The sequence below is a fragment of the Miscanthus floridulus genome, chromosome 17 (genome assembly GCF_019320115.1).
Source record: "Miscanthus floridulus cultivar M001 chromosome 17, ASM1932011v1, whole genome shotgun sequence".
Lineage (NCBI taxonomy): Eukaryota > Viridiplantae > Streptophyta > Magnoliopsida > Poales > Poaceae > Miscanthus > Miscanthus floridulus.
The window spans coordinates 56,553,743-56,625,367 of record NC_089596.1 but is presented as its reverse complement, the minus strand read 5'-3'; the positions used below and the strand labels follow the sequence as shown (position 1 = coordinate 56,625,367).

Below are 71,625 nucleotides of genomic sequence, written 5' to 3'. Positions count from 1 at the left end.
ATCTACTTCTTACACTATGGCCTCTTTTTCTAAACCTAGCAAAACTTATGCAAAAGATAAACTATCTAAATGTGCAACTATGGTTTTACTAGTGTATTGCTATCTCTACCGCAAAAGGAGTAATACAATCAATGTAAATGCGGAAGCTAAAGAGCAAGGTAGAGATATGCAAACTCCCGTCGATGACTCTGGTATTTTTATCGAGGTATCGAGAAGCGTGCAAGCTTCCCTCTAGTCCTTGTTGGAGCCCCTCACAAGGAATCCCTTGCAAGGGCCAAGCTTCCAATCGGATAACTCCGTGGATAGCCTCAGGCTTTCCCCACACACAAGTGGGTCTCTGATGTGCCTTCTGGCAAGCCTCTCTCGAATGCTCCCCGCCGTCTTCACTATCAAACTTCCGGCCAAAACACCACAGGCCTTGTTCCCTCCGGTACACGGTGGTGGCCACACCACAAACATGGTTGGTGTGATCTCGCAAGACTACAAGCCCCTCCTATGTATAACAATGGTGCGCGCAAGCACCGAGTGGTAAGAGGTATGCAAACCTCACTAAACACTAGGCCTAAACCTAGAGCAAGCGCATAAGCGGTGGTCTAATCAACCTAAGCACTTCGTAAAGCACCTACGCTAATCACCTAATAAATCACTAAGCACTATGCATGTGGAGATCACTAAAGTGGTGTATCAACACCCTTGGTATGTTTCCTCATCTCCACTCTACTCATTTGGCCGGTTGGGGGTTGTATTTATAAGCCCCACTTAGAAAGTAGCTGTTGGGGACGAAGTCCCACTTTTTTGCTACTGACTGGACACTGGAGTCATCCTGGTCGGATGCGTCCAGTCGTCCCAACCGTTGGAGCCATGAACAACTGATTGGACGCTGCCAGCGTCCGGTCACTTGCCATCGGACACGTTCGGTCGCAAGTTCGCCGCTCTGTAATCTCTCTGTACTCGATCGGACGCTGTTGTCCTACGTCCGGTCGGTTTGCCACCAGCGTCCGGTCACTTGCTGAGTGTGTTGCCGGACTAATGAACAGTGCCATCGGTGCATCCGATCGATTCACTTGTTCAGTGTCCGGTCGCTGCTGCTGACGCCTGCTGATGTCGAGCCACTGATCGGAGCGTCCGGTCACTTTCTTCCAGCGTCCGGTCTAGCGTCTGATCACTTCTGTGAGCTCATTTCTTCGTGATCTTGCGTACGGCTTGGTTCCTATCTTCGTGCTTGGACTTGGCTTGATATCTTGGGTCTTCTCTTGTGCTCCTAAGGTCTTGCTTGTGGTGTTGATCATCGGATCATCACGTCACCTTTGTCTAAGTCACGTCTTACACCCTATTGAACTACAAAACAATCACTTGCAAATTCATTAGTCCAACTTGGTTGTGTTGGTCATCAAACACCAAAATCCAAAGTAAATGGGCCTAGGGTCCATTTTCCTTACAATCTCCCACTTTTTGGTGATTGATGACAACACGACCAAAGCAAGCAAATAATAGAAATTTGAAATTTAAAAACTACCTACTTGCTAGGATGCAATGCAAGGGGCAAGATTATATGATGCTAAAAGATACTACTTGTAAGACTATATAAAAACTTATCTTGCCCTTGCAAATGTCCCCATTGTGGTATTATGGATTTAAGCCTTGCTTCCTATAAATTCTCCTCATTACATAGGCTAATCTATAATCCACTATTCTCCCTTTCTCGGACTATTACCACTTGTAGACCTATTTGTAGATCATTACCACTTGTAAATGATCTAGCTTTTGGTCCTACTTATTAATGCTTGCTTTTGGTCCTATAAATTCTCCCCCTTTGGAATCAAACACCGAAAAGGAAGACATTAGTAGCATAAGGGAGGGTCAAACTTTGTGATCCTTTGTGTATAGAGTGAAGTAGATCACAAAATTTGACTCTCACATTATATAGACTAAGCTCCCCCTAAATATATGCATACATATGATAAAAGGCGAAGCATATGCATAATTGACAAATTTTTGCTCAAGGGAATTTAATCTATATAATGCATGGAGAAAGCATGTAAATATCAAAATAAAATCAACATGATGATATCGGTTTAGAAATACCACATGTGGAAACTAATTTGAATTCTATCACTTGCAATAGGTGGTGGATGTTTAAAGTATGATGCTTAACTTTGGGGACTCCATTTTCCTTGCAATGAGACTATTATACACATGATAAGCTTGAAAAGGTGTTAGTCTCAAAGCATTCAATTTGTAGAATAACCTCCCCCTAATTTTGTGCACACAAGTATGAAATACTTGTAGGTAATATGCACATTAATTTTAGAATAAAAAATACCACTTGAAAGATGACATCACATAAACATGAGAGTCATTTTTGAAGGAGATATTCGGGAGAGATTATATATAATTTGGACTTTGGCACATATTAGATGAACAATAGAAAGACAAGCTATGTGTCGTGCTCCTAAACGATTTTAAACCATGTAGGATTGCTCCAAGGAATAAGAATGGAACCGAGCAAACCTACCATATGATATACCTAGTGTATGCATGACAAAAGATATAAGAATGCAAATGCAAACCTAGGCATGAAGAGTAACTAGATGCTTAAAGATACCTATTTGTAAGAAAATTAAATCTAGTACCAATTGAAGCAAATATAATCTAGTTACCTAACATGGAAAGAGAAATTTGGGTCCATAGTATTCACTAACCCACTTGGCAATGTCTTTGTCCATCGTGATGCACCCCATGAAATGCATCCACACTTTGCCAAGTCTCCAAATTCCCCGAAGTCCATCGGACTTCTCACTTTCCTTTCGGGATCCAAACCTTCTTGGTGCTCTTCATGTTAGAAATGATCTCCTTTGGCACCCAAAAGCGTTTGACCCCATTGTTGGCTTACTTGTTCACCTTGATTGCCACCATCTTGTCATTTTTCTTCTTCTTCAAGAGATAAGGTGTGGAGACCTTTTTGTCCACCTTATTGGTGTAGGTGTTGGAGAGCTTGCTTGTTTGCTTCTTCTCTTTCTTCTTTGCTCCTCCCTCAATCCTCACCTTGCACTCATAGGACTTATAACCTTCCTTGTGGCACACGTAGCAAACCACGGTTTGTCCTTCATCAAGCTTCTTCACTCCCTTGACGGTGTTATCTTGATGAAGTTGGGCTTGCTTTGCCTTGTCTTTCACTTGAGTCAAGTCCTTGGTGAGGCGAGCTACTTCTTACTTGAGTTGCTCATTCTCCTTTGCAACCTTCTGTGTGCATGTATCAACAACAACTTTCTCAACACAAACTTGGTTGCACAAGGGTGAGTCTAAACATAAATCATTACAAGAAGTAGAGGCATCCTTTTTAGACATGTTAAAGATAAAACTTTTCTTTTTAGATGCCTTGGTGGGGGTAGAACTGACGGCTTCAAGATTAGCAACTTTATTAGTTAGCTCATCACAATGTTTGCACATGGTTTCCATTTTAGCAAGCAAACTTTTATATGCATCTTGTGAGCTAGCTAACTTTTCCTTTAATTTTTCATTTTTCTTTACAAGTTGCTCATCATTGATTGTGCATGCATTTGTTGTTGCACTAGCCTCAAGTTGCTCAATTTTAGTAGATAGTTCAATATTAAGATTAGCAAAGTTCTCATATTTTTCAAGCAAAGTTTATATGCTTCTTGTGAACTATCTAGTTTTTCTTTTAATTTTCTGAGCTTCTTTTGTTTACTAGTGCAAACTTTAGCATAATTAAGATTTTATTGCACAATTTCATCATAAGGCATTTCATCATCACTATCACTCTCACTAGAGGATGAGCTTTCGTTACCTCGTGCCATAAGGCACACACGAGAAGAGCTTGATGATGAGTGTTTGCGCCCTCGCCTCTTGTGATGGTATTCTTCTTCACTTGAAGAATCATCACATGACCTTATTGATGCGAGGGCTTGGTTCTTGCACGTCTTCTTCTTTGTCTTGGGTGTGGGCTTGTTTGGACAAACTTCCACAGTGTCCCAACTCGCCGCATCCATAACATCCTCTCTTTCTTTGCTCATTTCTTTGATTGGTGAAAATGAGATCTTGGATTTGGATGGGCACACCCTTGGCATTGAGCTTTTGGATCATCTTCTCCACCTTGTTGATTAGTTTGATTGATTCTTCATCAAGGTCGGAGGTGGAGGAGGAAGATTGATCATCATCACTTGAATCTTCATCATCATCATCATCATCCTCATCTTCTTCTTCATCTTCACTTGAGGAGCTTGAGCTTGAGCTTGTCTCAACTTGCTTGCCCTTCATCTTGTTTTTTTGCTACATGCGAGAGCTTTGCCTTTGCTTGATAAAGAGGCTTCTTCTTGACCCATCTTGCATGACATTTCAAATACCACTATCTTGCCAATGACTATGGCTGGGGTCATAGTGCTCAAGTCCCCCATGTTGTGAAGGATAGTGATGATACTTGCATATTTCTTTTGTGGTAGCACGGAGATGATCTTCCTCACGATGTCCGCATCATCTAGCTTTGTTAGTCCTATTGAATGGAGCTCAATGATAATTAGATTCAATCGAGAATACATATTACGAACAAGCTCATCATCATTCATTGTAAATGAATCATAATTTTATTTAGCTAGACAATGTTTTTGCTCATGGACATTTGATGTGCCATCAAGGAGCTCTTGGAGTTTTAACCATATTTCATGTGCCGTATTTAAAGTGAACACTTGGTTAAACACATCCATGCTAAAAGATTCAAACAAGCAATTCTTAGATCTATCATTGAAATATATTTCCTTTTCTTCACTCTTTGTGGGTTTATCAGGATTTTTAATGGGTTTCATCCCGTCACGAGTGACTCTCCAAACTCCCAAATCAACTGCCTCAAGGTAGCAAGCCATTCTAGCTCTATAGTAGGGGAAGTTAGTGCCATCAAAGTGCGGAGACCTAGAGGTATCTATCCCAACCACTCTAGATAGTGTCGGCTTAACGGCGGTTAAGCCAAAGGTCCAAAATGAGCCAACTGGCTCTGATACCAATTGAAGGGGACTGTGACGCCTAAGAGGTGGGGGGGGGTGAATTAGGCAACTTAAAAATCTACTTCTTACACTATGGCCTCTTTTTCTAACCCTAACAAAACCTATGCAAAAGATAAACTATCTAAATGAACAACTATGGTTTTGATAGTATATTGCTATTTCTATCGCAAAAGGAGTAATACAATCAATATAAATGCGGAAGCTAAAGAGCAAAGTAGAGATATACAAACTCCCATCGACGACTCTGGTATTTTTACCGAGGTATCGAGAAGCGCACAAGCTTTTCCCTAGTCCTCGTTGGAGCCCCTCGCAAGGAATCCCTCGCAGGGGCCAAGCTCCCGGTCGGGTAACTCCGTGGATAGCCTCAGGCCTTCCCCACGCGTAAGTGGGTCTTTGACGTGCATTTCGGCAAGCCTCTCCCGAATGCTCCCGCCATCTTCACTATCAAGCTTCCGACCAAAACGCCGCAGGCCTTGTTCCCTCCGGTACACGATGGCGGCCACACCACAAACGCGGTTGGTGTGATCTCGCAAGACTACAAGCCCCTCCGATGTACAACAATGGTGCGCGCAAGCACCGAGTGGTAAGAGGTATGCAAACCTCACTAAACACTAGGCCTAAACCTAGAGCAAGCGCATAAGCGGTGGTCTAATCAACCTAAGCACTTCGTAAAGCACCTACGCTAATCACCTAATAAATCACTAAGCACTATACATGTGGAGATCACTAAAATGTTGTATCAACACCCTTGGTATGTTTCCCCATCTCCACTCTACTCATTTGCCCGGTTGGGGTTGAATTTATAAGCCCCACTTAGAAAGTAGCCGTTCGGGACGAAGTCACGCTTTTCTGCTACTGACCGGACGCTGGAGTCGTCCTGATCGGACACGTCCAGTCGTCCCGACCGTTGGAGCCGTGAACAACTGATCGGACACTGCAGCGTCCGGTCACTTGCCACCGGACGCGTCCAGTCACAAGTTCACCACTCTAGAACCTCTCTGTACTCGATCGGACGCTGCTGTCCTACGTCCGGTCGGTTTGCCACCAGCGTCCGGTCACTTGCTGAGTGTGTTGCCGGACTGATGAACAGTGCCATCGGTGCGTCCGGTCGATTCACTATGTCAGCGTCCAGTCGCTGCTGCTGACGCCTGCTGATGCCGAGCCACTGATCGGAGCGTCCGGTCACTTTCTTCCAGCGTCCGGTCCAGCGTCCGATCACTTATGTGCGCTCATTTCTTCGCGATCTTGCGTACGGCTTGGTTCCTATCTTCGTGCTTGGACTTGGCTTGATATCTTGTGTCTTCTCTTGTGCTCCTAAGGTCTTACTTGTGGTGTTGATCATTGGATCATCACGTCACCTTTGTCCAAGTCACGTCTTGCACCCTATTGAACTACAAAACAATCACTTGCAAATTCATTAGTCCAACTTAGTTGTGTTGGTCATCAAACACTAAAATTCAAAGTAAATGGGCCTATGGTCCATTTTCCTTACAGATGAAACATGCTCTATGCGCTAATCTATAATGGAATGAACAAAAGTAAATGATATGAAATTAAAAGGTGGTAAGAGATCAAGGGAGAGATTGTTAGATTGATCTCTAATCCCAAACTGGGCCCAACAGCCCAGTTGGGCCTTTGATCAGCGCCCTGATCGGGGGCGTCCAGCCCACTATGGCTGGAGGGCCCCTGTCACACTGCGCAATAAATAGAGGTAGGGGCCGGCGGCTCTGTACACGAGGTTCGTCTGAGCCGAGCTCCCCACCGAAACCTAAACCCTAATCCGATCTAGAGGGGGCGCAGTCGGTGACGGGAAGCCACCAGCCACGCTGCCCCGCTCCACCGACGTCGACGGCTTCATCGACCTCTTCCCCGAACGTCACTGCCCGTGCGCAGACTTCACCGACGAACGAGATGGCGGCCTCTGGACCATCACCCTCTGCGGTGTCAGGTTCGACACGTCCTTCTTCTACTCCACCCCTCTCTGTCTCTCTCGTTCTATCTACGGTTACTGCACTAGTAGATGTTCTAGGGCTTAATTGAATCAACCGATAAGGCATACACCCTCGGATCGACACCTAGAAGATCCTCATGTTCGATCACATGTGCCTGATGCGATGGTAAGTAGCAGGGGCACCGGAATGACCACCAAGGGCACTAGAGAGTAGAGCAGCAAAAACAAGCTGTTGTAGGGAAGTATTGGACCCAAGCCAAATCTTATTATCATAGCAAATAAGTCCATGAGACAGAGTGAAATGGGAATCAGAAGCACCACTGACAGTAAGCCGAGATAAAATCTCAAGAGCTTCAGGATCAGACTGGTAACCATTACACACATCTTCTAACCATTGTGGTGTCACAGATGATAGTGCAAGAGCCATGTTAGTAGACGGACGTCTAGAAAGAGCATCAGCTGCACCATTGTCCACACCCCTTCTGTATACAATCTTGTAATTGAGGCCAAGAAGCTTAGTAAACACTTTCTGTTGCCAGTGTGTGTGTAAGCGTTGCTCATTCAAATGCACAAGACTCTGCTGGTCAGTGTGAATGATAAGCTACCCCTGAAGAAAGTATGGACGCCACTGATCAACTGCAATGAGTATAGCAAGGTATTCCTTTTCATAAGTAGAGAGACCCTGATTTTTCACTCCCAAAGCTTTACTCAAAAATGCTAATGGATGGCCATTCTGAGTAAGCACAACCCCTATTCCCACTGCACATGCATCTGTCTCAATGTGAAATGGTAGCGAGAAATCTGGCAATGCTAGACAAGGAGCAGTAGATAATGCTTGTTTCAAAGTGTCAAAAGCCTGAGCATGAGATGCTGTCCAGACAAAAAGAGTATCCTTACAAAGCAATTGAGTTAATGGTGCTTGACATATTTTCTGTAATAACCAGCCAAGCCCAAAAAACCCTCTGACCTCCTTGACTGTCTTGGGTACAGACCAATCTTGAATAACTTGCACTTTACTTGGATCAGTGGAAACCCCAGCTGCACTAATAACATGGCCCAAGTAGGAAATAGATTGTTGAGCAAACTTACATTTACTGAGCTTGAGATACCAATGATCCTTCTGCAGCCACTAGAAAACTTGCTAAAGGTGCAATAGGTGTTCTTCAAATGTTTGACTGTACACCAAAATGTCATCAAAGAAGACCAAAACAAATTTCCTGAGGATAGGAGCTAATGTACAGTTCATAGTTCCTTGAAATGTTCCAGGGGCTCCAGTAAGACCAAAACCCATAACTCTAAACTCATAATGGCCTAGGTGTGTTTGAAATGCAGTTTTATGCTCTTCACCAGATTGCATAAGAATTTGATGGAAACCAGCCCTTAAGTCAAGTGTAGAAAACCATTTTGCATTTGCTAATTCATCCATAAGTTGATCAAATATTGGGACTGGAAATTTGGACTTAAGGGTGATGGAGTTAAGGTGTCTATAATCAACACAAAATCTGTAGCCACCATCTTTTTTAGGAACCAACAGCACAGGTGAAGAAAATGCACTAGCACTAGGCTATATAATACCTTGTTGCAGCATATCAACCACTTGTTTTTCCAACTCATCCTTGAGTTTGGGAGGGTACCTGTATGGTCTGACAGCCACAGGTTTAGAACCAGGTAACAGAGGAATCACATGATTACAGGCCCTGGGAGGAGGCAACCCCACTGGAGGATCAAACAAATGCTGAAACTGCTGAAGTAATGACTGCAACTCTTTCGGCATAGCAGACAATTGAGTACCATCTGATTCAGGAATAGCAAAGCATACTTGCAACAACAATGTATCAGAACAGGATGGAGATAATCCTTGCAAAGTAATATGTGAATCCCCAGACTGAAACTGCAACCACTTATATTTCCAGTGAACATGCATTGGACTATGCTCTTCTAACCAATCCATTCCCAAGATAACATCAAAATGGACTAGAGGAAGTACTTTCAGATTGGCAGTAAAAGAATAATCATCAATGAACAAGGCTGCATGCTGTAAAATGCCAGCACTATGAAGCAATCCACCACCAGCAATACTAACAGAGCTAGGCTGAGAAATAATAGTCTGAGAGCTCAACTGCTGAACAATTGTGGTACTAACAAATGAAGAGGTACTGCCAGAATCAGTGAGGATAGTGATAGGCAAACCTTGAATAGTACCCAATAGCTGAATAGTGCGAGGAGCAGGAGCACCAGAGACTGCAGCCTTTGAAATAGCCAGACACAAATGCTCTTGTGGAGTAGGTTGCTCAGGACGGTCATCAGAATGATAAGATAGACATTCCCATAGATCCTGTACTGCATGTAAAACATCAGGAGAGCAACGATGATCTTTACTCCATTTAGCGCCACATTTATAGCACAAACCCATGGCTCGACGGTACTGCCTGAGCGCTGACATCTTAGATTCAGTGTCAGGCTGAGGAGCTGTTGTTGATGGCTTTACAGCAACAGGCCCGGGCTTGTCTGCCTTTGGTGGTGGTGGTAAGGGATATGCATTCTAGCTGATTTATAACTTGAATTTGGAGCAGTTCATGAAGAATCTTGATGAGTACCCGCTTCTTCCTGCAACAAGGCAAGAGTGCAAGCAGTATCCAGTGTTTTGGGCCGCTAAACAATGACAATAGCTCTGATCTCAGGTTTAAGACCATCCACAATTCGAGTGATGAAGAAAATGGGATCTACTCCTGAGGCATAGGCTTTGAGCTGATCAACACGGGTGGTAAAGGATGTGACATAATCAACTACTGAAGAAGTTTGTTGGATATGGTAAAGCTTGCGAAGAAGCAACTCATGCTGATCTCTATCAAAACGCTCACTAACCATATCACAGAATTGCTCCCAACTTACAGAGTCGAGGGTGGACTCAATAGACTGGTACCAGCATGACGCTGCCCCCTCAAAATGCATCTCAGCCACACTAATCCACATCTCACCCTCAGTGCCATACATGCTAAAGTACTTCTCACAACGCTTACGCCATCTACGGGGATTTTCACCATCAAACAAGGGGAAAGGGACCTTAGGCAAGCGACCTAGGTTCTGATGATGGATAGGGTTGGGTGGTGGTGGTGGGCGCGGTGGTGGCATGCGATACATCGGTAAAGGGGGTGCATGGACCATAGGTAATGGTGGAGCGTTGAATGTACCATTGGCTGGGATATGGGGTGGGATGGTGAAAGTCCCAGGCCCAGTATCCCGTGGTTGAGGTGCAACACCGGGCCCCATGGGCATGTTTAGGTCGAATCCCGCAGTGGCCGGAGCCATCACCGAAGGTGGTGCAGAGTATGCGACGGGCGCCATGGTCGACGGCGACGCGGAGAACACACCGGGCTGGTGCGACGATGCATCGAACACCATGCGGTCGTAGAGCTTGGACACCTTCTGGACGCCCTCGAGCTCGGGGTGCCACGAACTGACATCGTGCGCCACAGCCTCGAGCGCGGTGACCCTGGCGTTGCAGTCGGTGGCGATGGGGTTGACGCGAAGCGACTCGAGATTGTTGAGGCGCTTGGCGACGGTAGACTCCTGTTCGGCGTGGGCGAGCTCCAATTCGGTGAGGCGCTGCGTGGCGTCGATGGTGGGCGAAGATGTAGCGGAGGATTCCAGCGCTGCTAGGCGGCGATCAACCGCGGTGGCACGATCAGCACTCGTGCGCTCGAATTCGGTGAATCGCAGTGTCGAAGCGGCGAGCGAACTCGTCGATGATGAGCTTGGTCGTGGGATCCACACAGCGGCGGACCCGGATAATATTTCAGCTGCTGAAGTGGGTTAGCCCCCTACACTATAAAATTTTATCTAAAAATTCATGGAGACTTACAAAGGTTCCACTGCTGCAAAATAAGTAGGAGGGCTTGAGCCCCCAGCCCCACCGCTGTGTCCGCCCCTGGATCCATGGCTACGAGCGCATGCTGAAGGCGGGTGAAACGATCGTGGGAGGTGGAGGAATCTAGGATTGGAAATCGGAGGCGGGGAAGGGTAGTTTGGATCGAAATCCGATACTAGATGTTAGCAGAATCAAAGGTAGAAGGAAATCGGAATTGGGGAATTGGGAAGAACAGCACGAGGTCAGGCAGAGGATGAGTGCTTAACAGATTCAGTTATGAGTTTTACAATTTTCATGAGTCTCCCGCTGGCTTAAGTACTCCTAGCTTAGGCTAACGACTCCAAGATGGCGTGTATTGGGCTTCCTTGAGCGAACAGGCCTGTGCTCTGCTTCTTCGGTTACTTGTATTGCCGGATCAGATTGCCGGATCAGATACAGTACATCCAGGGTTGCGTCATTGTGGCAGAGAGCAAGCTGAGCCCGATAAACACGAAGACACCCTGTGGCTACTCCAAGGGCATGGACAACACAATAATATTCCCCTCGTCTCTAGCAACTCGACCTTGACGACGATGGCACGAATGCTAGGCATTGGGCATTCATTTTATTATTAACCATTTGCAGAGACAACACGTTAACACACCCGCCTCCGCAAATGTATTTGCAGCGTCCGTCAATATCACGACCTCTGTAGTTGCTGGCATTTACACATGCCTTATGTTAGAGGTGGTTCGTGAGGCTGCCTCTAATCCAAAACCTTTTTTTGCCCAACTTCAAGTTGGCTTCTGTGGTAGCGTGGATAATTGTATTTGGCATCAGACATCACAATATTACATCATGTCCCGTACAGTCCTCAATGAGGGTATTTATAGGTGGTACAGGAGAAGGGAAAACAGGATTACAAACTAGCCTTATTCTACCAACTACATTCTGTAATATCTGTGGGCATTCCGGGGATTTTACTCAGGCGGAGGCAAAATGATCCTCACTTCATCATTGAATATTCATTCTGGCTACACTTGCTACACTCTTGGTCCTCCTTTTTCCTTGCCAGCGCCCATTATCTTCGGGCTGCTTCGAGGTCGCTTCGCGTCCATCGTGCACGGCCCTCGCTATAAGCAAATCAGTTGCGCAAAACTGCACAAAGTCACATACCTTCCGTCAACGTCAAAAAGAGTACCTTCGGGATAGTGGGAGTTGATGGTCCGAACAAGGTTTCGCTCCCAACAAATGTTGTCAACAAAACTAAAACAGACAACATTTCAAAGTTGGTTTGATTAGTTTCTAGGATTGGTTGTTCCAACTGTCTCTACACAAGAGTATCTAGATATCAAAGTATTTGTAGAGGCGGATTTCCAACGGATTATAGAAATCAATTTTTAGAGATGGCCGATGTTTCTAATTGCCACTGGATATGAATTTGTAGGCCCGGTTTGATGTTTGAGATATAAACACCCTTAGAAATGATTTTCCAAAAATTAAAAAAAAATTGACTGTAAAAAATAGGAAAAGATCAGAGAAGCAAACTAGCCAAAGACCAAAGTCCTGCATGCAACGATTTTTTGGGCTAAATATGCACAACCGCTTTACCTCTTGTGAGGCTCCTACCACCACATCACACACTCACTTATATCCAAGTATATGATTCTATTCTTTTGTATTCACTTTTATATATCTTGTTTGAACGTCTAGGGATCTAAATAAACTAAAACGAAAAAAAATATCAAATAGAAATTTTAGATATCGAGCCCTACAACTTTGGTATACCACGTATCTGCATCCGAGGCTATTTGATAAATTCAAAGAAAATAAATTTAAAAATCCGACAACTTAAAATATATATTTGGGACTCAAAATGATTTCAAATGAAAAAAACGCCAAATATAAAGTTGTAGATCTTGTTGACCTCTACAACTTGGGTATAAGTTAGTCTCCATTGACTTCATGTAGAAATGTTATAAATTTTTCAAAAGGGTAGCTATTTCTACTAGTGTTACCAACCGCCCTTAAAATCGGTTTCTATGTATGATTAGCACCTATAAAATGAAGGACATTTCTAGGTGTGGCTAGAAACACCACCAACCTATAAAATTCAATTTGTAGGAGGGGTCCACTTTGGAACCATCTATAGAGGCAATTGGTGATATAACCACGTACAAAAAAAGTTAGACACGCCCAAAATTATTTCTGCGGTAGTGCAATAAAGCAAACATCGTAAGGAATGTACCTTTTAATACTTTTTAAAATAGTTTTGTACAATGTGGAGTGGCTAGATATTACTCTTGGTTCCAAATTGTAAGTTGTTTTAACTTTGTGCTAACTCTTAGGTCAATATTCTTTAGTTTCGACTAAGTTTATAGAAAAATACAATATCAAACAACATTTATTAGATACACCAGAAAATATATTTTAATATATTTATTTCATATTGTAGATGTTAATATATTATTTCATAAACTTGATTAAAGATAGAAAATTTTGGCCTAGCACAATTTAAAAATCACTTAGGTCAATATTCTCTGTCGAATTTCGATGGCTGTAATGTGCTTGGTGATTCATGCTTTGTTTGCCTTCTTTTCCTCCGTGCCTCCTTTTCGGATCAACACGATTGGGCCGTCTGTTGCTTGCCATTTCGAATGTGTAAGATCTAATCAAATGCAATATGTCTGGCGTATTAGGCCGTATTAACTTCGTTTCCTTTAGTTTTTTATTCTGATTTTGATATCGATTTTGATACATATAAGGTGTCCTACGGATAATGCAAATCGAAGCTTGTAGATCTATATTTAGATTAAGGGGCGGTGTGGATGGAAGAGCGCTTCTATTGGTAGGCAGTCTCTCGCCGAGGAGGCCGCCACAATACTCCCAGACAATTAGAATTAAGAAAATTTTGTTGTTATTGTCGAAAGCATACCACTCATAATGAAATAAAGAAGCCTTCGACTTGGCCCCTGACAGGATAGATGAGGAATCACTCTTGATCTGATTTATTGGGGTCTACAACTTCGCCAAAGCCGACTAGCATCCCTTTCCACTGCACATTTACCATTCTTCTTCCCTTATAGAACCTTTCCGAAAGAAAACCTTCTTCCTCTGTCACAGTTCTTGGGCCTTGAATTTCTTGGAACCAGTTCGCGTCGTGCTGTTCTTTTTTTCTTTCCATTTTAGATTTTCGTTTTTTATCTTTATGCAAGTTTCATTTCTTAAATTTCACATAGTTTTATTAGTTGCACAAATTACGACTTGTTTTTCCTTACAAAAATTACATGTTCAAGCATAAATATTCCAGACAGGAAATGCTCCACTTATAATGCGCTTGTACTTTCGTTCGAATAGATAGATAGGCGACAACTGCAAATATTTAATCGAAGACGCTTTTTTCCCATCCTATGCTAACATATCTCGTTGAGATAATCATTAGCCACTTTTAATGGGAAATCAAACATTATCAATCTACTAAGCCACTGCACATCATCGATCTACATTCAGAACAGTGTAACTTGAAGGGTTCTTTACAAAGCAGGAAGGAATGGTACATGAATTTTACGGGAATCAGTTCATTTTTTATAAAAAAAAATATAGGAATAGAAAAAAACAGCGTTCCAAAGGGGGGCCGAAAATTGAAGATTCAGAAGTACTGGTACAGGAATAGCAATAGGAAGGGAAACAGATATACTATGAAATAGTTGTATGCAGTTCATTAGAAGGCCTAAAAATATCCGGATAATATGAAAAGATCATTGCACTTTGTAGAACAGGAACTTGCTTGCAACTACAGGAGGCACTGTACCATTGGGGGGTGTTCGGCTGGTCTACTGCTGGCTTATTTCAGCTTATTCTATCTCATAAAACACTATTGAATCATCCGAAACCATCCGAAATCCACTGTGCAGTGCATCAGCCGAACACTATTGTAACTAATCTGAACCCTAGCACAAGAAGCCAATTAAGAGCAACTCTGATAGACTCTCTATATCCTTTCTAAATACTAGAAATAGAAATTTTAGTGAAAATTTACCCTCCAACAGCTCGTGTAAATGGTTACGCAAATATAGCCCTCTTCTACTCTAGATTTTTCGCTAGCAAAAAATAGAAGACGAGAATGACTTTCTAGAGTGCCCACGAGATATAGAAAAGCTGTCAGAGAGTGAAAAAATATAGAAAACAATCTTTATATAGGAATCCTGCTTCCAAAAGACAGGGCAACGCATCGGGCCACGTCACCCATTAGCCCGTTATCCGTCAGATCGAGCCAGGACACAAGGTGAACCGTTCGATCCGGATCATAGTGGATCAGTCACCCGTTAAGCTGCGAAACCGCCACGAAACGTCGCGAACGCGCCCGTCCCCTCGTCTCTCCGCCGCTGCTCCTATCTCTGCGCCGCCTTCCGCCTAGCGCTGGCCTGCTCATGCGCCGGCAGCTCCTGTCCCCTCCGCGACCACTTACTCCCCTATGGCGCCTCCTCGGCAGTGGCACGTGGCGGCCCTACGCCCCTGCGCACCAGACCCGGCACAGGTGGCCCCAGCGACAGGACGACACACCAGCGCGGGCGTCCCCCGGTGCAGCAGCCCCGGCACGAGCGGGCCGATGTGCGATGGCCTAGGCACAAGCGGCCACCTGCACGGCTGCAGCGGCCAAGGAATCGCACGAATCGGCGACGAGGCTGCGCTGACGGCGGTGGCCATGGCCAGGACTCCAGGAGCTCATGCGGGGACCGACTACCTCCGTCACTGACGCCCGTCTACCTCCCTAGTGACAGCCTTCACCTGCACGGCTGCACCAAGCAAGCAACAACCATGTCGCACAAGCCTGGTACGTGAGTCAACGACTCCGTCGATCACATCACACGGCTCCCCATTGCATCCATCTCGCCTGCAGTATTATAGACGGCCACCGGACCGAGATAAACGTGGGATGTTGCACACTCGCACTGCTGAACAACGTTGCACACCGAGTGCTCGACGGATTGTCCGTGAGAACTGAGAAGTGTAGATGGTTCAAGAGTGTGAAAGGGAACTGTCTAGCAGCAGGCATGCAATCATGCGTGTCAGCCTGTGCCATCCTTGTTTCCAAGCGCCATGCAGTATGATTGTTGAGTCACATGTCTCGACATATTTGTATGGATCATCATATCCATAACATTTCTATTTTTCTCAATCTTTGTTGATATATTCGTTGCAGACTGTTGAGAGTTATCACAAAGAGAATAACTACAATCGAGGCAGGTAATGGCAACAATTCTATCACTATTATAATATTACATTTCATCTAAGACACTGCTTCTGAATTACTTAAAAGGTCATTTTTAACGCGAATGACTTCATATAAATTGCTGAGTTAATAATGATTTAAATTATTTTTAACACAAATACATTTTCATAATTGTTTCTCTACGTATGTGTACAGTTGAAGAACCTTCACATATACACCAGCATGATTGTTGTCTTCTGATATACTTAAGCAACTACTCCATCTCCCCAACACATCCTGCATACTTGGCAAGGTAAAAGAAAAGAACAAATCTTCCGTTAATATTCAAGAATGACATATCTCAAAAGTAAATAATATTTAATGTATCTATAATGTAATTTTACTTGTATCCCCTTTTTACAGCAAGCCATAAACAGCAGCTCAAGGACTACTGTTGTCTCTGAAGCCCAAGCTCAACATCAGTAGAGAGAGCAATGCAAATCTAACAGCCTGTCGCTGGTTGGTTTCTGGGCTGATAAGCTCGGCTGGTGCTAGTTTGTTGTGAGAGAAAAATATTATACCATGGCTGATAAGCCATGGCTGAAACGAACAAGTGAACACGCTGTAAAACTCGTTGCCCACCCAGTTATAGCTGAGAAGAGAGCCGACCTTATCTTCTCATTTCTTCCACCAACAAAATAGTGTCAGCTTCAAATATGATTCATAATCGATTATCCTAAACAATCTAGATGCATGCAACATTTTTTATTGGTAGCCCAAGTACATATTATAACAGGAATAGTGGAGCACTATATAAATGCACATGAACATCATTACTCCAAGTTTTGTACTGCCCATGTAAGTGTCACCAAGGCGGAGAGGGCGAGTACATGGAGGCAAATCAGTATAGCATAGACATTATCCATGTGTTAAAACAAATATATCAACGGAAGCTATTCTAGGTTTTAGAAACAGACTGTTTATCAGGTTGTGTCAATCTATTATAGGATAAGGGACATGCGAAATGGTCCTAAAATTCTTTTTGCATAGTTTAAGTAGCGGCCTGGGACTAACACCAATACTAAGTTTACACCCTATTGCCACACATATACAATTCTACTTTCATCATAGTTCCTTTGCTCTAATTTATAACTACTTCTGTAATAGGATAATCTTAAAATAGTAGTATTCCTGGCATCATCACTAATGAAAACCGTCAATTCATAACATTTGCATACCTCATTTTTGATATCTTATATCTTATGCGCTAATGATAGCAGGGTTTATCCTTATTCTTGACAACTGAAAATATCTGGTATATCCAATTATTAAAGAAACAGAAGGTTGCTAACTTGGTACAGATTGTAGCTCAATTTGGATCAGCAAAGGCCCCGTTTGGCTGACCTTAAAAGTTGGCTTGTTCGGGGTTTTTTCAGCTGAAACAGTGTTTTTCTCTCACAATAATTCAACCGGAACAGTGTTTTCAGCCAAATTCAGCCAAGCGAACGGGGCTCGACAAAGTTGTTCGCTCCTAGACCTATAAACAATTATACTTCCCAAAGCTGTCATATAATCATGTAATGCATTTTTGGTGCACCTTATTTGGATTAAATAAGCATGAAAAATATATTTATCTTTGAATCAAATGTAATCACATATGGGTCCTATTCATATTCTTACTAATTAAATTGATTGATGCTTATCAAAACAAATAGAGTTTCTATTAAGTAAAAAGCTGGTGAGCTATGAGAAAAATTATGCAATCCTACAATGCATTTTTTCTTTCTTTTATTCTTTTGATTGATCCAAAAAAATCAATTGTTCTCACTAACTTCTATTCTATACCATTGTATAAAATAATTGGATCAATGATTAATTCTTTGACATTCTCATTCAGTTATTCAACATAGTCCAATTATCAGGGTGCAAATGTTGTGGAGCAAAACCAAAAATACATTTGGCACATCTAGGAAGGGTGTGGCTTTGTCGCGCCGTATTTTCTAGTTTTTATGGAAATGACTCTGTAAAGGATGATTTAGGCCCTGTTTAGTTCCTCCTCAAACCCAAAATATTCTGGATTTTGGCCCAGCATTCTGGGAAATGGATCTAAACACCACCCTGGATTTTTTTGGAAAAGATACCCATTCTGAATTCTGGATTCTAGAGTCTAGAGGTCAAAATAAGCCCAAATTGGCCCATCTCGCCCACTGCCCCCTCGCCCACTGCCCCTCGCTCGAACCTTTCTCCCCGACTCGGCACGGGAGCCGTCGCTGGGCACGGGCACGGGAGCTACCGCCGCCGCTCGCCCACGCTCGGCCATTGCCGGAGCCCGAACCCTACCCCCACACTCGGCCGCCGCTGCTCGCCCCCACTCGTTCGGAGCCCGAACCCTACCCTACCATCGCTGCAGCAGCACAGGAGCCACCACCGCCACCTCTTTCTACCCGCAGCACAGGAGCCGCCGCCGCTCTTCCACCGCCACCTCTCCTCCCCTGATCTACCCTCTCCTCCTCGGTTCCGGTTCCGACCTTGCCGCATGGACGGGTACAACGGCGACGTCTTCTTCCACGGTGACGACGACGGCCCCGGTGATGGCCACAACTACGGCAGCATCGACGCCACCAGGGACTTCCTATCGCAGCCGCTCCCCACCGCCGGTAGCTATCAAGGCTATAGTTAGGCGTCCTTCATCGGCCCTGGATCCAGCCACTTCGCTTCTCCCCGTACGAGCATGGCGGCCCTCGACCTCAACTCGCAGGGCAGCCAATGGCCGCCCATGGGAGGGTACCAGGGCCTCCTTCGCTTCGGTCTTCAAGGTGGAGATGTCAACGGCCCCAATGCCTCCCCTCCCGTTGGAGCCCACAACGCAAGCCAAAGTGTTGGAGCTGGAGGTGTTGGCTTCCGTGCTCCTCGCAGCACTGGAGTTGGAGCTGGGTCCGGGTGCGCTACCTCGACGTTCTCCGATGGTGGCCGTGGTAGTGGTGTGCCGGCTGTTGGTCGCGGCGCGTCACAAAGAAGCCTCCACGGCCCGCGGCAGAAGTCTACCTCCGACGTGGCAGAAGGCTCCACGGCCCGCGGTAGACGTCCTCGGGTGCCAGCCGTCGCGGAGGACAACTTCGCGTCCAATGCCTCCAACGACGGTGACGACGTCGAGATCCTGCCCAACGCTCCAAGGGTATTTTTCTTAGTTGTACCATTATATTCTTGCAATGTTGATATATGTGTAGTGTCTGCTCCTAGCTAGCTAGGTCATCATTAGGCAAGATATATGTGTAGTTTCTGATTTGATATATGCTCTTCTATGGTTCACAATTTCACAGTACTAGTGTCGCCAACAATCAGAGTTAGTTGTTATCTGTTAGTGATTGTGCACAATGCCTGTAGCTAATCTTTCATTAGCTAATGTTGTATGTAGTCTCTCATGAACTGACAGTCTTTCATTGTAGCTAATCTTTCATTGTAGCTAATATTGTGTCTAGTTATATATATTTCAGTCTATAATCCATGTATGGCTTGTAGCAATAGAGAAAAGTAGGGGAATACAGAGAGAGTGATTTCAGTCTATAAGAGTGTCTAGTTATATATATTTCAGTCTATAAGAGTGTAGTGTTCTCTCACTGCTGTAATTGATGCTCTTAGTATGGTGGACTTATCTGGAAGAACTGGCATTGTTTCAGAATCATCACCTGGTGTATTCCTTCAGGTTGTTATGAAGTACATTATTGGAAAATGCAGTCATTTAAGTCATTAGTTGTCTTGAGTAATAAAAGTGCTGCACATCTAAACATCCTGATCACTGTCAATACATTCAATTTACTGAAAACCTTGTATTACTTACAACATGTCCTTATTGGGACCCTAACTACATCTGGGTGATAAACCCAATAGTGTCCTGCCTTGATCAACCAGAAGAGCATCAATTACTATCGATCAGTTCATTAGTTCATCCATGCATATGTATGACTTTTGTGGTTGGCTAACACATATGCACACATATACATATATTTCAGGTTGAGTTCAATTTAAGATAATTCAGCCCTGTTTGTTTATTTTTTCCTGAAATAAAATAATCTGAACTAAAGGCTATGATTCTTCAGCATCATTCTTAGCTCAAATTTTCTTATGCATGTTTTAGACTATTAAAAGTAGGGCTGATTGGAGTGAGGACAATACAGAGAAGCTATGTATGATCTGGTGTAACCAGATTGACATTGGTAACTGCACGAAAGGTACAATGACCAAGGCAGGAATGAGGGAGGTCATTAGGCAGTACACTAATGCTACTGGCAAAGTGCACGACAGAGAACAGATAATGTTTGAAGGTGTAGCAGTTGATGGTTCCACAGCTTATGTTCCTAGTGCAAATGAAGAATTTGAGGAGAAGGAGGAGCCATCACTAAATGTTCAGACCCCAGTCAGCAGTAATAGCAACAAGAGGGCCAGTACTGCTAGTACTTGTGCCTCTAGTCCCAACAAGAAGTCCAAGTCCAAAAGTCAAGCTATCAAGCTAATGGACAAGGTTACCAGTGAGCAAACCAGGATCGGTGAAGACAGGAACAAGATGATGGAAAGACACGTTGAACTGCAGGAAAGGAAGGCTGAAATGAAGGCAATCATGAAGAAAAGATGCAGGGAAGAAAAGAGAAAGGAAGAGGAAGATGAAGTTGAAATTGTGCAGCAGATGGCAAGGGACTGTGGTGTTCAACCAAATAATATGGAGGATTCTGCTAGGGATCCCTGCTTATCCTCCACATGTCCAGACCAAAATAATTGTTGCTTGCATGGCACTACATAACTTCATTAGGGCTAGTGGATTAGTGGATAGGGACTTTGCACTTTGTGATCGTGATGAGAATTACGTCCCACCTGAAGCGTCATACTCTCAGCCACGAACTACCCCGGCACCGTCAAGGGAAGATGCAGAAGTGATGAATGCGTTTCGTGAATCGATCGCTGTTGGGCTATATAATCGTTCTTTGTAATCGCTCGCTGTTGCCACTTTGAACTTGGTCTGTTAGCTGTGTTTGTGAACTGTGAACTGTGTAAAACATGTGTAAAACATGTGAACTGTGAACTAGTTTGTGTAAAACTGTGAACTTTGAACTATGAACTGGTTTATGAACAATTTAGTACATGTGAAATGTAAACTGTGTTTATGAAATGCCCTTTGTGAACTGTTAATATGTGGTCGAATTTTATCAAAATTGTTTGATTTGTGGCATGGAAGAAAGCAAATTGTAGCTTTGTGAGCTGTTGATTGTTGACTTGCATGGAAGAAGCAGCATGCATGCTTGCATGGAAGAAGCAGCAGCAACGTCCATGGTTAGAAGCAGCAGCATGCATGGTGCATAGGGATGAGGGCAAATCTATAATATTTGTATTCTGAATTCTAAATTTTGGGTTGAACTAAATATGTGTATGAGATTTTTTAATTCTGAAACTTGAATTGCCAAAAAACCAGAATTCTAGATTCTGGATTCCCACCGGAACTAAACAGGCCCTTAGAAGTAGTCTTAGACATGCTCTAATACTGGGGAAATGGAGAAAGAAGCTAAAAATCGCATCAAATTCGTTGTGGCTTCTGGAAAAAAAAAACAGGGCACAAAGATGCCGCCGAAAATGGATGCCGCCAGCGTTGTCCGAACGATGGGTGACAAAGACGATTAGTAGCCTGTTCGCACCGGCCAACCAATAATATTTTTCTCTCACAATAAACCGGCACCAACCAGCGCAAACCAGTGCAGCAGTCCGGATGGATGATTGCGCTTGTCGGCGCCCGAAACTGAAAGCTAAAGGCTCAGTTCGTCGGAAAAATACTGTTCCAGTTAAAAAATAAAAAAAAAGATTAGAAGAGAAACGAACGGGACAAGTCTCACGGCATGTTATTGTTATTACATCATCATATTTACAGTACAGGGACGAGCACAGACAACGCAGCAGAGGATCTTCCCATTCGATCTCGAGCTGAAGCAGAGCCCAGATCCAGGAACTGCACAAGACGGAACACACGAAAGCAAATTACAAGATTGGAAAAAGGAAACTTTTTTTTGGGTGCCTAGTTTTTCCCGTGCCAAGATCTGGAACTGAGCTGAGTAGCCGTCGGTGGATGGACGGTGCGCGGGAACGGATCGGTCGGGTCCTTCAGCGCGGCTGCTGGATGGGGCGGGGGTTCACCCTGGCGCCGGAGGCCACCCTCCGGGGCGCCTTCTCCGCGTACCTCGAGGGCTCCGGCGGACCCCCGTGCGCCCTCCACCACTTGTCGATGCCCCACGCCGCCACCTCGAGGCCTCCGCTGGCCCTCTTGCCGGCCCCGGCCGCGCCGCCCTCACGCTCGCTTCCTGCTCCGCGCGAATGCCACGAAACACCAAGTCAGTGCCGAAGTTACTTGTAGCAAAGACAGACTCAAGAGCTGTCAGGCGGCACGGCGGCTTACCTTGGCGCGGGGCCGGAGGGGAGAAGAAGTCGTCGGGGAGGAAGGCGTCGACCTCCGCGTCGTCGCCCAGGTCCTCCTCGGCGTCGAGTAGGCCGAGCGCGCCGTACTCGCGGAGCCAGCGGTCGCGGAAGGCCGGGGAGGCGGACACCAGGAGCCACCACTCGGGGGAGAAGTCCTCCACCTCCTGCTCCGGCGCCGCCTCCGCCGTCTGCAGGCCACGGTACCGCACCCCGGAAGGCACGAAGGGCTCCGCCCAGGGGTTCAGCCTCCCGCCGCTGCCGCTCACAACAGCCATCGGCTTCTCGTCCTCCTGCTGCCGTACTCACACTCGCGCACTCGCAGGCTCGCAGCTGCTGCCGCACTCACTGTGGTTTGGGGACGATGCGGACGGTACGCCTCTCTGGATTGGGGGACGATAATGATGATATTATAATAACAGTGACGCGACGGGGATCTTTTCGGCGTGCCGAGAGGCCGGCGATCTTATCCGTTGTGGCTCGTGACGGGCAGGCCCACAGTATGATGGTGGTGGTAAACTGGTAATTGGCCGCAGTATTGATTGCTTGTTTTTCGGAAACGATAGCCGCTGCAGCGGATAGGATAGGATAGGGACATGGGTGGCGTGGCACATTGCGGTCACCCGCCGTAACACTGTCTCCAACCACATCACTTAAAATACTAAATTTATTTGTATTTTAGATGACACTACAGATAAAAGGTTCAATACTTATTTAGCATCTTCTCCAACAACGAGACTCAAAAGAGAATCTTTTCTGTAAATGGGGTTTCAGGAGTAAGGATACCCATATTTGGGTTGTGTCTCTCAGACAACCTAAAATAGGTCTTCCGTATAGGTACTCTGTTGGAGAATGATTTTGGGTCTCTCACTGCCCATTTTGAGTTTGTGTCTACTTATTGAAGACGGTCTAACTTTGCCCTCCTTAAGATCTGGTATCTGACAGAAGTACTCCAATTTGCAATGGATAGCGCAGGCACGTGGCATGCATCCATCACGTTTCAGGGCCTGTTTAGTTAGTGACCAAAATCTGCCACGACAAAGGTTCATCGTGCCATGATTTCTTCGGCGGTTGTATGGTTCACTGCCACACCTAATGCACGCCACATTTTATTAGCACCCTGCCCACATGTCATACACCTATTTTCGTGTCAAACTTTGCCATAAGTGTGGCTTTGATTTTGGTTGCCATATTTTTTTTGGTAGCCACAGCCGAAGGTTAGACGTGGCATGCTTAGGAATGCATAAAAACCTGATAGTAAATATACTTCCACCGTCCCAAAGAATGTAAATCCATCCCTTTTGACATGACCACAAACAATTTTGGTCCTCTATTGCTACGATGGCGCCGTTCGGCTGGTAAGAAAACCAGTCGGAATTCACTGTTCATGGCTGGTTTTCACTGTTCACGCTCTCACAAATTACTCCATATTCCTCCAAATTCCTCCCAGCGAACAGGGCCGATATATAAAGAAGTCAGAGTTGGTGAAACGAAAATAGTGATTTGGAAATAGATTGTAACATTCTGAAGAGATTGAAAACATCCGGAACACATTTTGTATGTTGAAAAATGCAAAGTTGTAAACAGTGCAGAATGAGTTTTAATTAGTGGGAAAAATGATTTTTTATCGGTTGATGAGTTGGGAAAATGATTTTTTATCTGTTGTTCAAAAGCCCTACCAAACAAACACACATCAAATAGCTTTTGAACCTAAAACCAAGAAAAAAAGATGAAACCAAAACCATTTTTGAGGCTAGAAGCCCAAACCACTAAAATATGGCTTTTCTTGGCTTCTCCCTTTTTGAGGAGCCTAAGCCCTATTAAAAAGGACCTAATCAAATGCAGCCCCGTTCGGCTGCTCAGTTCTCAGCTCGTTTCAACTTGTTTCAGCTTGTTTTAGCTTATTATTTCTCACAGAATACTATTGAATCATCCAAAATCATCCGAAATCTGATCAGCCAAACTTAATACACATCCCCTGAGCCATTGCCTCTTAGACGCACAAGAGAACAAGACGGACAACACTGAGAGAAGAGGGAGAAATTAGGTTTGATCGTCGTTGGCTGTCGTGCTCGTTTCTCCTAAAAACGGTTAGGCATCTTCTCCACATTTTGTTTTGCCCATGACTCCATGCTTCTCTTGCTATTCGAGACAGCGATGCCATGTCAGGTATAGATCGAGACAGAGAGAGGTGTACTACCGAGACCATTGTGAAGGAGAAGGATAACGAGAGGTCAGTCATTGCAGGTCTTCATCATATTCTTTGTTGTGTTAAGATCTCACTTTTGCCACTATTTTGATGTCCTAGGGTTTTGCGTGTTTGTTTGATTAGTTGACAGGATTACGGTTCTAATATTATATAATTAAGCCCTGTCATTTTCCTAGATCATGCAAACGTTGTTTATATGTTGTTTAAGGTTATGTTTATGGCTAAAAAATCATAGAAAAATTATAATTCAGTAGTAGACTTTAGTACCTTTTAACACTCATAGTTTGGGAGAAATGGTTGTTGTTTGATGACGTACTTTGTGTTGTCAAACTTCTGGGCAGTAGTTGATGACATATCATTGCACAAAAACCACTAAAAACAAAGATCGAATGGAGAATATATGGATTCCGGAAGATAAAGGACCAATATGCAATTTAAAAAGTTAAAATCAGAACAAAGTCCCTTGTTCTTCCTCTCTCCCATGGCCTGGCAGCCATGGATAGCTGCACTATGCAGGTCGAGGCATGAGGGGAGGGCCTCAGCCAAGGCCAAGGCCAAGGCTGGCCGGCTGGAATTGAAGAATCCAAAGTAGGTGATACAAAAGATTAAAAATAGGTGCAATCAAATGAAAATAGCACATGACTCCCTTAGCATTATCAAATTTCAGTTCATATTTTAGATGTATTGCTACTAAAAGTTTAAGACCAGAACCTACTGATAGCTGTATAGATTATGCAGATGACGACGGGACAGGTGGACAGGTGGGATTACAATTAGGGCACATGACCTGACAATCATCCAAATTGTAGTAACGCAATGGTTTTGGTTTTAGGGTCAATCAACAAAAGCACACATTTTGGGTCACACTAACGCACCGCACAAAAATTTTAGTGAGATCAATTTTATTTTGATTTGGTGTTGTGTTGGTGAGGATATATGCCAAACTCCTTTCAGATCCAACATTGAGGTCCTCATGAGGGTGAGCCGTTTGATTGCGTGTTCATGAAGTATATATGAGAATATGGATAAAAAATCAAGGACAAGTTTTAGTTGATAATGAAACACTTACATTGCACAGGTGAATGCAAAGATTAACAACATAAACATCAAGGCTCCACACATGTTCCTCGAAATCATGTTGGATTGCGAATTACCTTATCAAATCGACCTCACACAGTTGTTGCTTTAGGCGTTGAATGGCACATATATATACACAAACACACACATGGTGACATGAGTATGGAAACTCGTCACGTTTCCTATACCGTTTGTAATTTTTCGTAGTACCCTCCTATTTGTTACCGAACAGGAGTTAATATTAATTTATGTGATGCTCCTTGCAGGGGTGGCCGGTTAGGGCCGGCTAAGGCTGCGGCGATGATGCTAGGTAGCGCCAGCGGTTGGGGGTGGCGACAGCGATGGCAGGGGCCAGGGGGCGCGGCATGTGGCGGCAGGTGCTAGGGGTGAGGGCACGTGTGAGCAAGGGAGCGAGAGAAGATTTGTTCAAAGAGCAAAGCTCTATTTCCTTCTTGATTGGAATAGTTACATTGCCCCTATATTTATAGTCCCTAGAGGACTTGCATACCAAGCAATCTAAACGAGAATCCTTATAAATTTGGATTCACCTTCCCTAAAACAAACTTTCTCCTTTCCTAACAAAACCTTAACTCTATTTTTCTAAACAATTATCTTTGTATTTTTTCCTAAATATCTTTTACTTTCCTATCATAAACTACCTAAATCCTAGGATAATTCAGAGGTGGAAGGGGCGGCACCCCCACTTGCTGCACCTCCTCCTTGGCGGCATGCGCGCCCTGCGGCCCTGGCTGCCGCCGGGTTGCGGGCTCCCGCCGGCCCATTTGGCCTGTTAGGGGGTCTCCTCGGACCATGACAATTTCATTTATTACGGCCCTATATAGACAACTAGATTTATCACCCTAGCGAAATGCGCACCAGCTAGGTCTCCTAGTGCTCAAGAAGATCCTGGTTATGGGATGCCAAACTTATGAATAGAGGCAAATTGGAAATAAAAAATAATTTCATTATTAAGACAAATAGATAATTAGTCTACTAACATTTCATTTACATATGTGATCTAAAAGTATAGTCGCATGCAAGTACTTTTTTTTAATACAAATCAATCGAAACTATATTTAGATGTTTAATCACAATCCACATGTTGCAACAATATTAATCACATTCCCAATTTGCAATGACAAGTGCCAAATAATTACTTCTTGGGTTGGGCATATTGAATTCCCAGAAATCCTTAGGGACATTCTTTTGATCACTTTAAATGCTTATATTATATTTAGGGGTGGAGGGAGTAATAGATATCGGCAGATGTTTTTTTAACAGAGTATCAGTAGATGTTCAACGCCGCCTGACTGTCATGTCTGTCATTAACTTAGGTGCCAACATACAGATTGATAGATATCTAGATATCGGTAGGTGTTCAACAACTATAGAATTCCAGGACGAGTAGATATTGTATAGCATGAATGCAGACAATAGACAATCGACGTGTTCGCTGGTTGGTTTCTGGGTTGGTTTGGGCTGGCTGGTGCTAGTTTGTTGTGAGAGAAAAACACTGTTGGTTGGTTGAATAAGTCTGGCTGAAACCAACAAGCGAACAGAGTGAATATTTGATCGCCATCATCTCAGATGGTGTTGGGCTTCTGAACAACCTCCTCCCCTTCCTCTTCACTCTCATCGTCATCGACATCGGACCAAACTGTAACACCGGGAACATTCCTCAAGTCCCAAGTATTTTGAGGGTCTTAACCCACTCCAGGTGCTCGAGCAACTCCTTATCCATGATGAGGTCGCTGTTCTCGTCCACTCTGGCGGGGTGCTTGCGCAGCTCCTTATCGACGATCAGTCTGCCGTTCTCGTCCACCGGCGTCGGAACCCAATCGTCATCGTCGTCGCATCTGTCGATGGCCATCGCGTCAGCAGGCTTCTCGACCTTCATAAAATAGGTCGTCGCCGGCTCGTCCGCCTTCCTTTTGGTGATGCACACATCCTCACTGGTCGGCGCAACCGCCACATCCGCCTTCCTCTTGGTGCTCTTGGTGGATCCCTTCATCATCTAGCCCTCCCCCGCACCAGGGGGGGCATTGAGCTACTATCACCGAGCACCCCATCCTTCTCCTTCCACAAGCAAAGCTTCAGCGGAACGACGCTGCCTCTCCGTGTGCCGCCCCACCACCGGCCATCATGACTCACGAGATTCGATTCGCAACTCGGCCCCGCCGCGCCAAGACAAGAGATTTCTCTGCGAATATCGAAAGATGGATGGATGCAGAATTGTGGATCGTGGAAGTGGAGATGGCGGCACGGCGTGGCTTTTAAAGGCAAAGAGGTACCCTAGTTCTTCTCATGCCTGTAACACCCCGGGTGTTTGGCTTCCACATTTGCACTTGCATTTCATAAATATGAGCATCATTCATCCATTCATGAGCTTAGATTGTATGAAACATGCTTTTGAAACATTGCAACATATTGTTATATTCCATGTGTGTATGTTTTAGGAAATGAATAGTGTGCAACACTCAAGTGCAACATGTGCAATTCACTTTTGAAACATGTCACATACTATAGTGAAACATGGATAGCTAGTACCATGCAACAAACTCATGAAACATATGAAACATGGCTTTGCAACAAAAGTAGCAATTAACTTGTTTTTCCTTGTTTCAATGCATGTGATGCTTGATTTTGGCGTGATCAATGTGTGGTGTAGCTAATTATCCTCTTAAACAACTTAGCTACACTTAGAATATCATTAGGAACAATGTTCATGTTGACCTTAGGGTCTAATTATGCTTTCAAGTAATTGTTTGACTTGTGTTGACCCTAGAGCTCTTGTGTTTGACTATTTAAAAAGTACAGCTTAGAGTGTTTGCATGTCTGAGCAACCTAAAGCAAAGATGTAGCAAATTATATGAGGAACAAACTTTGTTTAGAGGCTAAGTCATGAAAATGTGTGCAACAGTCCCAAACATGGCCCACAAGTCAGATTTGGGTGCTGATTGAGCACTTAGAAAATTTTCTAAGTGTTGACTGCGTTTTCAGTTTGACAGGCGCTACTTTGAGTTGATTTGACTCTCTATCCATTGTGAATTAGACTTTGATATATAAAGGAGTTTTGTAGCTGGTACATAGGGCTTCGAGTTTTGTTCATATAGTTTTCTCTATTACGCTATGGATTAAGAGTTTGAACTGCATCAACTCAGGCTGTCAGGCCATAATCGGAGCGCTGATGGCGAGCTACAGTGACCGATCGGGTCAGGGCTTCAGCGCCGTGTGGAGGCCGCGTGTCGCCGTCGGCGCACTCGGTCAGGCCACGTCGGGCCGCAGCTCGCCCACTCAAGCGCCGCACACGCACGTGACCGTCTGGGCTCGCATTTGCCTTCTCTGCCTCCTCATTCGTCTCTCCCGCAGCAGCGCAGCAACACAGCGCAGCGCAGCTCGCCGCTGTCGCCATTGACGGCACAAGCCCATGCCTCGTCACTCAATCGCCACCACAGCCGCTCCATCGTGCTTCCACTGTCACCCCGCGCCCACATTTGCTCATTGGCAGCGCCTGGTAAGCCATCGTGCCGCGCACGGTCCTCGCCGGTGTTTCACCGCCGCATGCCGTCACCATGGTCGGCCCGTCTTCGACCACCCCTTGCCTCGCTAGCGTGTGCATTAGCTTCACCGAGGACCGTGGAGTCTTGGCTGACCCTTGGATCGAGACCTCATCGCCAGCGCCGGCGTCGCGCCATCGAGCCGCACCGCCGTGCCGCCATGACCGCCGCCATCGTGCTGAGCGTCGGCAATAGGCCAAGCTAGGTAGCTCTGTAGATGTGCAATGTCATGGGGATGCTTGTCGTATCGTTGGTTTCGCTGGAGAAGCCGTCGTCGGCGAACTCCGGTTGATCCCGCGCCGTGCTCTGCTTCGCTGTCACTGACGCATGGACCTGGCTGACCGGTGGACCCCGGTGTCAGTGACTTAAGGGTTGAAAGCTAGTTCAAATAATTCAGATTTGAGTGCTATTTTTTAAAATTTGTATCTCCTGTTTTGTAGATCCAAATTGGGTGGTTCCAATTTTGTTAGGATCATAGTGAAGTGTAGTATTTAGGAAAAATATAACATGAACACTTGTAGTAGAATTTCTGGAAGAATTAAATTAAAACTTGAAATGTGTTTTTAAATGAATACAAACTTGTTTAATTTATATCTTGAGTTCCTATGCTCCAAAAATTATGAAATTTTGTTGGTGAGCTCTTCTTGATGAGTAGAAGTTCTAGTAAAAATTTGAGAGTCAATGCATGTATAGTTTTTGAGTTATAGATTTTTTCCTTTTTCCATTGGATGATCCTTGTGTGAATTTTAGTAATTTATCTATAAATCCAATGACCATGAAATTTATTGGAGGATGTCCTAGTACCTTAAGAATGCTACGAAAAATATAAAATCTGTTGCTTGACACTTTTCACTAGGATTTCCTATTTATGTCATTTTAAGCCTTTATGTCTTATCATATTTGTGTAGGATGTTATACTTGCTCAAATGATGTGAAACTTTTATAGTAGCCTACTTGGAGCATGTAGTACCTACTGTAATTTTTATAGATTAAATGGTGTAGTGTTCATATATGTTTATTATTCCTCTTAAATAATTAAATAAATTAAGAAAGGTATTAAAAGAAATGAATTGGTGGTGAACACTTTACTTTCTGGTGTTCTTGTGATATGTGTGATAAGTGAGTAAAGTTGGTTTTGTCCAATTATATGTTTACAACATAAGTTAATAAATATTTCCAACATAAGTTAATAAATATTTCCTTGCATTATGTCTTTCTGGATAGTTCTCGGAACTTTACAAAGTTCACCATGATAATTTGGTTTGCTGGGAAAGTGGTGAATACAAACGTTGTAGATAACTTATGTATCTAGCTCCTGTCAAAATTTGGTGGCATTTGACCTAGTAGTTTAGGAGCTACAGTCGTTCAAAGTTGGATCATAGTTTTGCTTGCTCTCTGTCTTGTTTGGACCTGATTATGTGGTTCTAAAAATTCGACCCGGTAAAGGTTGGAATCATGCCTTGAGGTCTGAAAATGAATTGTAGGCAATTTCATAAGATTTCCAAATCATCTTGTTGCCTATCATTTCGATTTGTGGATCTCCGGTTTTGATCAATTTACTGTACCGCTGTATAGTTCCTGTTTTGCTGAAATACGAATGTTTGTGTGTATGCTTTGTTGCAATGTTCTTGTGGATTGTTTAGATGCTAGCCTAACTTGAGAACATGCTTAGGTGCAGGTGCTAGGTCCTTAACTGAAGATGAGCAATTGTACATTAGGTTGTATAAACTTGGTAAGTTAAAGTGATTTGAATAGAGCTTAAGTTGAAAAATGCGGACTGCAGTAAGCATGTGCATTCCTAACTTCATTCATGTGCATCCATGATATTTATCTTGTGCATACATACAATAGGTGTGCCGGAGGGAGTGACACTTCTGGAGTTCGAGGGAGCGAGCCAGGAGGAGGAGCCCGAGGTTCAGGCAATCGACGAAGCGGCCGCCGAGGAGGAGTTGCCCGAGTGCCCTGACCATCGCCCATCCTCTTTCTTGAAAGGCAAGCCCCGGAGCATTCTAAGTCTCCCATGTTTTTACAAATATCTTGAGTATCTTTTATTGTTGATAACGCATTAAGTATAGGAATTGGTTGGAACCAATTATTGCATTATATATCTATCCTTGAACCAATTATTGCATTATTGCTTAGCCATGCTTAGTGCGGTAGAAGTTAGGTGATTTCCTGTCACCTGTGAGCTTTAGGATGAGGTGAATCACGGTTGGCTATATTTGCTATCGTGAAAAAGAACCATGTTAATAATGAATGAAGACCGGGCGGAGTCTTGTGTAGGGTTGGACATAGTGACTCCGTCTGTGTTATTTAAGGACCGATACGTTGTACGTCCTCATGTCATGTTGAACGCAGCCTAACACTTAGCTGGCCAGATAACTCGTTCCGACCACGAAGCCTAGTAGCTCAACTCATGCCGGGAATGCGAGCAGTGGCGCGCATTCTGGAGGTAGTAAGGATGTGTGGAGAGCCATTGGCGTAAGCCCAAGGCGGGTTAGAGTCCCGATCACTCTTGGCAGAGTGGTTCTCTGAGAATGCCGATCTGTTCGGACTCACGACTCCAGAGTTGTGCCAAAGGTGACTTGATTGTGACCCTGACGGGGGAAGCAGGGTTTGTGTTTAGGAATACCCCTCTAGCTAGATAGGAATCGATTCGAATCGCCGTCTCTCCCGGATAGTGAGAACTTGACTGAGCAGCGGCAACGTAGATTCAATTAATTTAACGATATGGTTAAATGGATGATGATGATAATGTTGCCACGATTTATACTGTTATGGTTATTAATGTTTGCATCTTAATTAAATGATTGCTTAGTACAGGTGCTAATATAGATGACTAGGTAATGGCTAAAAGTCACTGCTAGCTCAGGTGAAGAGTTGATCATTATTACTTATGCTTTTTCGCAAAAAGAAAGTGTCAGCCAGATCCACTAAATTAAGCTATGCATGATCCTTGGTGTCATTTGTTTTGGTTTCCGACGGGTAAGTCTAGCTGAGTACATTCTCGTACTTAGGGTTTATTCTCTCTTGTTGCAGATGACTTTCTTTATCAAGGCTTCTGTAAGTATTGTCTCCACCCGACGGGTGACGAAGACTAGATCACGGGCATGATCTCTGTTTATCTTATCCGAATGCTTTTGTGGGATGTGATCAGCAAGCTGGTACTTGTATTTGAACTCGCGTGTGTGAGTTAAATTATTTGCTTCCGCTACTTTACAAGACTTGGTTTGTAATAACTATGACCCTAAGGTGTTATAATCTATCTGCAAACTGGTTGTGAAATGTTGTAACGTGTGATGTGTTATGTTGAATTACTGTGATCTTAGTTGTATGCAAGTTGGTTTGAAATCCTTCGAGGTTTCAGTTGACTACCGGGTTTATATGGGCTCAAGTGCGAGAATTTGATCGTTTCGGTGATTGTTTTTATACTTGTGCTATTATAAATTGGTCGGTTCCGTGACAGCTAGCATCAGAGCTAGATTCAACACTAAACATGTCATACGGGTATTTAAAAACAAAAGCTTTTGTTGCGAAAACGGTTTTCCAACTTATAGTTATATATAAGTGTTTAAAAATATGAAATTTTATAGTGTGCTGGTGATCACATCCCTTGTAGCCCACATAAGGACTTTTAGGTGGCATATATAATTACTAACTTGGGGGAAAGTGATTGTTTCTATTTTGTCGTCCATGCGGCGTGTTATTGCATGGGTGCCATTCGCTTGAATGGTAATATATGGATCAATTGCCTCTACGCCAAGGTAAGTGTGAGTTGTGAGAGCATGAACGTCCAACTGTCGGTCTAGGGGAGAGTTAGTTGTGGTAACCGGAGTATTTACATGTTGCATACATGTACATATGAAGGTACTTAATTGTGGGTATATCTGTCGGGTAGTTTGGATACCAAAGTATATATATCCGGGGATGTATATGTGGAGAGTATCTTAGTTTACTACTGTTATTGATAGCATTATATCTTGTTGGGTTGGGCTGCAATGAAATTTTCTATAGGTACGCTAACAACGCACCATGTAGATCGACTAATTACCGCTATTTGAGAGAACGTGTGTATGCCACCGTATATTCCGCTAGAACTTAACTTTTCTTAGATTTGTGAGGACATACGGAACGTGCATGCATCATATTCACTCATGTCATTCATATTGCATTACTCCCTCCCTTATAATTGCTTATCCCAAATATTAAGTTCCATCTCTCAACAAAATAATCCTCTCATGAGAGTTGCATCCCTTTTGATACAGATGGCCACGCCTGTGTTTCCTCCTGGTAGCAGCACCTTTTTTGGACTAGTCTGGTACACCTACCTTGCTCTGGAGGGTGCTAAGCTCAGTTGGGTACCCAGAGGCGCCCCGTTACACGTGGGTGCAGACGGTGCCATTTAGAGATGTGCCATGGTACAATGTGACCTTGGTGGTGCCACATAACCCCACGAGACCGTTGTGGCATGGGTGGAGCACCGAGTCTGATGGGCAAAGCCCATGGGAAGCCACACAAGTTGCTGCCCTTGATGTGCTTATGGACATAACATAGAGTTTTGGAGATGAATTAGTGGGTGGACCAGCTTCATCCATTCCCCGAGTGGCTCCTATAGATGCTGAGTGGACTCAAGAAGCTAGCCAGGCCTTGGTTCGAGGCCGTGGTGAACGTGTTCAGAGCGACAATGTGGGAATGAGTGCTATGATGACCGTCTTGAAGCTTTATCGAGTCAGACAGGATACCCTCTCTAGTTTGTTAGAAGAAGCTGGCAAGGCAATGACAGCCCAGCACAAGTTTAGGTTGCGTGCCCGCAAGTATTGCCGTAGGGCGGAGGCATATGGGCAAGCTCAGCTGGAAGTAGATGAGATTCGGGGCATTGCAAATTATCGTCTGCAGCAGTGGGGGCAAGCAGCACGTGAGAGAGATGAGCTTCATAACCAGCTTATGAACCTCACCATAGAGAGAGATGAGGCAGTACAGGAGTTGGACCGCGTGACCCGTCATAGAGATGTAGCCTTAGAGTTGGTAGAAGAAAGACGTCAGGGATGGATCATGTCTAACCACAATGCCTTTCAAAGGGAGAATGAGTTCCAAGAGTAGCTTGAGGAGCTTCAGGTTGAGTACCATCAACTGAACAACCGTCTGTTTCCTATTCCTCACCCATTCCAAGGTATCCTAATGTGGGTGGACCTCAAGTGATTGAGGCCGATGAAGAAGAAGAGGACATGCAGATGGATGTCAATGCAGCTGAACCTGCAAATGAAGAGGAAGATCCTAAAGAAGTCCAGGACGTCTCCGATGTGGACAGTGACCACTTCGATGAGTAGTTAGCTAGCAAGTCTCACTAGTTTAAGCTTTTGCAGCCAATTGTGTAATGGACTAAGTACTGTGGTAGATGTTGGATGTACCTTTTAATTCGAACTTGATATATAATGTACCTTAATCCGCTCCCTTCGAGATTCTTATCTTAGTTGGTGAATTTTAAAACTTGTCATGCTGGAACTACAACAAGACAAGTCACTGGGCAAGGGAGTGTCCTTACCCTAAGAAGAATAACTACCAAGGTGGCCGTTAGGGGCAGGTGAACCACCTAATATTGCTGATATCCCTTCAGGAGAGGTAGTAACTGCTGGTAAGTTTCTGGTTGATCAACACCCTGCAGTTGTACTATTTGATTCGGGTGCTTCGCATTCTTTTATTAGTCCCGCATTTGCATCCAAGTTTATGCAGAAACACATACACTGTTGAGGGTGAGGGTTATTGTATTAGGGCTGCCAGTGGTACTATCCCAACCAAGCTCGTAGTTGGGGACATGCAACTTGAGATAGAGGGACGAAGTTATCAGGTTGATCTGGTAGTTTTACCGGGGCTGGGTATCGACGTGATACTAGGAATGAACTGGATGAGCAGTCATGGGGTGCTTATTGATACATCGACTAGAGTAGTCATGCTCAGAGATCCTTGTAATCAGGAAGGTTTTCTAGTGCAGCTACCCAGGGACATCAATCTTTCTTGTGCGGCTAATGCGGTGCAAGCAAAGGTTATGGCAGATATCCCTATAGTGTGTGATTTTCTGGATGTTTTTCCCGATGATTTGCCCGGATTGCCCCCGGATCGAGACGTGGAGTTCAAGATAGAATTGCTACCTGGTACAACGCCCATCTCTAGAAGGCCTTATAGAATGCCTCCCAACAAACTAGCCAAACTTAAGACCCAGTTGAATGAACTTCTAAAGAAAAGCCTTATTCGTCCTAGTTCATCTCCATGGGGGTGTCCAGCTATCTTTGTGAAGAAGAAGGATCAATCACTATGCATGTGTGTAGATTATAGGCCTTTGAATACAGTCGCAATTAAGAATAAGTACCCTCTGCCACGTATAGATATCTTATTCGATCAGTTGTCTAAAGCAAAAGTCTTTTCCAAGATTGATTTGAGATCTAGTTATCATCAAATCAAAATCCGACCTGAGGATGTTCCAAAAACTGCATTCTCTACAAGATACGGTCTATATGAGTATCTTGTTATATCTTTTGGATTGACCAATGCCCCCACACAGTTTATGTATATGATGAATTTGGTGTTTATGCCCGAGTTGGATAAATTTATGGTGGTATTTATAGATAATATCTTGGTCTATCCTGAGAATGAAGAAGATCGTATTGGACATTTGTGAGTGGTTCTCACTAGATTGCGTGAACACAAGTTGTATGCAAAGTTCAGCAAGTGTGAATTCTGGCTTCGTGAGGTACCTTTTCTCGGGCATGTGTTATCCGATGGTGGAATTATGGTAGATCCCATCAAGGTGCAAGAAGTGTTGGACTGGAAGGCTTCAATCTCGGTGCACGGGGTTTAGAGTTTTCTAGGATTAGCTGGCTATTACCGTTGCTTCATCCCGGATTTCTAGAAAATAGCCAAGCCTATGACTCGGTTGCTGCAAAAAGACACGAGGTTTGTCTGGACTTCCGAGTGTGATGCAGCTTTTCACACCCTACGAACCCTTCTAACTTTGGCTCTGGTTTTGGCGCAACCGGATATCGAGAAACCTTTTGATGTGTTTTGTGATGCATCAGGCACATGTTTAGGAGGTGTTCTTATGCAGGAGGATAGAGTCATTGCTTATACCTCTCGCCAACTTCGGAAGCATGAGGTGAATTATCCTACGCATGACTTAGAACTCACTGTAGTTGTTCATGCTTCGAAGGCCTAGAGATTATTTGCTTGGCAATGTGTGCAACATCTATACCGATCATAAAAGTCTTAAGTACATCTTCACTCAACCTGAGTTGAATATGCATCAGAGAAGATGGCTCGAGTTGATCAAGGATTATAACCTCCAAGTGCACTATCATCCTGGCAAGGCAAACGTCGTTGTGGATGCCTTAAGCAGGAAATCTCATTGCCACTCTTTGATTGAAAGTGACCTCCATTTGTCAAAACTCCTACATCCTGTAGTCCTTCACAACATCACTGTTAGTTGTACTCTACAGAGTTGAATTATTGAGCTATAGAAGACAGATCCAGGTGTGTTCCACATCAAGCACAAGATGAAAGAGCAAGAAATCAAGCATTTTTGGGTAGATGAGAATGACGTGTTATGGTTCAAGGATAGGTTAGTGGTTCCGAAGGATAGAGAGCTTAGAAATCAAATCATATCCGAAGCACATTCCTCAAAATTATCTATTCATCCTGGTAGTAGCAAAATGTATCATGATTTGAAGCCTCGCTTTTGGTGGACCAAGATGAAGATAGAGATAGCCGCTTATGTGGCTAGGTGTGACACTTGCTGTCGAGTTAAAGCTGTACACATGAAGGCTGGATTGCTTCAGCCACTCTCTATTCCAGGTTGGAAATGGGAGGAGATAAGTATGAATTTTATTGTTAGACTCCCTACTACTCAGAGGAATTTTAACTCTATTTGGGTGATTATAGACCATCTGACCAAGTCTGCACACTTTATTCCTGTCCGCATAGATTTCCGTCCAACTAACTATGCACAGTTGTATTTCAATCAGATAGTCCGACTTCATGGGGTACCTCGCACTATTGTCTCTGATAGAGGACCACAGTTCACTGCTCGCTTTTGAGAGCACTTACATGGATTATTGGGAACTAAGTTAGTAAGAAACTCTGCCTATCATACGCAAACCAATGGGCAAACTGAGCGAGTGAATCAAATCTTAGAAGATATGTTGAGAGCGTGTGTCATCTCGTCTAAGGGTTCATGGGAAAAGTGGTTACCCCTAGCTGAATTCTCTTATAATAAAAGTTATCAAGAGAGTATCAAGATGGCACCGTTTGAAGCTTTTGTACGGCCAGAAGTGTAGAACCCCGTTGAATTGGGTTGAAGCCGATGAAAGGAGATATTATGGAATTGATTTTATTCAAGAAGCCAAAGAACAAGTCCATACTATCCAAACCCATATGGCCGCAGCTCAGGCTAGGCAGAAAAGTTATGTTGATCGCCGTAGAAAACCTATCGAGTTCGAAGTTGGAGACTTCGTTTATCTAAAAGTCTCACCCATGAAGAGTGTCCAACGCTTTGGTGTGAAGCGAAAGCTTGCGCCGAGATATGTCGGTCTGTTTCAAATCATTGGACAAAGTGGTAAGGTAGCATACAAGATCCAATTACCTCCTGAGATGAGTGCTATCTTCAATGTATTTCACGTATCTCAGTTGAAGAAATGCCTTCGCGTCCCTAAAGAGAGAGTTCCACTAGGGGATATCGAGTTAAAATCTGATTTGACTTTTGAAGAAAAACCGGTTCGAGTAATTGACACTCGTGAGTGAGTGACTCGAAGTCGGGTGGTCAAGTTTTACAAGGTCATGTGGAGTCATCAGGGTAGTGAACGCGATGTGACTTGAGAAAGAGAAGATTTTTTGATGGAAGGTTATAAGGAATTCTATCAACAATGGTACGCTTGTCAAATCTCAGGACGAGATTTTTATAAGGGGGGAGGGCTGTAACACCCCAGGCGTTTGACTTCCACATTTGCACTTGCATTTCATAAACATGAGCATCATTCATCCATTCATGAGCTTAGATTGTATGAAACATGCTTTTGAAACATTGCAACATATTGTTATATTCCATGTGTGTATGTTTTAGGAAATGAATAGTATGCAACACTTAAGTGCAACATGTGCAATTCACTTTTGAAACATGTCACATACTTAAGTGAAACATGGATAGCTAGTACCATGCAACGAACTCATGAAACATATGAAACATGGCTTTGCAACAAAAGTAACAATTCACTTGTTTTTCCTTGTTTCAATGCATGTGATGCTTGATTTTGGTGTGATCAATGTGTGGTGTGACTAATTATCCTTTTAAACAACTTAGCTACACTTAGAATGTCATTAGGAACAATATTCATGTTGACCTTAGGGTCTAATTATGCTTTCAAGTAATGGTTTGACTTGTGTTGACCCGTAGAGCTCTTGTGTTTGACTATTTAAAAAGTACAGCTTAGAGTGTTTGCATGTTTGAGCAACCTAAAGCAAAGATGTAGCAAATTATATGAGGAACAAACTTTGTTTAGAGGACAAGTCATGAAAATGTGTGGAACAGTCCCAAACATGGCCCACAAGTCAGATTTGGGTGCTGATTCAGCACTTAGAAAATTTTCTAAGTGTTGACTGCGTTTTCAGTTTGATAGGCGCTACTTTGAGTTGATTTTACTCTCTATCTATTGTGAATTAGACTTTGATATCTAAAGGAGTTTTGTAGCTGGTACATAGGGCTTCGAGTTTTGTTCACATAGTTTTCTCTATTACGCTACGGATTAAGAGTTTGAACTGCATCAACTTAGGCTGTCAGGCCATAATCAAAGCGCTGATGGCGAGCTACAGTGACCGATCGGGTCAGGGCTTCAGCGCCGCGTGGAGGCCGCGCATCGCCGTCAGCGCGCTCGATTAGGCCACGTCAGGCCGCAGCTCGCCCACTCAAGCGCCGCACTCGCATGTGACCGTCTGCGCTCGCATTTGCCTTCTCTGCCTCCTCCTTCATCTCTCCCACAGCAGCGCAGCGTAGCTCGCCGCCGTCGCCATTGATGGCACAAGCCTGCGCCTCGTCACTCAATCGCGACCACAGCCGCTCCATCGTGCTTCCACCGTCACCCCACGCCCACATTTGCTCACTGGCAGCGCCTAGTAAGCCTTCACACCGTGCGCGGTCCTCGTCGGTGTTTCACCGCCGCATCCCATCACCATGGCCGGCCCGTCTCCCACCACCCCTTGCCGCACTAGCGTGTGCATTAGCTTCGCCAAGGTCCGTGGAGTCTTGGCCGACCCTTGGATCGAGACCTCACCGCCAGTGCCGGCGTCGCGCCGTCGAGCCGCACCGCCGTGCCACCATGACCGCCGACATCGTGCTGAGCGTCGACAATAGGCCAAGCTAGGTAGCTCTATAGATGCGCAATGTCAGGGGGACGCTCGTCGTGTCGTTGGTTTCGCTGGAGAAGCCACCGTCGGTGAACTCCAGTTGATCCCACGCCGTCCCGCGCTGTGCTCTGCTTCACCGTCACTGACGTGTGGACCCGGCTGACCGGTGGACCCCGGTGTCAGTGACTTAAGGGTTGAAAGCTAGTTCAAATAATTCATATTTGAGTGCTGTTTGGTAAAATTTGTATCTCCTGTTTTGTAGATCCAAATTGGGTGGTTCCAATTTTGTTAGGATCATGGTGAAGTGTAGTATTTAGGAAAAATATAACATGAACACTTGTAGTAGAATTTCTGGAAGAATTAAATTAAAACTTGAAATGTGTTTTTAAATGAATGCAAACTTGTTTAATTTATATCTTGAGTTCCTGTGCTCCAAAAATTATGAAAGTTTGTTGGTGAGCTCTTCTTGATGAGTAGAAGCTCTGGTAAAAATTTGAGAGTCAGCGCATGTATAGTTTTTGAGTTATAGATTTTCCTTTTTCCATTGGATGATCCTTGTGTGAATTTTAGTAATTTATCTATGAATCCAATGACCATAAAATTTATTGGAGGATGTCCTAGTACCTTAAGGATGCAAAGAAATATATAAAATCTGTTGCTTGACACTTTTCACTAGGGTTTTCTATTTATGTTATTTTAAGCCTTTATGCCTTGTCATTTTTGTGTAGGATGTTATACTTGCTCAAATAATATGAAATTTTTACAGTAGCCTACTTGGAGCATGTAGTACCTACTGTAATATTTGTAGATTAAATGGTGCAGTTTTCATATATGTTTATGATTCCTCTAAAATAATTAAATAAATTAAGAAAGGCATTAAAAGAAATGAATTGGTGGTGAACACTTTACTTTCTGGTGTTCTTGTGATACGTGTGATAAGTGAGTAAAGTTGATTTTGTCCAATTATATGTTTACAACATAAGTTAATAAATATTTTCTTGCATTATGTCTTTTTGGACAGTTCTCGGAACTTTACAAAGTTCACCATGATAATTTGGTTTGCTGGAAAAGTGGTGAATACAAAAGTTGTAGATAACTTATGTATCTAGCTCCTGTCAAAATTTGGTGGCATTTGACCCAGTAGTTTAGGTGCTACAGTCGTTCAAAGTTGGATCATAGTTTTGCTTGCTCTCTGTCTTGTTTGGACCTGATTATGTGGTTCTAAAAATTCGACCTGGTAAAGGTTGGAATCATGCCTTGAGGTCTAAAAATGAATTGTAGGCAATTTCATAAGCTTTCCAAATCATCTTGTTGCCTGTCATTTCGATTTGTGGATCTCCGGTTTTGATCAATTTACTGTACCGTTGTATAGTTCCTATTTTGCTGAAATACGAATGTTTGTGTGTATGCTTTGTTGCAATGTTCTTGTGGATTGTTTAGGTGCTAGCCTAACTTGAGAACATGCTTAGGTGCAGGTGCTAGGTCCTTAACTGAAGATGAGCAATTATACATTAGGTTGTATAAACTTGGTAAGTTAAAGTGATTTGAAAAGAGCTTAAGTCGGAAAATGCGGACTGCAGTAAGCTTGTGCATTCCTAACTTCGTTCATATGCATCCACGATATTTATCTTGCGCATACATGCAATAGGTGTGCCGGAGGAAGTGACGCTTCTGGAGTTTGAGGGAGCGAGCCAGGAGGAGGAGCCTGAGGTTTAGGCAATCGACGAAGCAGCCACCGAGGAGTTGCCCGAGTGCCCTGACCACCGCCCATCCTCTTTCCTGAAAGGTAAGCCCCGGAGCATTCTAAGTCTCCCATGTTTTTACAAATATCTTGAGTATCTTTTATTGTTGATGATGCATTAAGTATAGGAATTGGTTGGAACCAATTATTGCATTATACATCTGTCCTTGTCCAGATATCGCACTTGAACCCTAAACCTTAAACCCTAAACCCTAAACCCTAAACCCTAAATCCTATTTAAGTTCAGGAACGGGTTAAATGCTTAGCCATGCTTAGTGCGGTAGAAGTCAGGTGATTTCCTGTCACCTGCGAGCTTTAGGATGAGGTAGATCACGGTTGGCTATATTTGCTATCGTGAAAAAGAACCATGTTAATAATGAATGAAGACCAGGCAGAGTCTTGTGTAGGGTTGGACATAGTGACTCTGTCTGTGTCATTTAAGGACTGATACGCTGTACGTCCTCATGTCATGTTGAACGTAGCCTAACACTTAGCTAGCTGGATAACTCGTTCCGACCGCGAAGCCTAGTAGCTTGACTCAGGCCAGGAACGCGAGTAGTGGCGCGCATTCTGGATGTAGTAAGGATGTGCGGAGAGCCATTGGCGTAAGCCCAAGGCGGGTTAGAGTCCCGATCACTCTTGGCAGAGTGGTTCTCTGATAATGTCGATCTGTTCGGACTTGCGATTCCAGAGTTGTGCCAAAGGTGACTTGATTACGACCTTGACGGGGAAGCAGGGTTTGTGTTTAGGAATACCCCTCTAGTTGGATAGGAATCGATTCGAATCGCCGTCTCTCCCGGATAGTGAGAACTTGACTGAGCAGCGGCAACGTAGATTCAATTAATTTAACGATATGGTTAAATGGATGATGATGATAATGTTGCCACGATTTATACCTGCTATGGTTATTAATGTTTGCATCTTAATTAAATGATTGCTTAGTACATGTGCTAATATAGATGACTGGTTAATGGCTAAAAGTCACTGCTAGCTCAAGTTAAGAGTTGATCATTATTACTTATGCTTTTCCACAAAAAGAAAGTGTCAGCCAGATTCACTAAATTAAGCTATACATGATCCTTGGTGTCATTTGTTTTGGTTTTCGACGGGTAAGTCTAGCTGAGTATATTCTCGTACTCAGGGTTTATTCCCTCTTGTTGCAGATGACCTTCTTTATCAGGGCTTCTGTAAGTATTGTTTCCACCCGGCGGGTGACGAAGACTAGATCACGGGCATGATCTCTGTTTATCTTATCCGAATGCTTTTGTGGGATGTGATCAGAAAGCTGGTACTTGTATTTGAACTCGCGTGTGTGAGTTAAACTATTTGCTTCCGCTACTTTATAAGACTTGGTTTGTAATAACTATGACCCTGAGGTGTTATAATCTATCTGCAAACTAGTTGTGAAATGTTGTAACATGTGATGTGTTATGTTGAATTACTGTGATCTTGGTTGTATGCAAGTTGGTTTGAAATCCTTCGAGGTTTCAGTTGACTACCGAGTTTATATGGGCTCAAGTGCGAGAATTTGATTGTTTCGGCGATTGTTTTTGTACTTGTGCTCTTATAAATTGGTCAGTTCCGTGACAGCGCCCAAGACTCGGTTGGGATGGATTACGACTTCCTTGTTGGTAGGAGTACAGAACATGCTCACTTTTTTTTTAAAAAAAAAGAAATGTTCAATTCAATGTCGTAGAACCTCCCATCTCAGTAACTTGTTTTTTGAGTCAGCCGATGGTCTTTTTGAATGTATAAGAGCCTCACAGGGAAAGAAACAATGTTAGTACCACAATATATATAAATGCAGTCCACACTATTAGTTTTTTTCGCAACTAGATATATGCCCATGCGTTGCACGGGGCAACGGATTTATATCCATTTGTACAACGATCCACGTATTTTATGGTTTAGACAAACATATTAACATTTTTTATCCATGTCTACGACAATGCACATGTCTTATGGTTTAGACGAACTAAGTCCACTTTTGGTCCCTCAACTATTGAGTTCGTCTAATTTTGACCCTTAACTACAAAACCGTCTAATGCTAGTATCCCAACTGTCAAAACTGTTCACTTTTAGCACCTGGGCGCGGGTGAGACTATTTTGTCCAATGTAGAGCGGTTTTGTCCATCTCAGTGACATGTGGGGCCCATGCGTCATCGACTCAACCCCTCCCTCTCAATTCTCACGGCCACTCCCCCGACGCCTCCTCTCTCCGCGCGCAGCAGGGCGGACGCTGCTCCCTCGCGCGGCTCCCTCGTGGGCGTTGCTCCGGGCCACGCTGGCGCTTCTCCACGCCGCGCACGCGGGCATGGCCCGCCTTGTCGTGTCGCTCCACCTCCCGGGGGGGGGGCAACCTGGCTGGACGAGTACATGGACGAGGCATCGTGGCTCTATGACGCATGCCGCGCGCTATGGCTCGGCACCACCGCCGTCGAGGGCTACGCTGGCAGCGTCGCCCAGCTCATCTCGCTACTCATGTAGGCACCCTTGAGCCCCCACCTCTCGAGGCAAGTAAGTAGTGATATTCTTCTTCTTTTCCTCCTCCCGAGTCCCGAGCAACGACGCTCAAGTTAAAGCAATAATAGCATCCAACGACTGGAATGGCCTGTGTCACATGTGATCAGCGTGTGCAGGCGCGAGGCCATGGCGCTCAAGGAGGAGAACCACGCGCTGGTGGAGACGCACACGGAGGCGCTGGCGCTGCGCCTCAGCGAGGGCGTCCCCGCCGACGCTAAGCTGGGTGGCTTCAACGGCTTCCGCAGTGTGCTGTGCGCCACCCGGATGCTTACCTCCTTCCTGCTCATGCTCCTCTCGTGGGGCGTGCTCCACTACTGGCCTGCCCCGAACGCGGGCGCCGGGGACTGCACCGCCTACTTCGGCGCGCTGTTCGCGTCAACGCTGTCCCACATGCAGTAGCGCGCCTCGGCGGAGGCCTGCAGGTCCGTGGCTGCGTGAAAGGTCCTTGTGTGGTTTTGGTAATTGAGTGACAACCCTAGGTGGACTAATTGTGTTTATGTGAGATACACAGGTGATTAGTCCACAAGTACATGTGTGTGAGCAACATATGCTGTGAAGGTGAAAATGGTTTGGAGATGTTGCAAAGCTCACACATGTGATGATGAAGGAGCTTATTGCACATGAGACATGACATTGAGTCATGTGATCAAGGTGAAGAAGATCAAGACAAGACTTGGCTTGATGGACCGGTTGTAAGCGTGAAGGACAGGTCAGAGGCTTTGGAGCGATGGACCGCGTGGCGGTGAAGCTTGAGCAAGACTTGGCGCCGATGACGAAGGCAACGGTGAAAAGCAAGTGAAGTCAAGATCGATGAACCAATATGATCATGTGATGATATGAAATGGATCATATCATTGTTGATCGTGTTGGTGCATGTGCTACATCGACATTGGAGGAGATGGAATGGAATGTGCAAGGCAAAGGTATAACCTAGAGCATTTCATTTCATCGGTCATAGGTGTGTAGAGAAGTTTGTGACCGGGTTTAGGATAGATGGTCGTACTATCAAGAGGGGCAAACTTGTTTGCATATCGGTCATCTAGTGCCACTCGAGTGATCTAACTTTGCATCGTCGCTAGGATTGAGTGGCGTGGCAAGTTGAGTGGCTAATCCTTTGAAAAATGATTGTGAAAATGCTAACACACATACACATAGTGGTGTACACTTGGTGGTGTTGGCACATTTATAAAGGAGATGAAGTTGGAGTTGATGTGGATCAACTCGGCGATGGAACGAAGTGAGAAGGGTTCGAAACTCCACCGACACCCTAACAGAAAAGACAAGGTCTCACAGAGTGCACCGGACACTGGTCACGCAGTGACCGGACGCTGGGGTCCTGTGTCTGGTCAGTGGCAGCAGAGCGCGCACAGGCATCGATCTTCGACCGGACGCTGGCGCTAAAAGTGACCGGACGCTGGCAGGATGCGTCCGGTCAGGCTGACATACGATGACGTAGACGACGAAGAAAAGTTGGAGAAGGACCGGACGCTGATGTTGCGTCCGATCGTGATTGACCGGACGCGTCTGGTCGCGACTGGAACCTTACTGGAAACGACTGGACGCTGAGGTTCTACGTCCGATCACTTTGAGGAGTTGCGTCCGGTCATCACTTGACCGTTGAGATCAAGCGACTGAGGTTGAAAGGAGGCGACACATGGCGAGCATGCGCTGACCGAACGCTGAGATCCAGCGTCCGATCGATATGACCGGCACGTCCGGTCAACCCCAAAAACGCCTAGTGAAGGGATAACGGCTAGTTTAGCCTGTGGGGCTATAAATAGAAGGGGGTCTCGGCCATGGCTGGTGCTGAGCACTTCGGGGGACTTTGTGTCCATGCTTGAAAGTGCTTGGGAGCCCTCCATCTCACATATGCTTGATAGTGATCATCCAAATGTGTGAGAGAGCGATTCTAGTGCAATTGCATCATGAGGTTGCATCGAGTGGCACTAGATGATCGAGTTGCAAGCCGATGGTGCTTGTTACTCTTGGAGGTTGCCACCTCCTAGATGGCTTGGTGGTGGTCTCCGTCGAAACCCGCAAGAAGCTTATGCGGTGCTCTGGAGAAGAGCTTTGTGAGGGGCATTGTGCTTGCCCCGTGGGAGCCGCGAAGAGCAACTCTAGTAAAGCGTGTCATTGAGCTACCATCACTTTCGGGGTAGGTTCTTGCGGTGCCCGACGTGTGGACTTGGCGGGTGATGCCAATTAGCCGCCAAACTACCAAGTGAACGATCGACACAACAGGGACTAGCATGTTGGCAAGCACGTGAACCTCGGGAGAAAAATCACCGTGTCAACCTTGTTCTTCCCATTAGTTTGCAATCCTCTTTCACAAGCTTGTATTTATATTTCATATACATTGTTCTTGTGTAGTTGCTCTTGTAATTAGTTAGCTTGTGTAGCTTACTAGTTACCTTCTTTCTTGTGTAGCATAGAAGTAGCCCCCTTGCTTGACTAATTTGGTTTGTGTAACCTTATTAGTCATATTACTTAGTTTGTGTAGCTAAGTAATTACGCTGTCTAATTTGGCATTGGTTGCCTTGTTATTGAGCATTGCTAGTGAGCTTAGGTGGCTTTGTGCTTTTGGTTACTAGCTTGTGTAGGAGCTCCCTTGTTGCTTGAAGTACTAGTGGCATAGGTTTGTGTCACCTTGCTTCTAGAATTAGTTAGATGATCTTTAGCTAGCCCGTCACCTTTGTTGCTTAATTAGTATCTTTGGAAGGTGCTAGAGAACATAAATAAAGGGGTGTAGTCTTGGCTAGACCGATAGTTTTAATTCCGCACTTGTTTCGGTTAGCCGACGCGATTAATTTTAGAAATGACTATTCACCCCCCCTCTAGTCCGCCATCTCGACCTCACAAGTGGTATCAGAGCTAGGTCTCTCATTTGTGGTCTTCACTGACCCGAGAGGATGACGTCTAGTGGGCTAGATGTTTGTAAAACACACATTTTTTATGACACAAACTTTGCACTTTGGAAAAATCACATGCTTGATCATTTTCGTGCAAAGGGACCTAAGTTTTGGTGGATTGTCACTAGTGGTCTCACTCATGTCTTGGATCATAGAAATCTCATCAAAGCTTAAAGAGTTCTCTATAAACTTGATGCACATGCTTGTTGTTTTCTAATGGATGCTTTGAGTTTTGATTTGATGAAACAAGTAAACTACACGAGAACCGCTCGTGAGATATGTGAGTCCATCAAGCGCACCTTCGGTGATTCCTCCACATGGGATGATGGCAAATTCAAGGAGGATGAGCCCAAGAAGGAGGTGCATGAGTGTGTTGAGCATGATCACAATTTGGTGATTGTGAAAGATTGCTCCACCTCTTGGTCAAGTGATGATGATGATGATCGATTCACTACAAGTTCACTTGACAAGGTTGATGATGATGCCACAAATGTTGCACATGAAGATTCTACCTCAAGCACACTTGGTGGTGATCTTGATGATGTTGGTTCATGCTCAAGCCATGATGATGATGCTACTACAAGCTCTCCTACTACACCACATTGTTTCATGTCACAAGGTGACACCAAGGTATCAAATAATAATGTGGTTGATCATGTTGATTCATATGATGAGCTTGTTAGTAGACTTGCTAGCATGACCGTATCTTTATAAAATGAGAAAGCTAAAACAATGAAATTAGAAAATAAAAACTCATTTCTAAAAAACTCTTGTGAAGAATATAAGAAATTACTTGATGCTTTTAAATCTTCACATGATGAGCTAAAATTAAATCATGAGACACTACTTGCATCTCATGAAGAATTATTAGAATAACATGCTTCTCTCAATAAAGTATTTACAAAGAAACTTAAAAATAATGAGAGCTCATCACATGGATCAAATGATAAATTACAAAATATTGCTAACCCTTGTGATGTAGACAAGAAGCATATATCCACCTCTTATGATGATTTATTAGATATGCGATGCTCTTCACAATTAGATGCTTGTTCTACTTCTATATCTTGTGAGACTAACCTTTTGAAGGAGAACAATGAGCTCAATGAACAATGAAGAAATTGAGCAACAAGTTAGAGAGGTGCTACAACTCTCAAGTCACCTTTGAGCATATGTTGAAGACTCAAAGAAACTTTGGTGATAAGAGTGGCGTCGACTTCAAGACTAGCAAAGTCAATCATCAAGAAAGCCGCAATGACATAAGTGGCATTGGCTTCAACAAGAGAAAGATCAAGGGTAAAAGATAGGGAAAAAGAAGATATAAAAGAGAGATGAAGAAGCAAGAATAAGAGAAGCTCTCTCATTTCATGTGCTTCAAGTGCCATGAAGTGGGACATCTTACAAATGGTTGCCCCAATGAAGAAAAGCTCAAGTTGAAGAAAGAAGAAGAGAGGCTAAGGCATGTTAAGTGCTTCAAGTGCCGCACTTAGGGTCATCTTACCTCAATGCACTCTCTAATTTGGCATTGGTTGCCTTGTTATTGAGCATTGCTAGTGAGCTTAGGTGGCTTTGTGCTTTTGCTTACTAGCTTGTGTAGGAGCTCCCTTGTTGCTTGAAGTACTAGTGGCATAGGTTTGTATGACCTTGCTTCTAGAATTGGTTAGGTGAGCTCTAGCTAGCCCGGCACCTTTGTTGCTTAATTAGTATCTTTGGAAAGTGCTAGAGAACATAAATAAATGGGTGTAGTCTTGGCTAGACCGATAGTTTTAATTCCGCACTTGTTTCGGTTAGCTGACGCGATTAATTTTAGAAAGGACTATTCACCCTCCTCTAGTCCACCATCTCGACCTTACACCACGCCCGACGGCGGCACCGGGGTGATGATGCCGGTAGGTCCGTGGCTGCGCCCGTGCTCATGCCCGACGGCAGCTCGGGGTGATGATGCACGAGTTCCAGCACGCGCGGGCGGCGGTGGAGGAGGCCAAGGACGCCGTTGAGCGCGGCAGCGATGTGGCGGCAGCCACGGTGGAGGTGGGACTACGCGCGGGCGCGCTCCAGGCAGCGTGTGAGGACGTGCTAGCGCTCATTGATGACCTGTTCAACGAGGTGGTGGAGGCTAGGAAGAAGCTGCTGGACCTCTGCTTGGGTCGTCCCCGCCGCTGTGGCATCTCACCACCGCCCGCGCCCACGAGAGGTAGAGGCCAGCGCTGCCGCGTCGGAGGGAGCAACGCCCGCCCCGCTGTGCGCGGAGAGAGAAGGCGTCGGAGGAGTGGCCATGAGGATGGAGAGAGAAGGGTTGAGTCGATGACGTGTGGGCCCCACATGTCACTGAGATGGACAAAACCGCTCTACGTTGGACAAAACAGCCTCACCCGCGCCCAAGTGCTAAAAGTGAACGGTTTTGACAGTTGGGGTACTAGCATTAGACGGTTTTGTAGTTGAGGGTCAAAATTAGACGAACCCAGTAGTTGAGGGGCTAAAAGTGGACTTAATCCTAAGAAATATACACATTTGATTACATAAAAGCATATTTCATGATCTTTATGACATATATCGTGTAGATTTGGTTTATAGTTCATTTTTTAATTATCATTTTTGTGTTTTATTATTATACATTTTCAAAAATTAATAAAATCTAATAAACACTTTTGCATTGGAACCCAAAACTATTTCTAAATTCATCCCGGTTTTCCTTCTTCTACATGGACATGGTAGACTAATAGGCCAAGTTGTTACGTGCGGACATCAGGTGAATCACCATGCAACGGAGTCGTCTGTTACGTGTGGGCAGGAGGTCTGTTCGTTCATCCCACGAGCCACGACACGTCGTTCCTTCGTTCCTGCTCTTGTACGAGGGAGAGCGGGTTGCAGACGCGCAGTGGCACGCGCACGAGGCGAGCGGGGTGCAGAGTCACAGACGCGTGGGCACATGCGCACGAACGGACGAGTGCCCATCACCGATGGCATAGGATGGAGTTAGGGCGTGCGGGGGGCGAAGCGGAGCACAAGGCGAGCACGTCATAGACGTGGCGTGCGATGCGACCGCCGTTAGCACGTACTACAGCATCACGTCGCCTGTGGCCATGGCGAGGCGCGTGCTCCCGCGTACATCGGGACTACACACGGAAGTAGTGATGAGGACATCACTTCTTCAGAGGTACCCGCTGATCCTCCAACCGTCATGCAAGGTCCAATGACCCGGGCTCGAAAGCGACAACTCAATTTAGAGGTGAGCTCGTTCTTAAGCGATACTTTTCATACTTTTGAGAATAGACTACTACCTAATGATGTTATCTTGCTTAGGAACATTGGAGAGGGTCATGAAGGACTTAGAGGAAGTGGTGGAGGTGATGATGACTAGCAAGGACGTCCAACACAAGCCGGAGGCCCAGTCCAACAAGAATTCGAGTCTGCCTCGGCCTCTAGGACCAGTCTGCCTTAGACTGGTCACCCAGGACGCATCCGGACTCTGTTTTCGATGATCCACATATGGATGGAAAGCTAATTTGATAAGGAAGCCAATCCAAGTGGTTTCACGTCAAAAGCTATTCGAAATCAACGGGAATCATCGAAACAAGTCAGCGTCCAGAATCTGCCAGGGTGCTGCGACACCGTCTTTTGGTCTGTTGGACCATGTATCGAGTTTGGGCCCATTAGGGGCGCGTCCAGGGGTCTTGCACGACCCTAGAGTCTTCATAAACGGCCACCGCCCCTCCATTAGGGTTCGGGTTTTGCTTAGATTAATCTGTCAAGAACAGTTTCGCCGTTCATCAGTTTGAAACCCCAACTTCGTGAGTTTAATCATTCATCTGCAATTTGGTTGCATTCTTTCTTGTTCTTGCTTGTGTTCTTCGTTGCGCAGGCAGGGATTAGCCTTCTTGGCGAGGTCAACCTGGTCCGTGACTCGGTTGATAACCAGAGGAGCTGTGGTGCTAAGATTGCAGGGTTCGATATTTTGATCTGAAGCCGGATCGGTGTGTCATTCTCCGCCACAACGATAGTTACCATCACCTGACGGAAGATCGGGATCCCCGTCTCCACTAAGTGGTAATCAGAGCTAAGGTATACCGTCAGGTTTACTTTTATCCCCTAGTTTTGAGTGTTTCGCATTCGTCCCATAGTCCAGTGCCATACTTATTTTTCCTGTCCTAGAACCTTCCGCGCCATAGCATTTGCATATTTTAGTTTCACAGTCCATCGTGTTGAGTTTGTGTCCTGGTCGAGGTCTTGTTGCTGGTTAGGTCATGTTAGAGTCCAGTTCGTGTGTTTTTCCCCATCATTTCCATCAAATCTTGGCTGTTGTGACCAATTTTGCACACATTGTTCTCGTTTTGTCCTCTAATTCGGAGCCAATTCTTAAAACTGGTCTAGTTTTCGCATACGAACTCCGTTTTCGACGTTCCATATATGCAAACGATCAGAAAATTTTTTTGGATCCGTCCATCCCCGCACTATCGGGGTTTGAAATTTTTAGATTGGTCAAAAAGTGGTCACAAGATCCTCGTTTCATGGTCACAAGGTTTTTGTCGATTTTGATCCAGTTTTTTGAAAATTTCACAGGCCACGTCTTTCACTTATTTGAGCTCATATTTTCTGTGGTTACTTCTTTTGTGCTCCTAAGTAAAGAAAAAATATCAAAAAAATAAAATAAAAAAGTCAAAATTTCCCAATAAAACAATGACAGCCAAAAAAATAGAAAAAAAGAGAGGGGCAAAAGAGGAACAATATTTAGAGAAGAACATAGAGAAGACCAAAGTGAGCTATGTTAGCGTGTGTTGTCTGGTTCCTTGTTTGTGTTGCTGTCTCCATCCACCATACTTGTTTTTCTCACACCTATCACCTTGCTATCCACCATAATTTTGTCACACACCTGGTACTTGCAACACTTTAGACCAGCAACGAGAACAAGTACTTTGGACTATAATTCAGCATTACTTTCTGTTACTGACTTGTGTGTCAGATATACATATTATTCTTTGTTTGCCTTCCAAGCTCCACAAACTCTTCAGATCAATACAAACAAAGGGCCTTGTAATTTTGGTACCACTGCCTCACAGGTATCACGAACCAGCCACTAGTTGTACCGCCCACTACTTGTGTTGGTAAGAACTTTGTAAGAGCTTGATAAGACGCTTCCACTTGCTGTGAAAAGTGACACCACTGCGACCACGTAGTCATTTGGTAGGGATAACTTTCACATGTTTGTTCCTGTTTTTGTGTTTTCAATGGCAGGAGGTAAACAGACTGGAGATAACAATCCTAAGGGTTTCAACGAGTGTGTCAGTCAAGAGCAACTACAAGCTGTTGTAGAGGATGCCCAAAAAAAGATGAATGAGGCCGTCAGGAAGGCTGTCACTGACGCACTCATTGAGCTCAACATTGGCAATAGCATGGAGAGATTGGACAAGCGAATTTCCACACTAACCGACAAGGTTACTGAGTTGGAAACCTTTGTGGCGGGCAACAACGACGTCTCCGGCAGCAACACCGATGGTCAACACACGGTGTATGATGCCAACGGAAACATAGGTCGAGCAGCTGTCCGACAAGAGAGATTACGACAACGTCTTCGCCGCAACACGACAGGTATGGGTGGTGTCCACCACCACCACCGTCAAGGTAATAATCACCGTGTGCCCGATGATCCTTATGCTAAAATTAAGTTCACAATACCATCTTTTTCGGGTCATTATACTGCTGAGGGATATCTTGATTGGGAGATGACGGTAGAACAAAAGTTTAGTGCCCACCTTGTACCTGAGCAGCATAGAGTTAGACAAGCTACTAGTGAGTTTAAGGATTTTGCCATTATTTGGTGGAATGGGCTAGCTGCACAGGATGCTTTACCTGGTACGTGGGAAGAACTTAAGGTACCTATGCGTGATCGTTTTGTTCCTCCTTATCATAGAGACTTACGTAAGAAATTGATGCGTTTAGAACAAGGAGATAAATCTGTACAGGATTACTATGGTGAGCTCCAAAAGGGATTGATGCGCTGTAGTGTTGTGGAGGGAAACGAAGATGTCATTTGTCGTTTTTATTCGGGTTTGAGGCATGAGATTCAGGACATTGTTGATTATAAAGAATTTAACACTGTCAACCAGTTGTTTCAGCTTGCTATGCTTGCAGAAAAGGAATTGCAGGGGCGTGAACAGTAGGGCAAGAGCAAGGTCAGCACCAGCACATACACGCCACGCTCGGCACCATCTTCGGGGCTGACCAAGCCAACCACTTTTCGGACGCCTCCACCAGCGAGCAAGCGACCACCAGCCTCTGGAGTTTTTGCTACACCTAAGGCACCTCCCGCACGACCTTTAGATTCAGGTAAAAATTCTTTGTAGGTGCCTACCAAGAGTTCCTCATCCGTTGCATCGACGGGACGCACTTCGGGTATTCAGTGCCATAGCTGCCATGGCATTGGCCATGTGCAGAAGGACTGCCCAAGTCAGCGGGCATATACTGCTACAGAAGATGGTTACATCAGCACCTCTGACATTGAGGATGAAGACCAAGATGCAGATGAGGAGGACGGTGAAGTCCTTGGTGACGAGGCCATGGCGTCCTATAGGAGCATCATTGTACAGCGGGTGCTCAGCTCACAAGTCCAGCAACCTGAGAAGCTACAACGCCATAACTTGTTCTAGATTTTCTTCGTCATCAGCGACCGTCGAGCACGTGTCATTATTGATAGAGGTAGCTGCAACAATTTGGTGAGTTCTGATTTGGTCAAGAAGCTTGGCTTGACCACACGCCCACACCCATGTCCATACCATATTCAGTGGCTAAATGATTCTAGTAAAGCAAAGGTAACACAAACTTGCAGAGTTTCATTTTCTATTGGTTCTTATGCTGATTCTGTTGATGGTGATGTGGTACCTATGCAAGCTTGTTCACTCTTATTGGGTCGTCCTTGGGAACATGATAATGATGCTACACACCATGGTAGAAGTAATAAATACACTTTTGTGCATAAAGGAAAGAAAATTACTTTGGTACCTTTGACCCCTGCTCAAATTGTACAAGCTGATAGAGAACGCGCTGCTAGTTTCAATGATGTTCAATCTAAAAATCAGCAAGTTGCTAATTCTATTTTCCCACCTAAAAAGGATAAGTCTACATCTATTTCTAAGGCTGAGGGGATTAAATTGAAGGGTGGTGTTATGCTTGCAACAAAATGTGACTTTGCTGAAATTTCTGATGATGATACTTGCTATGCTTTGGTATGCAAACGAGCTATGTTTTCGCTTGATGATATTGTTAGCTCGGTACCTCCTGCTGTCACTAACCTTTTGCAGGAGTATGAGGACATTTTTTCAGCTGAGATACCCCAGGACTGCCACCTATGAGAGGGATAGAGCATCAAATCGATTTGATTCCGGGAGCAACCTTGCCCAACCGAGCTGCCTATCGAACCAATCCTGAGGAGACTAAGGAAATTCAGCGGCAAGTCCAAGATCTTTTGGACCGTGGGTATGTACGTGAAAGCCTTAGTCCTTGTGTTGTTCCTGTACTTTTGGTTCCTAAGAAAGATGGAACTTGGCGTATGTGTGTTGATTGTAGAGCCATCAATAATATTACCATTCGGTATCGTCATCCTATTCCTAGGCTAGACGACATGTTAGATGAGTTGTGTGGTTCTATAATTTTCACTAAGATTGACTTGCGAAGTGGCTACCACCAAATTAGAATGAAACTTGGAGATGAATGAAAAACTACGTTTAAAACCAAATTCGGGTTGTATGAGTGGTTAGTAATGCCTTTTGGTTTGACAAATGCACCTAGCACTTTCATGCGCTTAATGAATGAGGTTTTAAGAGCTTTTATTGGACATTTTGTGGTAGTTTACTATGATGATATATTGATGTACAACAAGTCTTTTGATGAACATATGGATCACTTACATGCTGTTTTTAATGCTTTACGTGATGCACGTTTATTTGGTAACCTTGAGAAGTGCATCTTTTGCACGGATCGAGTTTCTTTTCTTGGCTATGTTGTAACTCCACAGGGAATTGAGGTGGACGAGATGAAGATTGAAGCCATAAAGAGCTGGCCGGTTCCCCAAACCGTCACACAGGTGAGGAGTTTTCTTGGTCTTGCAGGATTCTACCGCCGCTCCGTCAAAGATTTCAGCACCATTGCTGCCCCATTGCATGAGTTGACGAAGAAAGGAGTGGTGTTTCATTGGGGAGAGGCACAAGAGGAGTCCTTTGACACCTTGAAGGACAAGCTTACATACGCACCATTGCTGCAACTTCCAAATTTTGGTAAGACTTTTGAGCTAGAAGGTGATGCTAGTGGAGTTGGCATTGGTGGTATTTTGATGCAAGATGGTAAACCAGTTGCTTACTTTAGCGAAAAATTGCATGGTCATGTTCTTAATTATTCCACGTATGATAAAGAATTGTATGCACTTGTTCGTTCTTTGAAGACGTGGCATCATTATTTGTGGCCTAAAGAATTTGTTATTTATTCTGATCATGAGTCGCTTAAGTATCTTCGCTCTCAAAATAATCTGAATCGTAGACATGCTAAATAGGTTGAATTTATTGAATCTTTTCCTTATATTATCAAACACAAGAAAGGGAAGGATAATGTGATTGCTGATGCTTTGTCTAGAAGATATACATTGCTGTCCCAACTTGATTGCCGGATTTTTGGTCTTCAATCCTTTAAAGAACAATATGCGCTTGATTCTGATTTTAAGGATGTGTTGCTTAATTGTAGAGAGGGACGCACATGGAATAAGTTTATGATCAACAATAGGTTTTTGTTTAGAGCTAACCACCTATGCATTCCAGTTGGTTCCGTTCATCTTTTGTTGTTGCAGGAGGCACATGGAGGCGGATTGATGGGACATTTTGGTGCCAAGAAGACGGAGGAGGTGCTGTCCACACACTTCTTTTGGCCAAGGATGAGGCGAGATGTAGAGCGGTACGTGGCTCGGTGTGCCACATGTCAAAAAGCTAAGTCACGGTTGAACCCACATGGTTTGTATATGCCTCTTCCTGTTCCTTCTACTCCTTGGGCTGATATATCTATGGATTTTGTGTTGGGATTGCCAAGGACTAAGAGGGGGAGGGATAGTATTTTTGTGGTGGTTGATCGTTTTTCTAAGATGGCACATTTTATTCCTTGTCATAAGAGCGACGATGCTGTTCATATTGCTGACCTTTTCTTTCAAGAAATCGTTCGCTTGCATGGTATGCCTTCTACTATTGTTTTAGATCGCGATGTAAAATTCTTGAGTCATTTTTACGCACGTTGTGGAATAAATTGGGGACCAAGCTGCTGTTTTCTACAACATGTCATCCCCAAACTGATGGGCAAACTGAGGTTGTGAATCGAACATTGTCCACCATGTTGAGAGCCATTTTGAAGCGCAATTTGAAGATGTGAGAAGAGTGTTTGCCGCATGTGGAGTTTGCATATAACAGGGTGGAACATTCCACCACCAAGGTAAGTCCTTTTCAGGTAGTGTATGGTTTTAACCCCCGTGCTCCTATTGATCTTTTGCCTTTACCTACCACTGAAAGAATACATAGTGATGCTAGAGAGCGTGCTGATTTTATTCGTAAGTTGCATGAAACAACTAAAGCAAATATTAAAAGCATGAATGAAAAGTATAGAATTGCTGGTAGTAAAGGTAGAAAAGATATTAAACTTGAACCGGGTGATTTGGTTTGGTTACATTTAAGAAAAGATAGATTTCCTGAGCTACGTAAGTCTAAATTAATGTCAAGAATAGCTGGTCCTTATAAGATCATTGAGAAAATAAATGATAATGCCTACAAACTTGAATTGCCACCCGAGTTCGGGGTTAGTCCCACTTTTAACATTGCAGATTTGAAACCTTATTTGGGAGAAGAAGATGAGCTTGAGTCGAGGACGACTCCAATTCAAGAGGGGGATGATGATGAGGACATCACTTCTTCAGAGGTACCCGCTGATCCTCCAACCGTCATGCAAGGTCCAATGACCCGGGCTCGAAAGCGTCAACTCAATTTAGAGGTGAGCTCGTTCTTAAGCGATACTTTTCATACTTTTGAGAATAGACTACTACATAATGATGTTATCTTGCTTAGGAACATTGGAGAGGGTCATGAAGGACTTAGAGGAAGTGGTGGAGGTGATGATGACCAGCAAGGACGTCCAACACAAGCCGGAGGCCCAGTCCAACAAGAATTCGAGTCTGCCTCGGCGTCCAGGACCAGTATGCCTTAAATTGGTCACCCAAGACGCATCCAGACTCCGTTTTCGATGATCCACATATGGATGGAAAGCTAATTTGATAAGGAAGCCAATCCAAGTGGTTTCACGTCAAAAGCTGTTCGGAATCAATGAGAATTGTCGAAACAAGTCAGCGTCCAGAATTTGCCAGGGTGCTACGACACCGTCTTTTGGTCCGTTGGACCATGTATCGAGTTTGGGCCCATTAGGGGCGCGTCCAGGGGTCTTGCATGACCCTAGAGTCTTCATAAACAGCTGCCGCCCCTCCATTAGGGTTCGGGTTTTGCTTAGATTAATCTGTCAAGAACAGTTTCGCCGTTCATCGGTTTAAGACCCCAACTTCGTGAGTTTAATCATTCATCTGCAATTTGGTTGTGTTCTTTCTTGTTCTTGCTTGTGTTCTTCGTTGCGCGGGCAGAGATTAGCCTTCTTGGCGAGGTCAACCTGGTCCGTGACTCGGTTGATAACCAGAGGAGCTATGGTGCTAAGATTGCAGGGTTCGATCTTTCGATCTGAAGCCGGATCAGTGTGTCATTCTCTACCACAACGATAGTTACCATCACCTAAAGGAAGATCAGGATCCCCGTCTCCTTTAAGTAGCCAGCAAGTTGCAGGTGTTCACCGCCACCGACGTAGGCTATAGCTAGGGCGCATGTGTGGGTGTTTTTTTGCGGGGAGGTGAGGCTCAACAGGCGGGGCGACGCGGGAGCATGCTGGGTTCACGAACCGGATCGCCATTATAAGCTAGGGCGGAGCATGGATTCAGGCGACGTGGACTCTCGGACGCGGACCCATGCAGGCGGGGCAACGCGGGAGCGTGCGGATTAAGCTAGGCTAAGTGAAATAATTGTTTCAGAAACGTTTTTTTTTGCCATATATGATTTTCGACGTGGAGTTGTCACATAAATAATTTTTTTTGTCATATAGGATTTTTTTTTGTAAACGGGGACGGTGTTTTTTTCTTTTACTATATATGTTTTTATTTCAGAAACATTTTTTTTGCCGTATAATAGAAACGTCTTGTTACCATATATGGGGGGAGGCGGGGGCATAGACGATAGCAGTATCAGTTTTTTAGGTGTGTTTTTTTGCCGTATAAGATTTTTTTGAAACAGGGACGGTGTTTTTTTTGTTTTACTGTATAGGTTCGTGTCCGTGCGTTGCTACAGGACAACTAAACTTTTGTACTAATAAACATGAATCACATGATAAGATAACAATATTGTGGAATTAAATACCAACATTAAAGTGACATTTAATCCAAAAAAGCAAAGTTTATGAAAATTATACGTGCATGCAAAAACAATTTAAAGTAATTTCAGGTGAGACTAATCCCTCATTCTAGTCCAAAAGAATAATCCCTCATTTTTCCCCTAGTCTAAAAGAATAATCCCAAGTTTTTTCCCCTAAGTTGCACCAAAGCACCATGGTCCAAAGTTCCTGAACACTACAAATCCCAAGAGAAGCCACATGTCTGCCAAAAAAATTGCCTAGCTCCAGACCGTGTCAAGGCAACTTGACTAACACAGTTGGTTAACAGCAAATCATTCTTAATCCACCAAAGCAGTACTGAATCCAAATCCAAACCCCAACTCACTTCCCACGTAGTCTGTCAGAATTCAGGGCAATCCTATGGAATGTTGCAAACTGCATAAAAACATTGATGTAATTTTTTTCATTGGTATTCATACCATACCATTTTTTACCATGGGATGTCAAATTTGCCATATTATCACCTTCAGATGAAACAATCAATAACAGTAGAGTTTATTGGGAAGGTTAATTTGCAGAGCTGATTCAACTGTCTGTAAACAGAAATGAGAAAGGTGCAGTCTCAGGCAAATGGATAAAATTACTTAAACTCAACTTTTGACTCTACCAAAGCCTAATTAAGATTGTGCACAGCCATGCCGCACTCTGATAAAAGAAACTTAAAACAGAGGTGTGTCCTACATATATGAAGCTGCGATTACCGAAAGATGAGGCATACTTATACATTCAGTTAGAAGGTCACACACACACACATTCAGTTAAGTGAAAAGGCATCATGATTAAAAGAGCTAAGCCTATCGCTGATGGTTGAGCTTTTCATATGACTGATCATATACCAAGAATTTGAAAGATGCTTATATAGTAGTGTCAAGTTTCAATACGCACCTGCGCAAAACTTGAGAAAAAAAAAGGACGTACCCAGTGCAGAGAGCTCCCATGTGGGGACTAGGGAAGGGTGTCAATGGCAAGTCTTACCCTCGCCTGTGTAATGCGAGGAGACCGTGACTCGAACTCGGAACCTTCCGATCACATGCGGTAAGACTCTACCGCTTGCACAAAACTTGAGAGAGATCTGTATTTATGAAGAGTGGTCTGCACAGATTAAAAATTGAAGAATATGTTAAGTGAATATTATCAAGGACTTGTTAGTCTGCATAAACAAGACAAAGCGAGAAAAAAACCTCAACGTTCCATACTGTCTAAATAATGTAGGCATAAGTGAATTATGCATAGACATAAATGGAGAAAAACCTCAGGTTCATGAAATTGTTCTCCCAAAAGGATTAAGTTTGCACATATATTACATATGGCTGATGACAACAATTTTAAGATACCTCAAATAGAAAATAGGTAAAAATTTGACAAAAAAATTTTAATTTTCTAAAAAGATATAGAATCATAGCAAATAAACGTCCTTGTGGATTGAATTGGTACAACCTACGGGAGCTCGATATGGTGTTGTGCATGCAAAGATCTGGATATCAGTTAAAAAGGATGTGTATATAGGGGTCAGCAAACAACGATTGGAAATCCCTTACTCAGGTATATCCGACAACAAAACAAATTCGGTTACATTTGCAGTATAGTGCTGAGAAAGCAAATTGGTCAACCTGCTTGGCACTACTTTTAAGTGCATTGCAAGTCAAGAAGCTTGAAATATATTTTACTGATTGCCCGGAAATAGGCATGGTGCGATTCACAAATCACTACTCCTAACAAATTGCATAGGAAATAGCTAAGCCAAGAGATAGAGATTGAATGTCTGAATTTGAACATACAGAAGTTCAGACAAACTCGGGGTTCAGCTCGGAATCAGAGTCTCAGACTACGGACTCGCCTCGCTGATGCGTGCTGCCGCCCTGCCGCCCTCTGCGGCTCCGCCCGACGCGACGCCCTGACCGGCGGCTGAGCGTCCCTGCTACTGCCGTGCTTGTCCCGTCGGTGCTGTGTCCGCCCGTGCCGCGGTCGCGGTCGCCGTCCGCCGTCTGTCGGCAGCCGGGCGCTCGGAGACAGCGCTAGGGTTTGGAAGTCGCCGCCGTCTCTGGTCCCGTCGTTGCTGCCCTGCCGCTGAGTCCGCCCGTGCCGCGGTCGCCGTCACCGTCCGCCGCCCGCCAATCGGAGGCGGCGCTGTCGGGCCCGGGTTTGGAAGTCGCCGCTGCCCGCCACTTGGAGACGGCGCTAGGGTTTATGAATCGTCGCCGCTCGCTCGCTCGGGAGTAGGGATCGCATGGGGAGGGCAGGAAGGTGAGGGGAAGTTTTCACCAAAACGGCGTCTCCTCTCTAGTGTTTTTAGCTGTGAGAGAGATATGTTTTTATTTCGAAAACATTTTTTTTTGCCGTATAATAGAAACATCTTTTTACCGTATATGGTGTGTGTGGAGGCGTGGGACGCTGAAGATAGCAGTATCAATTTTTTTTTTTTAAGGTGTAAGACTATCTCCAACAACAACACCTAAAATACAAGACCCATTCAACGTTTGGGTAACGTTACAGTCAAAGAGTTCAATATCCATTTGACATCGTCTCCAACAACAGGACCCAAAAAAGAATCATTTCTGTAAATGAGTTTTGAGGAGAGAGGATACTCATATTGAGGTTGTGACTCTCAGATAACCCAAAATAGGTCTTCCGTATAGATACTCTGTTGAAGACTGGTTTTACGTCTTTTACTATCTATTTTGGATTTGAGTGCCATATAAGATCACCTATCGGAGACAGTATAATAGATGTGCAATAGATATTGGGCACTAGTATTTTGGAATTTGGATAGTGTAACTATTTCTACAGTGGTCAACCCGTTATGCGACGTGGAACTGATGAGTCGATTTGTTCTCAAAAGAGCAAGCTATATATATTTTTTTATTTAGCAACAGAAAGGCATCAAACAATAGTCTTGTTTATTTGCACATTAAACCCACGTAACTCAGGCAACTACTCATTTGGATAATGCTGGCGCCTAAACATTCGGACGGATAGAGCGTCCGAACGCTCGTGCCTACAGTCCGATTCCCATGCCATTTCTTGCGCCTATGCGAGGCCCGCCCCGCCTAACCACTACTGCAGGGGCGTGGTCTGCCCGCCGCCACTAACCGCCTTGGAGGTGAGAAACACCGTTGGAAATCTGATCCACACCGACCATATGGAGATCCGCTGCATTCGTCTGATCTACTTTTGAAACATCCAGATGCAATATTGCAACATAAAAAAGAAGACCGATGAAACACCTGAAAAGCACAAAACTGTTTAGATCGTTTACTCTGTTTAAACACCGTGTAAACAATATAAAAGCTAAACGAATGGCGACTGTGTAAAGACCGTTTACCGTTTAGGAAAATATTGCTTGAAATATGCTTCTGAAACACTTGCAAAACACCTAAAAACACTTGAAAACTACTGCAAACATACGCAATATTTAGATAAAACACTTGTAACATATGTGTGAAACGTACACAATATCGAGATAAACACAGCAATACGTCCGAAAAACACATATTAACACATATGAAACAATGGGAATAGACCTTTGCAACATACACGTACAACCATTGCAACATATGCAACATATCGATCTACTTTACAACATCCATTTGAAACACTTGAAACATATGCTTGCAACATGATTTCATCACATCGCAATATCTTCTTACTGCTTGGGAGAATGGAGGCTCGTTGGCATGTGAAGCTTGCCGGACCGGGGGCAGCATAGTCGCTCAGCGGCGCTTGTAGGCGGCGGGCTGGCGGCAGCGGCTGCGTGACGTGGCATGGCCGACTGCCGAGCGCTGAGACTAGGAGAGTGCAGCCGCCAAGACTGGGAGAGGGCAGATGTACGCCGCACTTGGTAGGGCTGGCAGTCGAGCGTCACGTGCGGGAGTATTTTTTGTAGAAACGGATGAGAGGATAATGGAGAAGGTTGTTGGGCGAGCGGCGCATGCGAGAGTGAGCCGAGCGAGGCATCTGGACGGACGGACGTCTTACGTGGCCGTTGTTTTTCGCAGATGCATCGGCTCACTGGTACTGAGATGCCCTTAAAAATAAACACCTTGTTAGTCTATTTTTCCTGAAAACAAAATAATCCAACAATGTAGTGTAGCTATCTTCAATTTATTCATCTAAGCACACACACCAATACATACACCATCTACATTCCAATTGGGGGCAAGCTCTATACAGTCACAATGAACCAAACCTGTATATACAATGAAACCAATGGTAAATGACGCACGCAATTCAGACTGTACACAACTGAACAAATAAGCATGTGAAGTACTACTATATATATGCAAGTGTCCGTGTACGGAGCCTCAGCTCAGATGTATGTCTGCTTGGCGAGCTTGAAGCCAGAGATGAGGGCGGAGAGTGCCAGGCAGACGAAGGCGAAGAAGGCCATGCTGATGGACGCCGCCGACGAGTCGGTGAACACATTGTCAGCGCCCTCGCGCATGCGGTTGGTGATCGGGATCGCAGCTGACAACGCCGACATCATCAGGTAGGCGGTCACCTGGAGAATGGACAGAAACGGCCGAGCTGTGATTGTCGTTCAGATACAGGTTAACGGCTGAACTACAGCTCGATAAGCATGGTTTTCGTATTCTGTATATATGCAGTGGCCGTCACGTCATCAACCCTCTGATAAAAGCATTTTCCCAGCCATAGGGTGGTGGCCTGCAGGTTCAGATTACAAAATTTCTCTGTGTCCTTTTCGTCTGCACTAGGAAGAGAAAACCTTGAGCATCAAGTTCATGTTTCCCGACATCTATATGTCGCTGTCAGTACATCTGATCTAGAGCATTCCCATTGCCTAACATTGTGAAACGAAGAAAAGAATGTGAATTTGGCGTGTCCAATGGCTGATGCCTTTCCTATCATGCTACGTGTATGCAGTAATTCTGTCAAGAGCTAGATGTTCCGTGTGGACTTGTGAAAGATTTCATCTCATTACTAAAGCTTGCTAAATAATTAAATACCGGAATTAAGTGATGTATTTACTGGAATGCGTTGAAATTCCAGTGGATAACTCGTAAAAAAATCTTTGTGCAATTGTCGCCGAAAATAGTTGTCGCGCTATGCACCACAGAAATTTACCCAGACCTGAATGACCAATGCGTGATCTGCTGGTGATGCAGGATTTGCAAACAAAATGTTTGACCGCAGCTTGGAGCATTCCTGACATTCCGTATCGTGCAAGAAGTCATGACCCCGGATTATTATGTTGTTTTATATATGTGCATTCCTGAATCATTAAAAAGGGAGAACTCAGGTTCTAGATTGTCGATGTATGTCACTGTCCCTCAGCTCCAGGTATAATTTCCCATAAACTCATCCAAACTGGAGACTTTCGTGTTGGTGCTTCGTCCAGAAAATCTCAAGTGTCAAGTTCACCCTCCTCTGATATCTAAGTGAATATGTTGCTATATGGTCCTGATTTAGAACACAACCACATCACTACTGAACAAATACTAGAATAGGAATTTGGCATGTTCAGACGGTTCCTGATATTCCTATGAATGTTTCACACAGGCTGGACTGGACACAAACCTACAGTGGAAGGAAATTGAACCGGCAGTTTGCCAATCTGAAATTCAAGGAATTTAGGATGCATGTGCATCCAGAGTCCTTAAACATTTTCTTCATAGATCATATCTGCCAACCAGATTTTTCTTTTTTTTTTTCTAAAAAGAAATGTTTCCTCTGCTTCATAGGTACTATAGCAGATAGTATGCAATTAAGTAGTGCTCAAAGTGCATATGGACTTCGGAAACACGTTTCTACAGCTTGCTCAAAGTTTCGCCGCGGCATTCAAGTATCTCTGGCTTTGTATGTCGTGCAATAAACCCGTGATTCTGATTAAACCACTAACGAGGTATGGCAATGCAATACAAGTTTGAATGTTTGATGCAAATTAATTGCAGAATCCAAGGCTCATGGATTGGAGACGAATCGCCCAAGCAGGCAAGCAGAATTCAGAGCAGAGGTGTTGTGAATGTGCAGGTAGAGGTACCTGATCCCCGGCGAAGTCGACGAGGAGGCCGGTCTTGGGCTGCAGGTCCTGGCCGCCGGTGAGGCGGACGCCGTGCCGGAGGAGCTGCAGCGTCGTGTAGACGAAGGCCAGCAGACCGATGGCAACGATGTACCTGACAAGCAAACCGATGTCCATTCGTCGGACGGGAAGAATCGAGAAGCACACAACACGTGCTTGCACGGGAGACCCAACGGCCGGACAGACAAGGCAAAAGACAGAGGGGGGAAGAGACGCGCTCACCTGTACTCCTCGTAGCGGTCGAACTGCCTCCAGTCCCCGTGCTGGTTGCAGGCCATGACGAGGAACGCCAGAAGGGAGAGCGCCCACGCCCCGGCGCGCAGCGCCGACCCCGACCGGTCCAGGAGGTCCTGCGTGCGCCACCGACGCAGCACGGCGCCCACCGCGCCGGTTCTCCCGCCCGCAGCGTCGCCGCCCGCGCCCTCGACCGGTGGTGCGGCCACAGGGACGGGCTTCTCGATGTCGGCCATGGCGGCTGCGCTGGTGTGGGGAGTGGTGATCGCGGGACGGGCAAGGAAACGGAGATGGTTGGGCTCGCTCGGGTCGGTGGTTTGGGTCGGTTGATTCAGTTGGCTCTTGAACCTGGCGGGTCGCGCAAGTCACCGCTCACCGGGTTATATATCAGGGCCGCGCTATTTTTGGCGGGCCGGAAGACGATCTTCTGCGGCGCCATCTGTATGGCTGTGTGCGCCGGCTCATACTCCTTGTAAGCTTCCACATGGGGCCAAAGACTCGTTAGGCTAATTCAATGTAGAGTTTCAAAACAAAATTACCAACAGTGCTACATCAAATTTACAACTGAACGGAATAGACAAATTGTCGGTGCAGAAAATGACCAACAAGTAAATATTTGTAGTTTTATCGTACGTTGTGATCGGAGGTGGCCTAGCACTCAATGACACAGGGTTTATACTGGTTCAGGCAACGTGCCCTACGTCCAGTTTGAGTCGATCGGTAACTTTATTCCTGAGCCCAGATGCTCGAAGTTTGCAGTGGGGTTACAAACGAGAAGGAGAAAGATAGGGGTACAAGAGATCCGGTCGGACTCCGGCCGGAAGGGCCAAGAGACCTGCTATGAGCTAAATGTTCGAGCGTATGCTCGTGATTTGAACATGGTGGTTCTGCTGTTGTGTACTAGTGAACTTGATCGATCTGAATGAATCTGTATATTGGAAGAGAGTATATCCCCTTTTATAGATGAAGGGGATGTCTTTACAAGTGAGAGGAAAGGAGTACGTTTGCTTCTAAGTCTTGCTTCCCACGCCGACGGGTATAAGATGATGGTAGGTGCCCACAACACTGTTGGATGTCATATGCACGTGGGAGGTTGTTTTATCTTCTTCGGGTATGGCAGACGTCGGCGCCAGCCACACTGTTGATATCTGAAGGCATGCAAGGGGTTTTACCATGTTCGCCCAGTACGGTAAATGCCGGCGCCCACAATACTGTCGATGTCCAGAGGCATGTGGGGGAGCCTTACCGTATGGGAGTTAATGGCACCCACAATACTGTAGGGGAAAATGTCGGCGCCTACAACACTGCTTGGGTTCTGTTGTGCCAGGAGGGTCGCAAGGTACTGCCTGGTAGGTGCGCAGGGTACAGTCCCTGGTATTACGGTTTGACTTGTACGCCCTGCCTTACTTTCTCCGTCTGTTCCCTAGTACTTACCGAGCGGGCATCCCCGATCGGTTAGTCCCAGTCGGCTCTGAACACGCCAGTTGGAGAAGAGCAGTGGGCAGGGGTTTGGTGCATCCCCACTCAAAGACGCGGGTCAGAGTCGAAAGTAGTGCTTTTGCCAGGCCTTCCGGTCGGAGAGGCCGTCCAGAGGCGGGATGGAGACCAAAGCGAGCGCTTCGGTCGGAGAAGTGGGCTAGAGTCAGAGAAACGGGCGCCATTCCTCCTTGGCCAGACCTTTCGGTCGGTGATTGGACCGCTCTTCTAACCTGTCGTTTAGGTACTTGGGCCGGCCCATGATTTGCGCATTGTTTGCAACGTTGCATGTTGGGCCGAGTCTTTGTTGGAAAGCCGGTCCGCGAGAGACCCTGGGTTTATGAACCCGACAGGAGCCCCCGAGCCCCCGGGCGATTCAGGTAGAATCGTCTGGGGGATTTTTGTCTTGACGGTGGGTGCGTGCGAGCGCACCCGTGGGTGTAGCCCCCGAGCCCCCGGGCGATTCAGACAGAACTGTCTGGGGGTTTTTCCATCGTTCATGACGGGGTCGGCATAGCCCTCTTGTGATATTCCACTGCTCCTTTACCTGCAACCCAACAGATGCCTGCGTCGTTTCGGAGACCGACCCGAGTGGCCTACTGGTCTCCCCTCAATGGAGATTCTATGGGCTTGGCGAGAGGTTTAGGATCGAATGAGAAGGTTGAGATGACCCTGTCTGCTTTGGGGCAGAATAGGCAAGGGCCGCACGAGGCTCATCTGTGTTTTCTCCCCTGGCTCTGTTTGACGTGGGGCGGCTTTAAGCCCTTCATGGGCCGGCCTTCGAACCCTGGTCGGTCGTTGCTCATGTTGAATGAGGCAACTGCCGCTTCATGACACAACACGGAGCGTTGTGATGCATTTCGCCGTATGTGCGATGCTTTAGTTCCTGAGCCCCCGGACGTTTCAAGGCCGAATCATCCGGGGGGCACGAGCGTATGGATTGAATGTGCGTATGAATGATTATATAAAGAAATAGCTAGGGTCGGTAGTGTTACCTTGGTGACTCGAGTGACGTGGTTTGAAGAGCTCCAATCAGAAATGTCCGACCGGGACCCGTGCTCGTCGTTCGTGACGGAGTCGGCATGGCCTACATGGGGCATCCCTTTGCTCCTTACCTGTCTCTCGATGTGTTTTTCTAAGCCATTTGATCGACTTAGGAAGCCCAATGGTCTCTCCTGGCGGAGATCCCGTTGTTTGGGTTTTTCCATGTCCCGCCTGGGGAGGCAGAGAGCTGCCTATGTGCAGTGGCACTTTGGTTCTTGCACCCGGTGTGCGGTAGTGGTGGGCCATACCCAGGCCATGTCCCATCTGATTAGGCGCCGTTTCATCGGGCAGGGCGCGTCTCATTGGTCAAGGCGCGTCCCATCGTATCCCATCTGCATTAAATGGGAAAGGGAGAGGGTTTTTTGCTCCATCGTTTCAACTTTCCCGATCGGTGTGCTTTTCCCCAACTGTTGTGTCCTTTTCCTTAAGTAGGAGAATGGAGAAGGTTTTCGCCCCGATCCTTTACTTATTCCCCATCTGCCGTCTCCTCTCATTTTCCTTCTTACCGAGAGCGTCTTTGAGAGCCGTGGTGGTTCCTAGGAAAGAAAAGGGAGAGAGCAAGGGAGAGAAAAAAACTCACAAATCCTTTCGTGAACCTAGAGCGAGATGTCGGACTGGAGGTCATCCACTATGATGGAGTCAGTGCTGAAGGCCTTCGCCGTGAAGGGTTTTCTGCCGCTGAAAGAGGTGGCACACTGGAGGGCTCCTGGGAAGGAGGAGTTCCCACAACCTCGGCCCGACGAGGTGGTTTCCTTTCTCGCCTTCCATGAGCGTGGGTTAGGATACCCCGCGCACTGGTTCCTACGCAGGCTTCTCAATGAGTGGGGTCTAGAGCTGCAGCACCTCAATCCGATGGGGGTGCTACATATCGCCGGCTTCATCACCGTCTGTGAGGCCTTCCTCAGGACGGAGCCGCACGCTGACTTCTTCTAGCGGCTATTCTCTGGGTGTGCTTTATCGTTGGGGAATCCGCCTGAGGCTGCGTCGGTGGGGGGCTTCGCCCTGTAGAGAAAATCGAGCACGGGGGGCTCGTATCCCACATACATCCCCTATGACTCCAACCAGGGGTGGCACGGGGAGTGGTTTTATATCAGGAACCCGGTGGAGGCGTCGTTCCCAGCGTTCACCAATGGGAGGCCAGAGAGGCAGGATAGTTGGTCGTGGGGCCCTTCCCGTTGGGAGAAGAAGGTGGATATCATTGAGGAGGAGCTCCAGAAGCTCATGCGATGCAGCCTTGATGGGGTGCGGGTGTTCCACACCCTTTACCGCCATCGGGTTGCTCCATTGGCGGAGAGGACGCGACCGATGTGGAGGTACGGTGGACCGTCGGACCCCGATCATGCATCGCCGGAGGAGCAGCCGGATGATGAGGTCTAGAGTTGCCTTGACTGGGTGCTGTAGCTGAAGCCCAAAGAGAAGGTCGATGAAAAGCCTAAACCTCTCAATGCCTCGGTGGTGTCCAAACTGGTATGCTCCCTTCTCCTTACTTCATGTTCTTCTCCCCTTTGCCTTCCTGCTTTTTTGATTTTGAGTCGCCTATTTTGTAGGGACTTGAAGCTTACATGTCCTGGCCACACCTCCTGAAGGGGTCAGAGGGCGTGGCTCGGCAGGCCGCCTAGAAGGAGGCGGCGGATGCCAAGAAGAAGAAAGCCGAGGTGGCTCGGTGGAAGTATGAGAAGGAGAAGGAGATTGCCTGGTGAGTGAAGGCCAAAGAAAATAAGAGTGACATCGAGTCAGAGCTCGAGTCGGAGGATCCCACAGAGGAGGATGACATGATTTTCTCTAAGGAGGAGGAAAGCCGGGAGGTCGTTGTGACCTCGGCAAAAAGTCGTGACCTCATGGTAATGTCTGCTGGCAATGAGCAGGAGGCGAAGAGGCGCGCTGTGGTTCCCATGTCTAGGAAGCGTGCGGCGAGCGCGGACGTCGCTGGTGAACGGGAGGCGAAGCGAACGTGGTCACCACGCCCTTCGGTGGCGTCGCTGGTTTCGTCCCCACTTGCCGCGGACACGACCGAGGAAGCTAGGTGGTCCAAGGAGTGGGCTTGCACCCGCGCATTGCCGGGACCGATGCCAGTGCGGGACTCATAATGGGAGGATGCCCCACTTGCTGCTGTGGTCAGCGTGTCCTGAGCCAAAGGTCATGGTGACCCGCAAGCCGGGCAGGAGCCGATTGGGACAATTCTGCCCCCGGCTGAAGTGAGGGGGCGCGAGTCATAGCCTAGGAGCAGTTCTCGCCCTACGGGCCCATCGACATTGGGTCTTGGTTTCAGAGTCGTGCTGCTTACCTCCTGATATGTCTTTTTTTTCTTTTCGATCTTGTTGTTGAGTGTTTTTGGAGTATGACTGACCTATGATTTTTTACAGCGGTCGGACGTTGACAGGGTTGAGCATCGCCCCAACTCCCGTGCAGGAGGTTTGGAGGCCCACATTGCAGCGCACCGTGCCAAGCAGCGGGGAGAGCAGGGTGGTGGCAGTGAACCCTTCCCTTCTAGGGGTGGTGCTCCCCAGGTCGGTTGCTAGTACGGCGGTAGTGGCGGCATCGGCGTTGGCGGTGATCCCGGTGGTGATGACGGAGGTTGCATCGGAGTAACCCTTGCGGCCCCTCCTTCGCTGGCTGTGGCGAAAGAGGAGAGGGAGACCGGGTTCGCTGCCTCGCTAGGCGGAGGGCTGCACAGCTCACCCTCCCGATCAGCGCTGAAGGTGCCGGGAGATGTGGTCGGGTTAGAATCAGAACATCAGCCGATGGCCCATGTAGACAAGGTGGTGGAGATCCCCTCTGATGATGAGGCGGATGAGGTGGTGGAGCTGACGGTGCCATCATGGGAGCTGTTGGTGGTCTGATCGGAGGCTAGACCCTCCAGCGGGTTGGAGGAGACTAACCTGGTGTGGCCCTATCCTAAGGACCTGATGAAGGTTCGGTTCATTCTTCGGGATTCACAGGAGTGCTAGCTCTGGGACATCCCTGGGAGGAGAGGACTCACCATGGAGTCCAATCTTGCCACGCTATCAGTGAAGCTTGAGGATGCCTAGGAGCAGGTTAAGTCTGTCCTGTAGTTGGTCAAGGTCGACCTGAACCGCGCCGTGGAGGTGAGTTTCCCACGCTTGTCTTTGGTCTCTTGTTGGTGGCCTCAGCATGCTTGCTTCTGGTTTTTTTTATAGGGTCTACAGGAGATGTCATGTTGCAAGTCCCGCTTCCTTTGGATGGAGCACACCTGGATGGCTGAGTTTGAGCGTCAGCTAGAGTCCGCCCGCCACGAGTCCTAGGACTAGGCGGCGGAGGCGGCCGAAGCGTGAACGGCGGAGTAGCTCGTGGCAGGGTGGGCGACCACCATCAAGCGGAGGCTTGAGGCGGCGAAGGCCCGCCAGGTGGAGACTGAGGCAGAGCTGCGGAAGTCCCTAGCAGACACCAAGGCGGCGCTCCAAAAATCCCTGGAGACCCATGAGTCGGAGCAGAACGCCCTAGAGTCAGAGTGGAACGCCCTAGAGTCGGCACAAAAGGCCCTAGATTTAGAGCGAAAGGCCCGGTCGGAGGCAGACCAGGAAGTGCTCGCACTCTAGGGTCGAGTGATGGGGATGAAGGAGACGATGCCCGACTGCATGAGCAGGCAGGCCGGCAGGCGGAGGGACTCTCCGCCCTCGAGAACTTCCGCCTCGGTACGTACCTTTTCTGTTTTTCATCATGTTGGTTTCTTCCTTTTGCTTGTTTCTAAGCTTGTCGCCCTTCTTCCAGAGCTGGGCGGAAAGGTAAAGTCATTGAAGCAGGACCTAGAGATGGTCAAGGCAATGTTTGGCCGAAATGCAGAGGTGCTGGCCAAGTCCCTTGAGGAGCGACGTGCTCTCGAGGGGGAACTTGACCAGATCTGCAATGTTGCCTAGCTCGTCATCTCGAAGGTCTTCGGTTCGACGCCAAGTACTAGAGCGTCCGCCATCTAGCTGGCGGAGGTCCTGGATGAGGTCCGGGCCCTCATCACACATGGGCTATTCTACGGAGCGTTAGGGGTGTTGACTTTGGTGGTGATGAACCATCCGAACCTGGACTTTGCCACTATCTGCAGCGGGTATGCCGACGATTTGAGCACGGAGGACATCCAATCGCTCGGGGAGAGCTTGCTGCCGCACGCAAGGTTGGTGGCTGAGCAAGTCTCTACGCAGTGGGTGACGGATGCCCGCCGTGAGGACATGGCTAGAAGCGTGAGTCGGGGGGACGTATCCCAGCCTACGGATGGCACAAAGCCTGGGTCAGAAGTGGACATCGCCCCGCCTTCAATCGAGCTGAATGTCGTCCCGCCGGGGAGTGAGCAGCCCATGCCGTCACCGGTCGCACCGACAGCAGATGCCGCTAGGTAGTCCCAATAGCTTTGTAAAGTATAAGTAGTTTAGCAGATGTAAAAAGTTAAGTTCGTGGGGAGCCCCCGTGTAAACGTTCTTGAGTACTCAATGACTACAATCGGTTTTATTT

The 71,625-nt window shown here is 45.6% G+C and overlaps 2 protein-coding genes, 2 long non-coding RNA genes and 1 pseudogene across 5 annotated transcripts; 2 read left to right on the top strand and 3 right to left on the bottom strand.

The window, feature by feature from the left end:
- Positions 1-15,365: 15,365 nt before the first annotated feature.
- LOC136519101 (uncharacterized) lies at positions 15,366-17,452 on the top strand. 2 transcript variants are annotated; one of them, XR_010774689.1, is made up of 4 exons: positions 15,366-15,647; positions 16,017-16,056; positions 16,242-16,338; positions 16,449-17,452. It is a non-coding gene; the product is annotated as an uncharacterized lncRNA (long non-coding RNA). The 2 variants fall into 2 exon arrangements; XR_010774688.1 differs by lacking the exon at positions 15,366-15,647 and having other exon boundaries at positions 15,747-16,056.
- A 4,431-nt stretch (positions 17,453-21,883) lies between these two features.
- LOC136517596 (protein EARLY RESPONSIVE TO DEHYDRATION 15-like) lies at positions 21,884-22,881 on the bottom strand. The gene is made up of 2 exons (XM_066511209.1): positions 22,459-22,881; positions 21,884-22,363 (listed from the first exon to the last, which is right to left on the bottom strand). Exons 1-2 carry the CDS (start codon positions 22,751-22,753, stop codon positions 22,167-22,169), a joined length of 492 nt encoding a protein of 163 aa, XP_066367306.1. The 5' UTR covers positions 22,754-22,881; the 3' UTR covers positions 21,884-22,166.
- Positions 22,882-43,585: 20,704 nt separating this feature from the next.
- Positions 43,586-49,316, top strand: LOC136515643 (uncharacterized; annotated as a pseudogene).
- A 9,097-nt stretch (positions 49,317-58,413) lies between these two features.
- On the bottom strand, positions 58,414-60,641 carry LOC136519017 (uncharacterized). The gene is made up of 3 exons (XR_010774674.1): positions 60,214-60,641; positions 59,295-59,468; positions 58,414-58,909 (listed from the first exon to the last, which is right to left on the bottom strand). It is a non-coding gene; the product is annotated as an uncharacterized lncRNA (long non-coding RNA).
- A 1,786-nt stretch (positions 60,642-62,427) lies between these two features.
- LOC136518560 (CASP-like protein 4B4) lies at positions 62,428-64,985 on the bottom strand. The gene is made up of 3 exons (XM_066512234.1): positions 64,636-64,985; positions 64,375-64,507; positions 62,428-62,874 (listed from the first exon to the last, which is right to left on the bottom strand). The coding sequence occupies exons 1-3, from the start codon at positions 64,881-64,883 to the stop codon at positions 62,683-62,685; spliced, it is 573 nt and encodes a 190-aa protein (XP_066368331.1). The 5' UTR covers positions 64,884-64,985; the 3' UTR covers positions 62,428-62,682.
- Between the last annotated feature and the right edge of the window lie 6,640 nt (positions 64,986-71,625).

What these genes read in the sequence shown, in the direction of transcription:
- LOC136517596 (XM_066511209.1), bottom strand. Translation starts at nt 22,753, where the DNA reads ATGGCTGTTGTGAGCGGCAGCGGCGGGAGGCTGAACCCCTGGGCGGAG. An exon ending in CCCTCCGGCCCCGCGCCAAG is followed by an intron (nt 22,364 to 22,458) that starts GTAAGCCGCCGT and finishes CGCGCGGAGCAG; the next exon opens with GAAGCGAGCGTGAGGGCGGC.
- LOC136518560 (XM_066512234.1), bottom strand. Translation starts at nt 64,883, where the DNA reads ATGGCCGACATCGAGAAGCCCGTCCCTGTGGCCGCACCACCGGTCGAG. An exon ending in GACCGCTACGAGGAGTACAG is followed by an intron (nt 64,508 to 64,635) that starts GTGAGCGCGTCT and finishes TTTGCTTGTCAG; the next exon opens with GTACATCGTTGCCATCGGTC. An exon ending in TCGACTTCGCCGGGGATCAG is followed by an intron (nt 62,875 to 64,374) that starts GTACCTCTACCT and finishes TCCATTCTCCAG; the next exon opens with GTGACCGCCTACCTGATGAT.